We start from the raw sequence: 72,089 nt of genomic DNA, 5'->3' as shown, positions 1-72,089 counted from the left end.
GTTTGTTTTAAATACCGTTTCTGTTTTCTTTTTCTTTCTCCTTGTTCAAAGCCGAAAAACTAATAAAGAAATAATGAATACAAATAACAGACCAGGGACAATGACCAATAAGTCGAGTCCGGTTGCACCAGAAGTGAGAAAATAATAAGTGTACTTAGATATTTGGGTCTTACGATCCGAACGGGGAAACAATGAACCTTTTTGGGCTTGTCTCCACCCTTCTAATAGGGAGTGGATCCATCGTGGACTCAATTGTGAGTTCAACAAACCACTAATCTCTATTTACAAGTGTAATCGCTCTTTGATCCTAAGAATGGCACCTAAACTGTTGGTCGTATAACCTGGAATTGCATTTGTAACATGACATCATGAAACTGACTAACTCAGCCACGGAGTGAAAAGAGCCCATTAAATTTCCTTGCGTCATCGACGGGATTCGAACCGGGGCGTTTTCCACCCGGTGTGGGAAGGACGGTGACGATACCACTGTGCTACCCAGCAGACGTCCTTCGTTAAATCCTTGCTTCTTCTTATACAGGATCGGGCAAACACAAATTTTAAAAGTGGCGCCATTTTTCAGCCATTGCAGTGAGGGCACTGCTTCAATAAAAATGGAGGATAGTCGAATAAACATCATGCATTTGGTGAAGAAACTTTTTTTAAATATCGAAAGACCACAACACATTGAATTTACAAATTTAGAACAACGGGATGCGCTGGACTCATATTCCAGAAAACATTGAATGAACCAGAAGAACTCAGTCCTCAAAAATCTGTTAGTCATCACCCAAAGTGGTAGCACAGTTTAGTGTTGTTCATGTTGAATGATTGGCCCAATAGTCGAATGGAACGAAATCTGAAGAGTATGGCGAATGTTCTAACAACTCGAACTCACAGTCACGCAGTTACTGTGGTTCGAGTTACAAACGCTGTGTGCGCCGGTGCAATGTCTTGATGCAAGATGGTTTTCCTCGTATGGATATCCTGCGCCTCTTGAGCTTCAATTCCTCGCCGAAAAGTCTGACTTTTCGGCAAGGAAGTGAAGCTCAGCATGTTAGAATAATACTCGCTCAGCAGGTTAGAATTCTTCTAACCTGCTGAGCGTACCGATCTTCTGCATCCCAAACGATGGATACCATGACTTTCCAGTCAACTTGGGCACTCAAAACTTTTTAGTAGGGGAGAAGAGGATCCTTCCACTATTTCGATTTTCTTTTGTTTCAATATCGAAGTGCTGCATACATATTTTGTTCATAGTGACAACCCTCCCAACCCCCCCAAAAAAAGCTGAGCTTCATCATCTTAAAAATGCTATACAATTTCACAACAACACCTTTTTTTCATTATTCTTTGAAAACTTATTCATTGCAAATCTATTGATGCAAATCTTAATAGTGCGCAATCACACTTTTCCAAGTCATCGTTTGATATAACTAATCTTTAGTACAAAGTCTATAAGAAGACCTTGAAAAGTGTATCATGCATTTCAAAGTACAGGAAACCTAGGTCACTGCATGCAATACGAGTCACTGCTTACCTCCTGTGGAGTGCCCTTGGAACTCGGCTGCCTCGCTCCTTTTATTGTTACTCAATAAAAGTAATAAATTAAAACATCAATTAAATGGTTGGATATCGAGGAAAGATTTACCTAAATCAAAAAACAAAAATTCGTTCATTTAAAAGGTAATGTAGGGTGCAGAGAATAGAAGAATCAAGAAGAGCCAAGTATCTGCAGATCCGAGCTCTTTGGGTGACTTCCCAGGGACAAAATCTGAAGACGCATCTTTCTTGTTTTAGCTCAATGGTTGCAAATGACAGCTTCCTTTGATCCAGGGACAAAAAGGGATTGTCCTGCCATGCACTATTGTAAACAGATTGCAGAACACCAATTTCGATAAGTAACTGCGCAAAAAATTGATTAATTAAATTAAATTTCTTTTGCAACAAGAATGAAGTAAATAACTTGAAGTTTCGTAATGGCCTGGTGAAAGGTGAATCTGATAAGTTTTCCATATACCGATGTCTAAAAAAAAACATCCTGGCAAACAGCATGATCTGCTCAGAGAACCTCATATTTGACTGCACAAATAATGGGAATGAGGAGGAAAATAGGATTATTAAAAATTTAGAAAGACAAATGGATGGATTTGAGAAAAAATTCGTGCAGTTTACGGAAGGGTTGAGTAGTAAGAATGTGATGCAAGCAGAAAGTGACAAGTTTAATGACGGCATAAATACGAGGGGTGCTACTGAATGAGAACAAAAGAATTGTTAGGAGGAGGAACGATGGCGAATTTAACTGGTGTGAAAGAAACGTGAGGTAGTGTTATGTAAGATTTGAAAATCTTACAAAAAAAAAATTTTTTTTATAAAGACTTTGGAAGTTAGTTTTCCTTGTGGGATTCTGCCGCTAGTAGGATAAGATGGCAATGGCGTCAGTTTCAGCAATAAGAATTGTTCAGTAAGAATTATAAAATTAGTGGGTAGTAGAAATAAAAACAGAGCCATTAGCATTAACTTCCTTTGTAAGCAGGGAATAGACGGAGAATACTACGGCGGGGTTTGTCGCGACAAACAAGTTAATGTTTATGCAGGGTCGAAATAGTAGGGGAAATTTACTGAAAACCGGAAGTCGGTTCTTAAGCAGCACACACAAGTTTCCAAATATAGATGCTGTGGTCACTAATGTCACTTTTTGTGGTTTTAGAACGCTATGGAGACAAGGCGTTATATGAGAGGGATAGAGTTGTTTTTGGACAAACGGCACACCGGATGGCCGCAGATCCAGCAGGTTGTAAAAAAACAAGGGGAGTATTGATCACGTGCTACTGGGCCGGCCGAATAAGGGGTTTTCCAACAAATGGAATGAGATAAAATCCGAAAGGAGATATAACATTGGAAGAAATCACTGGGAACAGGCGTGGCAAAATCGGGACTAAGATGAAGGAAAAAGGCAGTGAAAGGATTGGAAAGACACACAAAGTTGAGATTTTTGTGGGGTGAGTAAACATGGTTTAGGGCACTAAGTTGAGATTTTTGTCTGTATGAGGGAAATGGTTTAGGAACACATAGTTGAGTTTTGTTTGGTCGGTGCTAGTAAGAATGTGTTAGTCGTTGAGAAAGTCAGTCAGAGTTTTTTTTTTTGAGTGGAACATAGTCAATGTTGGCTCTTTGGAAAGGTCTAGGAGTTGGGAAGAAATATGTGAAAGATAAACCAGTCTCTCACAAGAAAAAGGTAGAATCAAATCAGCCGTTAAAGACCAAGATTCCTGAAATCTTGGAAAGCAAAGTGCTGGATCGGATGGAATCGGAACCCCGACCGACATGAGAGTAGCCATTCCAGAACAGGAGAAGTGCATCAAGCGGGCTGAATAAATGAAGCCAAAACCTGCCTGGCAGCCCTACTACCCGTGCCAAATTCTTCGAGAATAGTAAGACGCCGCCCCAGACGGTGAAGATAAGCTGTACCTGATAGGAAGGATGAAAGATGACGCCCCACCGAGTTCTACAAGTAAGTGGCTAGATTGTAGTAGTACCTTCACACACACCAAGAACTCTAGAAACCCAGTAAATTGGTCAGCAGGACTTTAGAAATACCTAATTGTAAAGATAGTTTAGGGAAGAATCAGGAAGGAAGAACATTAAAAAGGGGGGAATTTATTAGATATAAGATATTTAGAATGTTGGATATATGACATGTAGAAAGGGATAGAATGGAATTGATAATTTTTACTAATGGTATTTAATTGATGCAGGGTAAAATATATCTAGAAAGAAAGGGATTGATATCAGCTGGTATTGATTTTACCTGATGTATGATTATGATATATATATATATAATATGATATATGATATATATATGATATATATATGATATATATAAAGAATACACATGTAGGTGAGACTAAATCATGTTGTCTTATGTATGAATTCAATTTTTTTTGGTTTTAATATGCTCATGTAAATATGTATAATAAACTGATTTTTTTTATACAACATTTGTGTGTGTCTTTTGTTGTTCTGAGCACAAGCCTATCCAAGGGAATTAAATACATCTAAGAGCTTTTCCCCTTGAACTTAGAATTTTCTGTGAAATAATAGTCAGATGCCCAAGTGGGGAGTACTAAAAAAGGGGAGTTGTTTAAATATGGGAACTAAACTAAAGGATACAAAGATATATAAATAAAAAATATATATATATAAATCATTCTTACATCCCCCCCACAGTTACATACACTATGCTGCCACTTTATTAGGTACATCTACCTAGTAATGTATTGAGCCTTCTTTAGCCTGAATTCGTCTAGGCATGCGTTGAACAAGATGCTGAAAACGTTGTGCAGGAATGGAGTACCATGCAGACATGAGTGTGTCACACAGTTCCTTGAGGTTCGACGGAGGTGTAGACCTGCAGCGAACAGCCCTTTCCAGCTCATCCCAAAGATGCTCAATAGGATTGAGATCTGCGGACTGATCGGCCCACTGCAGCAAAGAAAAGTCATCGTCATGTTCTTGGAACCATTCCATAGTGATTCGGGCTTAGTGCACTGGCGCATTGTCCTGCTGGAAGTAACCATCTGACTGAGGATGAACTGTCAACATGAACGGATGCACTTGGTCAGCAACGATGTTTAGGTACGACGTGGCATTCAGACGTGAATCTATGGATATCAATGGACCCAGCGTGTGCCAAGAAAACATTCCCCACACCATAAAACTGTCCTCGACCACCTTGCGCAGTAGTCTTCACACATGATGGGTCCATGGATTCATATTGTTTTCGCCAAATTCTGAGCCTTCCATCAACATGATGCACCAGGAACTTCGACTCGTCAGACCAAGCAACTGTTTTCTAATCCTCGATAGTCCAGTGCTGGTGTTGCTGTGCCCACAGGAGGCGTGCTCTCTTGTTCTTCACTGATAACAAAGGTACGCGATATGGCCGTCGGCTGTTGTAGCCTATTTGCGACAAAGTGCGACTAGTGGTCGGTTGCGATATTTTGTTCTGCACACCAAGGTTGTATTCTGACGTGATGTGCAACATTGTGGCCCGTCTGTTTGCTTGCACAATTCTAGCCATCCTCCTCTTACCTCTCTCATAAACAAACGATTTTCTTCCATACGTGTGCCGTTGAAAGGATGTTTTCTGTTCATTGCACCATTCTCGATACACCCTTGAAACTGTGGTGCGCGAAAAGTTCAGGAGAACTGCCGTTTCGGAGATGATTTGTCCAGCACGTCTTGCACCTACTACCATGCCACATTGGAAGTCTGTTAGATCATTCCTTTTCCCCATTCTTGCTACTGTTTGTACGCTTAACTGATACTAGAAAGGTTGTTCTGCTGCATTTATATCCACAACTGTGGTCATGTGACTTGCAACGTTGTGGGACAAACCATTTGTGTGCAAAACAGGGGTGTACCTAAAAAAGTGGCAGCACAGTGTAGATTATGATACTTACACTGATCGGCCTTCATCTGTACCTTAGCTACAAATATAACTCGCGAATACCTTTGTGACAACCAATCCACCCCTAACAACCGCATGTGATTACTATACCCTTTCATTGAATACTTGGCTGCATATGGTGGGTGGAATTGGAGATGCAATCACCATCAGAGCCTAGAGGGTTATTGGCATTAAGATGGTTTAAGGTCCCAATCTTTCTAATGGAAAAATGATTTAAAAAAAAAAGTCATTAAGTGGATTGGGTGAGGGACAGACCTTTGGGAAAGCAGGGGTGACACGCACCTGGATCTCCCTGATTGAAGCCCTAAATCAAAACGATGAAGCTTGCCTCAGTTCTGACATTAATTCTTGCATCCTCGACGACCACAGAACTGATGACCGGCCCAGAAACGAGTTCGGTTTAGTAGAAGGAGATTTAAAAACATCAGCAATGGAACTGTAAGAGTATTCTTTTCCAAATATAATGGAAATATTTTTTTGAATTAAATGCATGAAGGGGAGCGTAAATTGGGATTTATTGAGGTTTGAGTATTAAATTTATATATTTAATGAATTTATTTATTTAAATAAATTTATATAATTAAATTTATAAATTTACCCTATTCAATTTATATATTGAATATGGTAAATATTAAGTTTGGAATATTTAATTTGAATATGGTAGATATTAAGGTTTGAAAATTACTGGATTTAGAAATGGGGTGGTTATAAATGCGTGAATTAAAATAGCAGTTAAATGTAGACAAGAATAACAAGTACAAAGAGGGTGAACTGAGAGTAAACAAAACAGTGGCCCATATTAGGGAAGGAATGGTCTTTTGCAAACAGGCGAGAATGGGTTTACTAAGGGTTAACAATGGGCTCACATGAACACGGGTAATTAAGCAAGGTTAACCAAGGATTGGTTAAGAGTCCTGTGGGAGGAGGTTCCAAAACTGCTGAGGAAAAAGAGTTCGGATGTGAGTTTGGGAGTGAGAGCCGTGGGTTGTGGGTTGAAGATGAAGTAAGGAAGGAGAACTCTGTTATAAAGGTAGTCCAACGAAATATACATGGAAGAGAGGGAGAGTCCAGTCGTCGGGTGATCGGCATGTCTAGCAATGAAATCGCATGATGAATTTTTGAAGTTAAGAACGTTTAAGAAGCTCCAAGTGCTTCTAGATGCGATACCATGGAGAGTGAGCCAGGTATGCAGATATGTGAGTAGAGAAATCTACGTGGAAGGAGTGCCCAGTCCAAAAATCCCCGAAGAAGTGATAGACAGTCAGAAAGATTTGAAACGGATTTGAGAAGCCTGTCTGTCACGGAGGAAACCCTGAGTGCAACAGAACTGAAAGTAGCGGCCCATTTCGGAATGTAAGAGTGTTCCGGTTTTATTGAAACCCGAAGTCATAGACTCATAAGCTAAACTCTGTGAGGAATTGTTTGATAGTTTCTTTCAAAGGAAATGTTTTTTTTTTTTTTTTTTGTAATATGCAATTAAGTTATTAAGTTGAGTTACGTATAATTTAATTTAAATCATGCCAAAATGCTAATGAAACAAGAAACTTGAATTCCTTGATTCAGCTTCACTCCTTACTTGGGCATCTTCTGATGTTTCATCCTCTGCTGATTTCCATGATGCGCTTTTGGAACGCACATAATAGAAATCAGCAACTTGATACCTTAAAGCCTTCACACTTTGCAATTCGACACTCCTATCTTGTTTCACAGAGAGGCTTTGCAGAAAGACCCTTCACATATTTTTGGAAAACTGACCATCTCTTTGTTGATGCTGAAAAGAGTACATACAGACGGAGTGTCCCAAAGAAAAAAAGGTCATTGCATGACAGGTTTTGGCCATATCCCCTAGAATTACAGTGGCGCACAAAAAAAAAACTTCATTACCTTGAAAATGTAACATTTGTAGCGAAATGTATAAAAGATATACGTAGAAAAAATATTTAAAAATAATAGAATCATATTATCCATGATTCTATAATGGATCCACGTAAATCTGATAACTCGGTGGATACTTTTCCACCTCTCCTGATTCCTTCTCAAGTGATTGAAGGATCGAGTGACGACATTCCTAGGACTTCTGATTTTGCTGATCCAAGGGTTGAGCTTGCTATGCTGGACCCTAAAGACTTTCCTCTTATGGACACTCCTGCTTCATCATTGCTTGCTGATGGAGCTAGTGCTCAAGTTGGCTCTCTTGTTGTTGATGGAAATCATTCACGTAGTACCCAATCCCTGGGCTCTTAACTCTGATCAAGTTTTCTCCTTGTATGCTGCACTTGCAGATATTCTGAATGAAGGTGGTAGGTTTATTAAGCCTGTTATAGCGGACATACAAGATATATGGACTGGTATGGAGCAACTTATGATGAATCTTTTACTCGAAAATGAAAGAATGAAAGGCATGCTGGATGAAAAGCAGTTCCAGCTTAGTAAACTGCAGAAAGATTTAAAGGAAAGACCTATTTCCTCTGCCTCGCCAGCAATATCAACTTTGACTTATGCCCTGGCCACTGGATTGTATACACCTACTCATGCTGCCAAGAAATCTAGCCCTGTTAGGGGATCGGAACAACACGTGATATTAATAACGGCCACTGAAGGAAGCTCACCACAAGTGAGGAAGTACGACAAGAAATCAAAACAAAACATACCCCTGAAATTAGGGATGTCAAGATCAGGTTCACGCGAAAGATTCGTGCTACTGGGGTGCTTATTGAAGCTGCAACATCGGACGACTTAGATAAGATTAAAAATTGCTCCAAATTGAAGGAAAGTGGACTCAAAATCGAGACTCCAAAGAAATTTGGGCCAACGATTGTCATATATGACATTAATAAAGATGTGAAGATTGATGATATTTGTTATATTTGTGTTTTTGGGGAAATTCATTGCTATTCCGGGCTGGGCTTTATCCTTCTGTATACCCGAAATGCCACGCAATCTACCTAAGTACCGGGAATGGTTTGGAAGCTATAAAATCTTAATTGAAGCATGTTCCAGAAAACACCAATGAACTTACGTGACTGCCGAGTGACCTTTTTAATAAGACAATGATCTCGAGCCCTAAAGATCTATTCAACCGAGTGGGGAATCGAACCGGTAGCTTCGATAAGCATTGTGTTATTCACTACAAGACCCTATCTGTTATAGTTGGATCTTGAAGTGCTGCAATAATAGTTCTTTATTCTAAAACTTATGTTATGGTTAACGTGCAGCAAGAGAATGTCTGAGGCAGGGATACTCAAACGAAACATCTTTTCAGTTGAGTATCCCTGTACAGAACATCTTTTCTTACAATCTTAACATTAATAAGCAATGGGAAGACACCTTATGTGCCGCTAGCTAGTGATGTGAGTTAGTTATATGTTTACATTCTTCGTGTGATTCTTCTATGGTACCTTGCTCAGCTCTAGCTTGCAGTCCAAGTCCTGGGGAGTGCAGAGATATATAACAATTGGCTGTTGTGTAGCAACATTAAGAACAAACTAGCCAAGTTAAACTCTAATTTACAGACAATGGTCATGATGCATTGCAATAACAATTATATTATTGAAGAAGAATGCTTATGTATTAAAAGAGGGCAAGGATAAGATAAAACTTACCAGTATAAAGAATGACTCTGTCCACTATATCTCGAACGGTCACTGTATCGTTCCAATCAGTTCGGCTGGTGGTCAAAGTATAGTTGTAGTGATGGTCTTAGCTTTCGTCGTTCCCTCACTTATTTCTCTCTCGAAGACTGGCATAACTCCTACACAGGTTCTAAGACTTCTTTTTTGTCTCTCCTCGTCTCTGTCCTCCCCTGTATATATATAGGTCCCTTCTCATATACACTTCCCACACTCCCATTGATCCGGTGCTTGTTCTTGTGGGGAGGGGGAAGACTAATCTTGAGGGCTGATAACTGGGGACCAAAACAGAGAGGGAGTTACAACCATATGAAAACGAACCTCCTATTTGTTCGCAGTTCACAATCTATGGACTTGTGAATCTAATTTCTTCGAAAGGAACTAATATTCAGGGGGGGGGGGTTAAATCAGCAACAGAAGGGAAGTTGCAACCGCGTGAAAACGAAACTCAAGTTTGTTCGGAGTGAGAGTTCACAATCTCCGAACCCAGGAATCCAAATTCTGCGAAAAGAACTGATTGTACAATCTACACTGCAGTTATCAGATTAGGGTTTCGCCTTAAAAGTTTGTTTTCAATAGTTACAGTTTCTTTTAATGCGATGAAATGATCAAACACTTCTTCTCCCTAAAAGTACAGGACAAAAGTATTGGGATGTAGGCGAATGATAGGTAAAATGCAGATATTTTACATATTCTTGCTGATCTTTACCACAAAAATCTCAAAGATCCCCAGGGGCTCACATCTAGTGAGTATGGGCTTGGCACACCCAGGGTCCTGAGCTGGATATCATCACTCTTCTCTTTCTTGGTGATTCCCTTCTACTTTTCTCTCTCTCTCTCTAAGGGTAACTCAGAAATTTTTTTTTTTTTTTCTTGGCTGGTGCAGCATAAGCCTCAGGCTTCCTTGTACTATATGGCTATTAATAATAATAATAATAATAATAATAATAATAATAATTATTATGGTTTCACCATGAATGAAATGAAACAACAGGTTCGGCCCAGGATTTCAACACGATCAACGCAAAACAAACCAAGCATGAATTGGATCCTTGAGGTCTCTGGCAAAATAAGAAAAATGCTTTTGTCCAGTCATAGGATCTACTTGGGTTGGACCTCGCATTCTGTTAAAGAATATACCATCGTGCCTAGGCTACGGACATTCTGCACGCATATGCTCTCTGGAAAAGTAAACATGTGGCCATTATGGTCTTGTTGGTCATAATTTTCATGAATGCCCCACCAAAGATAAACCGCCTGATTGTCCAAACTGCAGAAAACGTAAGAGAAGTTGTACTTATTCTTACCGCTATACTAAATGCCAGGAGTACTTGAAAGCCTTGGAGGTAGTTAGATCAAAAACGTGTTATGAATAACACACCAATTACTGGAAATTCTACTGGTGTTGTTAATACTACAAAGATTAAATTTCTTCAACTAAATTGCACGAGGTCTATCTCGGTAATGAACGGCTTAACAACAATCATCTTGGAGCATGGCATCCAGGTTCTTGCCATTCAAGAACCGTACACCTTTAAAGGTCTGGTTAACGGTCTACCTTTGCAGTTTAGAGTTGTTGCCACGAACCCCATTGTTACTGGACCTGGCGGGAATGCCAAAAGAAGAGTATGGGCTGCAGTCATTATCCCTGACCAATCGATTACTGTTACTCAGTTATCTCATCTGTGCTCTGGACGTGCGGTGTGTACGTCCATTAAAGTCTCCTTTAGACAATTGTTTGTGGTTTCACCTTTACTGCTAATGTTCACAATATCGAGATCCTATCCAGCCCTTTGTAGAGTATATTGAAAAAGTGCTTCAAATACTTCAGGCTAAGAAAATTTTAATTCTTAGAATGCGAACGCCAATTTCATCTTTTGGTACAGTCCTCAGACTGGTGAAAAGGTCTGCTGCTGGAGGATTTGATCCTTGCTTGCCGTTTGAAAGTGTTCAATACAAATGGCCATATTCCAACACGCGTTACTCCTCGAGGTTCTTCCCACATTGATGTATCCTTGGCTACCTCCTCTGTTGCTTCTGATATTATTGACTGGTTGGTTCACTCTAGCTGGTCAACGAGTGACCATAACGCAATTACATTTACCTTTTGTAATGACACTCTTCGTTCAAGATAAGACTACCTTGACTTTGCCAGATTCCAGACTAGACACACAAATTGGACTTCATTTTGGGTGTCACTGAAGCAATCTCTTTCCTCGTTTAATCTTGTTGGCTTGGACTCCCTTGGAGTTGAAGATCAAGTCAAATTTATCCAAGGCAATATACTTCATGTGACGACCACATTCCTTTCAGGAGAAGGAAATCCTACCATGTTCCTTGGTGGTCCATAGACTTGTCTCGTATGAAGTCATCTACTCGTTTGGCCCGGAGTGAATATCAAAAGTCTAAGGAAGATAGAAATCGCAATCATTTGGGTCATTGTCTTGCAGAACCGATATAAAAATGCTCAGTCTATCATCAAGAGATTTACAAGGGTAAGAAAGCATCGTAGGAGAATCTCATTAATACTCAGAAAAACAATGACCCAATTAACTTGTTGTATAACCCAATTAACATTGTTGTGTAACGACCTTGCACAAAAACACATGAATATATCCCTGAATATCCCCTGTCGCAAAGCAAAGGTATTGCATCAGATAAAGCTTCCATTGCATCAGACAGTAACTGCAAGGTATTGCATCAGCCGTTTTTATAAATACGGCGTTGGAAGGGTATACACGCTTATTAGTATCCTGTTTTGCAGAGGAGTAAGCATGGCTCCATATGTGCAGTTGACACCAAGAAAAAAAGTGTAGCTGTTGCTCTGTCCTAGGAAGGGCTTTCTATGCGTGCTGCCGCTGATAAAATAGAATGCCACCAGTCAACAGTATCCCGGGTGCTGAAATTAAAACATGAAACCGGTGATGTGAAGAGAAGACCTGGAAGAGGCCGTAAGAGAGTGACTATGCCTTCCCAAGATCGGTATTTGAAACAGCTATGCCTTCGTAATCGCCATGCTAGTGCTCCTGATCTAAAACTGGACTTTGAGATGGTTGAAACAAGTGCACCAACTATCCAAAGACGCTGCGCGGTAGCACAGTAGTATCATCGCAATTCTCCCCACACCGGGTGGAAAAGGACCGGGTTCGAATCCCGTCGATGATGCGAGGAACTTTAATGGACTTTTTTCACTTCCTGGCTGAGTTAGTTGATCTCAGGCGTAGATAGAAAGGTTTCCCCCCCCCCCCCCCTAGAAACTGGGTTTTTTTTTTGTCCAGCAAAACAGGCAAATCGACCAGAGAACACACGCAATTTACAGACATAATACATATACGGATATATTTAAGAAATTATGGGTGGCCCTAAAATAATAATTCGAATTTTTTTATCCAAAGACGGCTTTTGGAATGTGGTCTGCATGCCTATTGGCCCAAGAAGAAGCCTTGGTTGACCCAACAAATAAGGAAGAAGCGACTTACTTGGGCTAAAATGCATGTTTCATGGACAAAAGAGCAATGGGACGTCATCTTTTCTGACGAATCCAAATTCAACCAGCATGGCTCGGATGGGAAGTGAAATGTCAGAAGAAGGAAATCGGAGACATACCACCCTGACTGCATAACACCGACTGCAAAGTTCCCCGCCAGTCAAATGGTATGGGGATGCATAAAAAGCAAAGGGATGGGGCAAATTAAGTTTATTAACCTACACTACTATCTTGGAGGAGTGCCTGACACCCTTTATTAGGGATCACCACACAGATGTCCAAAACTGCATTTTTAAACAGGACTCAGCACCTTGCCACACAGCAAAATTGGTAAGTTTTATGCTATTTAGATTTAATGACGAGTTTGTCTTTTTGTCTCACAAGGCTTAAAAGATATTTACACCAATGTTTTCCCTCGTTTTTCTCCCTTAAATTGCAGTCATACCTCAGAAATGCTGGCATTACATTGTTGGACTGGCCTGGCAACAGTCACATTTTAACCCTATTGAAAATTGCTGATACATAATGTCGACTAAAAGTGCTCAGAAGAAACCAACAAGTAAGATTCGGCTGCAGGAAAGAATTGTAAGGGTGTGGTACCACGAAATTGGGCAAACGTATATACAGAAGTTGATTAAGTCTATGTCAGAATATTGCAAGGCTGTAATTGCAGCTCGAGGAGGAGCAGCAAAATATTGAGGACTTATTTTGCTGATTTTCAGTACATAATACTATTACGTTAACTTGTCATTTCAGTTTGTACAAGTAAATACAATAAAATGTATGTTTGGTTGTCATGATTGCCATTTGCATGATTTCTCATATTTCCATTAATTACGCATTTTACCCTTTGGGAAGATATTTATGGCAATTAGGTATATCAGGTGGAGTCTTTTTATTGGATTTCATTCACGGAGATATATATCCCATCTAACAAATGCATTTCGAACATTTCTGCAACCCACAGTGCAGCAGCGCAACACACATTATTTGCAAAATTTACAAGTGATGCAGTTTTTTTTGTCCGCCACTGTATATTGTAATTGTGCCAAGCACGTGGTCTAAAAAATGCTCTTGAAATTTTCTGTAAAAGTCGTCCCAACACCTGAAACTTTTCCTTTAATATTAGCTCCATTGTCATAACCTTTACTTGGGATATTAATTATGTCTAATCATAATATTTCGAGTTCCTATGTCTTCACAGTGTGCAAATTTTCTCCGGTACTGCTCTATACATTGATAAATTTTATTAACTCTTCATACACACCGACTGGCGTATTGGGCAATGTTCCATCGGAGACTTATCTAATTGTCACGGACATTTGTTCTTGATGGCTGATATCCTGTACATAATCAAGAATAACAGCAAAACAGTTGGCCGATTTTATTCGCCTAACAATATTGTTTTTTTCTGCATCTCCCATGATACCGAGGATCTCATTTTGAATTCGTTTCCGAAGTAGTGGTCCTGAATATCTTTATTAGAAATTCGTCGAAGATGCTCTTAAATAACGGAGTCGAATTTTCCCAATAATTCTATAACACCAAGAAAGTTTCAATTGTTGGAATTTCTCAGTTGTTCAACGAAGCCACGAAAAGACAAATTACGCTCTTACAAAAATTGAACAACAGAGATTAATCGTTCAAAAACTTGACGCCATCGCTTTTTTTAATTGATCGACCTATTTCTGTTCAATTTTGTCGATAGTCGAAGCAGAAAGTCTTCTTTGCGGTTCACAACAATTTACCATAGCTCCGGAATGGCTTTTGATTTTTTATGCTCTGATAATCTTGTATAAATATTGGGCCAATCGTCAAATCCGTTAGTAGCCAAGTTAATTTATATTATTTCCAAAAAGGGGACAGAAAAAACAAACTACCCTGTCAGCTGATTCGGAGTATATTATCCATGGACGGAGAATGATTTCCCGGTTCAGAAGCTTCCTTTGGCAATGAATTTTTGAGAAATGCGTTTCCTTTTCCTTCCTTGCAAAGTCTTCCAAAAGAATTTTTGGTGGACCTTTCTTCACTCAATAGTCTCTCACACGTTAGACAATTCTTTATTGGATCACTTATGTTTAGCTGACCTTCAAGTCTTGGAATTGTTTTGATTTTCTTTTTCTTGATTCCTGATTGATTCTTTGCTCTGAATAGTTGTGTCATCAGCCCGAAGTATATCTAAGTCAGCATCTATTTCTTTAAAGTCTCGATTGCCTATCTCTTCGCTCTGACTGGTTATTGCGTCATCATTATCTTGATCTTTCATGTTACTGATGATCTGTTCACTCTGACTTGTTGCTTCAGAGTTAGATTTCCAGGTTAACGACTGATTCTTGAGTTGTTGTGTTGCTTTCTTCCAACTCCAGTTCCATAAATCCTGAGGAACTCGGAACTGCTTCATCGGACGTCTTTGGCAAATACCTATCTAGAGCAGCACGTTGCTTTGCGTTAGTGACTTGCTTTAATTTATTTTATTTTTAATTTTTCACTCTGGTATTTCTTCCAATATCTCTAGCCCTCTTTGGCCCAGCATTGTTCTGCAATTATTAAAAAGCAATAAATAAAACTACGAATATAGAATATAAGGAAACGCTGTTAATAAAACCAAGGTGTTATACCCAAAATTTCATAGATAAAATTGAATTTGACAGAAGCAAGTAGTGTGGACGCTGTATTTTTTAAATATTTTTATAAATTTTAAAAAAGGTTTTAATAGTACAATTCCCCATATGGAATTTACATATTATTTTGATAAATAATTAAATTTAATTTATTGCACAGATTTTATGATAAAAGAATAAACAATATGTTAAAAATTAAATAATCTTACATTCAAAAAACATTAAATGTAAGTTCTTTTATTGAATATTATTATTATTATTAGCCATAGGTGCAAGAAAGCCTGAGGCTTATGCTGCACCATACAAAAAAAAAAAATTTCCGAGTTACCCTGAGAGAGAGAGAGAGAGAGAGAGAGAGAGAGAGATGAGAGAGAGAGAGAGAGAGAGAGAGAGAGAGAGAGAGAGAGATCACCAAGGAAGAGAAGAATGATGATATCCAGCCTCAGGACCCTGGGTGTGCCTAGCCCATATTCACCAGATATGAATCCCTGAGGTCTATGTTTTATTTCCTTGTAACTATGTTTCAAATTGAGTCAATCGAATCCAAATTTTATACATCAGAATTTTTTTAAACGGTTCCAGGAATTTGCATATTTTCATTTTCAGGTTTCATACATGTATGACAAGTAATTACTTTTGATATTTCAAGAGATGTCTAAAAACTGGCCTTGAGATAATAACCCCTAGATAATGGGTAAATTTTTCAGACCTTTATAAATAACTGTATACAGACTTTGCTTTTCACATATTATGAATTGAAAAAAGATATTAATAAAAAATTCTTTAACTAAACCTTTAAAAAAAAACCCTTTCTTTCTCTTTTTCATTTTTTCGTTTAATTTTAATTTTTCTTCCACGCAAGGGGCACAAGAGCGCGGGGCCAGATTGGGTCCAATCGGCCCTGACGAAGCATATATTCACTCCAGCAAATTCAGTAGTGAAAAATGCGCAATTTATTGCTCAGTATTCCAAGCGTGCATTCTACAAGTCGTCTTGCTGGAGTTAATCCATAATTGAAAATTTCGCTAACTGTTCAATTTTTTTGATGGGCATACCCATCAAAAAATTTGAACAGTTAAATTAAATATTAATCATCATAATGATTAATATTTAATTTCCATTTACAAAAACAAATGGCATTGCCAGCTCATTTGTACCAGGAAGAGCTCTATCAGCAAATTAAATTGTTGAAGCAATCTTCTTCCAAAATTTGAATTTTTAAAAATTATTTGAATCCATCTCATCCATAAGCACCAACGTCTATTGCAGGGAAACAGTACTTCTTATTGATTTCCGCATCACGGTATCAAAATTTGAGATTTTTTTCACTAGAGGTTCATTAGAGGTTCATTTAACATTAGAGGTTCATCAAAACTCTATATCGACATTCTGTAAAATAAAATAAAAATAATAAAAAAACTTTGGAAAACTTCCTATATGTTTCAAACATAATATAAAACTGTCCTGTTTTTAACCTATTCGAATTTGCTGGATGAATCCACCATCGTCGTTTCCTCTTTCTACTCGCAATTAACTGTACATAAATACGCAATACATCCAACTTGTACAACAACAACATCCGTCTCGAAACTGAGTCTAGAAAAAGTGAGTCGTTGGTGGTATCCAATGCAAAGCCAGAAACTTCCCATCTAGTTTGCTGCGTTTGGTTTGCTGTGTTGGAGGTATCTCACGCATCTTGTCCTGACCAAGTCTGGCTGTTCCAGACGAAACGGCACGCAAAACTGCAACCACGGACTCAGCGAAACGGCCTGGAGAAATAGTGTTCTAGTGACAAAACTGCTACATATCATCCGGCCCAAATTTGACAACAGTCCGAAAAACTTTATAGAACAGTTGATAGACATAGAACTATAGTTTTACGTTCTCTAAACTTAGCCGTTCAGTTTTGCAACTGTATAATATTTATTACTCTTCTCCCATATACTTTTAAGTTATAATTAATTGCCATATTTTTATTGGTCTGATTTTAATGAAGTTTGGAATGGCTTAACAAATATTTTTAAATGGCTCAAATATAAAATTTCGTGAAAATCCGTCAGCTGGGAGTCCCTCTGTTATGGGCAGACAGCCAATCGGGCATGGTGAAGGCCACATGTACATATGCATGTATATATGTGAACGTGCCAACAACTGAGCAATGACCTTTACTGGATGACATAATTTGTTTATGTCAGTGATAAAATTAGCCATCTTTTCTTTTTTTTTTCTCTTCTATCTAGAGGAAGAAAAAGGTAGTCCTTAAATTAAGAGTAATATATAATTAAATGTTTATTTGAATGTTTATTATTTTTTAAAGATAATTAATAAAGTTAAACAGCACCCGAAATTTGTCCTTTGACTGAAAGCGAATATTAATTTTGATTCAAAGAATATATATATTGTAATCGGCAGGTGGCGACACTGATAAGGCAAATGGAGAATTGCAAAGTGACAGTTCCATATTGTTTATCCGAGTCATGAACTCTGCTGTTGTTTGTTGCAAAAAAAAAAAAGAAAAAAAAAATAGTTCTTGAGATCAGGTGTTACACAAGATTTGAGCAGCTACCAGTTGGTAAGCTTTTAATCCTCTTAATTTGTATGCTATGTTCTTTAACTACTTGCTCATATTTGCTGGCTTTGGGATTGTGAATAAAAATGGAAATTCATTTTATGTACAGTGAAAAGGGAAAGAACCTTTTGATAGTTAATAATTACAAATTTAGAAAAGCTTATGTTTCTAATAATGGCAAAGTAAGGTGGAGATGTGTGAACAAAAACTGTACGGCAAAGGTGTTTACCCATAATGAAAAGGATAGCAGAATATTGTACAGTGAGATGCAACACAATCACGAAGCAGACCCCGATATTAACAGACAAGCACTAAGAAATAGTGCGAAGATTAAAAGTGAACAGGAATTTATGGAAAGGACCTCAAAATTTATACATTGTGAGTTGAAGAACAATCCCTTTTCTGCGTACATCAATGCCCATGATGTCATGCCTATTCGAAAGAATGCATTTGCTGCTGGACGGGATGTGTCAAAAAATCAAGATTTATTCCATGCTCTTCAAGGTATGATATATTTTTAAATATAATTTATTCGATATACCTATATAATTTTCATTATAAAAGACCTAACCTGGTGATATATCACCTAACGATCTATCAATGTATAGGCCTGACATTTATTATTTATTGCAGTTTTAAATCATAAAACCAACAAAAACGAGTTCTTTACCATTATGGATGGTACTCGTGGAATAATGGCCATTGATAATATCTAGCCGAAGTTCGATTGCATTAGATTTATTTTTTGAAAACAAACGAGCATTCTGTCGTTCCTATATTTTAAAATTTCTTAATTTGTTATTAAATTTTCTAAATGTATAAACATTAAAAATATCAATAAAAACCGAGTTGAAGAATAATTGAAAAAAATTAAAAATACTTAAAAAGTAATTATATTTAATTTAACATAATTTAATATGTAATAATTTAATTAATATATTTAATAATAATTAAAAAATTAAAAGAGTAATTGAAAATTGAGTTGAAGAAGAATTAATGGACACTGCCCTTCTTGGTCTTCTGTTATTATTAGAGTACCCATGGGTTCACTGCTGGGCCCACTGTTTTCTTATATATATTTATTAATGATGTTGATAAAGGCATATTGAGTTTAATGTCTAAGTTTGCAGATGATATGGTTGATAGGTGGTTAATGACAGTAATCATGGTAACAATGCCTGGAAAAATTATGTAGAAGTGGCAATTGAAGTTTAACATTGACAAATGCAAGGTACTTCATGTAGGTAGCAGAAATCCCAGAATAAAACCAACTGTGTGGCACCACACCCATGGTAGTAGAGAATTAAAAGACTTGGGGATAATCATGCAGTCAGACATGAAGTTCTCAGAGCAATGCAGACAGGCTGCTAGGGCAACTCATGGGGTTTTGTCAATGATATTTTGATAGCAGGAATGAAAAGGTGATAATATTGTTGTATAAAGCAATGGTTAGGCCACATCTTGAATACTACATACAGGTCTTGGGGAGGGGGAGGAATCCTGTTTTAGGAAGTATATGGATCTGTTGGAATAGGTGCAGAGAAGAGCAACGAGATTAGTGAGAAGAACAAAAGGGTCCTCTTGCCAGGAAAGGCTTCTTGTGCAAATTGCATCGTCTGAAGACTAGTCACCTGTGAGGTGATCTCATTGAGTTGTTTAACACTTTGAATGGATTGAAGTAAGCTAATTTCTGATTCCTTATCCTGTCCTTTGCATAGGCTACACATGGAGCATAAATTCAAATTGAGAGTAGATGCACAGAAATTTGCTTTCAGCTAGTGGGTGGTTGATTGTTGGTGCAAACTTCCATCTGGTGGTGTGGAAGTAGATAGTTTGAATAAATTCAAAGAACTAGGCAAATTATAGGACAGGTGATATAGGAAGCATTGCTAAGTTTTTTTTTTTTTTCTTTTGCTGATGCTATATAAGCTTTCTTTCTTGCATCATTTGCCTCTATTATTCTTATCTTATCTTTCTTCATGGATTAGGCGATCCGCCTGTTCCAATCTCGAAGAGGTTTGCCCATCTTTTCTTTGGTCTTCCTCTGTCTCTTTTTCCTTTTGCTCTATATGTATAAGCTAATTTAGGGAATCTATTATCTTCCATTCTTTCTACATGTTCTTTCCATCTTTGTCTATATTCTATAATTTTTCCATTAATTGAGTAAATCTTTAGTTCCTTTCTAATATTTACATTTGGTATTTTATCTAATTTTGTACATCCTTTAACATATCTTAAAAATTTCATTTCTGCAGCTTGTATTCTATTAATGTCTCTCAGTATCCATGTTCAAGAATCATAAAGAAGTGTTGATTGCCATTACTTTGTAAAATTTCAATTGTGTTTCTTTCCTTGTTTTCTTAGCCAGAGTTCTTTTTATTGTTCCCCATATATTTTGAAATTTCACCAATTTCTGGTTCATATCTTCTTCGACATCATATGTTATATCACATCCTAGATATTTAAAATGTTTTACTTGTTCTAATATTTTATTGTCTATAACTATTTTTGTTCTCACCGTATTTTTCCCTTTAAAAGCCATTGTTATAGTTTTCATAGTTGATATTTTAACTTTATATTTTTCTGTAATCGGTTTAATTTAAATACTGCTCTTTGTAAATTATCTTCACCATCTTGAATAATTACTTGATCATCTGCAAATAACAGTTGATTAATCCTGTTCTTTGTATTTAAATGGATTAATTTCTTCTTTGCATTTACATATCATCCTCGATATATATGTTAAACAGCGTTGGTGACAAGCTACATTCCTGTCTTAAACTCCTTGATTTTTTATACTTTCTTCTGTTAATTTATTACCTGTATCTATTACTATTTTTGTTCCTTGATATAAACTGTATTATTTTTGTAAGATGCTTTGGGTATCCTTTATTACTCAGTCCCATAGTTTTCGTCTGTTTACTCAATCAAATGCCTCTATTATTATTAATACTAATTTAACCTATGATAAAAATTTCGTGGAAAGGGTTTCATTTCCTTGCCAAAATAAAAAAATTGTTGTTCACTTTCTGAAACTTCTTTTGTCTGTTTACAATATGAAAAAAAAAAAAAAAGTTAAAATAAATGTTTAGTATTGGGTAACTTCGTTTTTCCTTCTACTTGATATCATTTTTTTGTTTGTTTGAGAGTGGCCCAATCCAATGCCACTTGGCTGCGATGCTCGAATGATATGACAAGTGATCTGACACAAGGCTCCAAAGTGACGCGCTGTTAGTTTTAAACTAACGTTAACAAACGAGAGGGCGCTCGTGAAGTAACGTGACATTCTTGTGACGTGGTGTTGTGTTACTGCGGCCATGTCAGTGAAATAGAAACTGCGCAACTTTATGTCAGTGTCACGTCACTTGTTTGCACAGTTATTTTCTTTAAATTATTATGAAAGACGACCCAGATTTTAATATTTTATTTGTGTCGCTTATCGAAAAATACTCGTGTTTATATGATTATAGCTGTGCTGATTATAGTAATAAAAACGTACAAGATCGGGCGTGGGATGTAATAGCGAAGGAAGTTTCAGCTTCAGGTAACTTTCACGGTTATATACCTTCTATGGACCTACTAATGCAAAAATAAGAACTTAAGTACAGAAAATATTTGGGTTAGTCTTTCCAATCTGGTATCCCTTCCGATTAATCGTTGCGAGTAGCAGTGATCGATATTCCTAGGGTGTTCAACCCCCACCTTGCCGCTGCTTTACAATCGGGAACTCGTTTTCCGATTTTAAAACAGTAATGTTCTGCTACTGCAACATGATCTAGGTATTTGGGCCGAGAAAAAGCAATAGAAGATTGACATTGACAAATGAAAAGTACTGCAGCATGTTCGAGAGGCAGCCAGAGAGGGTAATACACTTGATCAGGTTATCAGCAGTGATCATTCGTGTATTAAGAATTTGCAGATAAAGGAACCACTAGGTGGCAGCGATCACAGTTTACTAATGTCGGATTTACTTAAAGATATAATTACCATCAGGGGTAAAGGTAAGGGTTTTTGCTTCCATAAAGGTGACTACAGTGGTCTCAAGCAGTTTTTAAATTCTGTACAGTGGGACCAACTGATGATGTTACCAACAGCAAATTCTAAGTATGAAGCATTCAAGGAATTAATCGTGGAAGGTACTAGATGTTTCATACCATTTAAGAAATACTGTTCAAGGTTTAGGCCTAAATGGTTATCAAACGAACTAATGAGACTTGTGGCAGAGAAGAAACGTGCATGGGATGCATATAAATTATCATGTGACACAGAAGCCTATGGCAGATATAATCAAGTCACAAAGGAGATTAGGCAAGCGAAAGCAGATTACAAGAAATCTTTGGCAAAGGATGATAAGAAAAACAGCAAGGATTTCTTTACTTATATAAACTGTAAAAGGAAGGGGATGAATCAGATCGGTTCACTTGATATCGATGGTTTGATTGTTGATGACTCTGCTGAGATAGCAAACAAACTGAATGAGTATTTTGCATCTACATTCACACATGAGGAGTTATTAAGGAAAGAAAATGCCAGGTTATCAAATTGTAGCAGGGTGCTTAATGATTTTGTAATTACTGAGAGCAAAGTGGAGGAAAAATTGTTTAAGTTAAACATAAGAAAGGCACCTGGGGTGGATGGGATCTATCCAGTTATATTAAAGGAGGCGGCAAAAGAACTAAGCAAGCCTTTAGCCATAATTATGAGAGCATCCTTGGACTCACAGGAGGTCCCCATGGACTGGAGATGTGCAAATGTATCCCCAGTTCACAAAGGGGAAATCAAAGGGTGACACGAGTAATTACAGACCAGTTAGTTTAACTTCTGTTCCGGGTAAAATAATGGAGTCACTGGTTAAAGATGCATTGCAGGATCATCTAGACAAGACTGCAGCAATAATTCAGACACAGCATAGGTTTGTTAAGGGAAAGTCTTGTCTGACAAATTTCATTGGATACTATGATGTGGTTACAAAGGAACTGGATGCAAAAAATAATTTTGCTATCATATACTTGGATTTCAGGAAAGCTTTTGACACTGTTGTGCATGGAAGACTACTGTACAAATTGGAGCAGAGTGGTATTAAGGGTAAGTTGCTACAATGAATAAAAGGGTGATTGAGTGAGAGAAGACAGAGGATGGTAATCAATGGATGCTGCCCTTTGTGGACTAATGTTATTAGTGGAGTCCCACAGGGTTCGATGTTGTGTCCACTGTTGTTTTGTATATTTATCAATGATATTGATGAAGGTATATCAGACGTAGTGTTGAAGTTTGCAGATGATACAAAGGTTGGTAGGGTTGTTAATGACAGTAATGGCAGTGTGCTACTGCAACAGGATCTAGAAAATTTGGGCAGGGCCGAGAAGTGGCAACTGAATTTTAACATTAAAAATGCAAAGTACTACATATGGGTAGAAGTAACCCCGGAGGAACGTACCAACTGTGTGGTACTACACTTAGTCTGGTAGAAAATGAAAAAGACCTGGGAGTAATTGTGCAATCAGATGTGAAGTTTTCTGACAGTGCAGACAGGCTGCAAGAGCAGGTCATGGGGTTATGTCAATGATATACAGGAATTTTGCTAGCAGGTAAAAGGAAGTGATTGTCCCTTTGTCAGGCCATGCCTTGAGTACTGCATACAGGTCTGGAGGCCTCATTATAGGAAGGATGTAGATTTGCTTGAGCGTGTACAGAGAAGGGTAACAAGATTGGTGAGGGGAATGAAGGGATCTTCTAACCAAGAGAGGCTTAAGTTCTGAAAATTGCAGCGGCTGGAGACTAGGCACCTGCGAGGTGATCTGATTGATGTGTATAAGTCCTTGAATGGGTCGAGTGTGCTGAATTCTGATGCGATTCTTCCACTTGCTCAGATTACGAACTGAAGGGGGCATAAATTCAAATCTAGGAAAGACAATTGTAGAATAGATGTGCAGAAACTTTCTTTTAGCCAGCAGGTGGTTAATTGCTGGAACAAACTTCCATCTGTCGTTGTGGAAGTTGATTGATTAAATAAATTCTAGGAGGAACTGGACACATTTAGAGGGAATGGTTGTGTGAATTTTTTTTTGGCTGATGCTACATAAGCTCAGATGCTTGCTTTCTTGCATCACAAGCCATGATTACTATTACTGCACATGGGCAGCAGTGATCCCAGATTAACATACAAACTGTGCAGTATTATACTCAGGGTAGTGGAGAATAAAAAGACTCTGTGCATTTAGCTATAAAGTTTTCGGAATGCAGGCAGGCTGCCAGGATGGCACATTGGGTTTTGTTAATTAAATACAGAAATTTTGATACAGGGATAAAGGAGGTAATTATTCCATTGTATAAAGAAATTATCAGGCCACATCTTGAGTATTGCATACAGGTCTGGAGGTTTCATTTTAGATAGGACATCAAGTTGCTGGAGGGGAGTACAGAAAAGGGCAACGATGGGGTGCTTTTACCTAGAAAGGCTTCAGTTTTGAAAATTGCTGCATATGGAGACTAAGGCAAGGTGATCTGATCCGATTGAGATTTTGAATAGACTGAGCTTTGTGCGGGCTGAGCAAGTTTCTCTTGCTCAGACTACACCACAAGGGGGTAAATTCAAATTGAGGAAGGATGGTTGCAGAACACATATGTGGAAGTTTGCCTTGCTGGAACAAACTTCCATATGTCATGGACGTGGATAGCTTGAATAAATTCAAGGAAAAACTGTTGGAGGGAGTGGATTTGTGAAATGGGAAGTGTTTTTTTTTTGTTTTTTTTTGCTGATGCTGTATAAGCTTGCTTCATTTGCCACTGCTACTAATAATAATCATGGATCTAGAAATACAACTAAAATCTACTTGCCCACAAGTATTTTTATGAAATTAAAACTTCATGGCTTTTCATACCAACAAAGAAATATTGTTCAAGATTTAGGCCCAAATAGATGTCAGATGAACTAATTAGACATGTGACAGAGAAGAAAAATTGCATGGGATACATATAAATTAATGTGACACAGAAGCCTATGATAGATATAAGCTGGTCTGTAACCAAGTTACAAAGGAGGTTAGGCAGGTGAAGGCAGATTACGAGAAATCTTTGGCAAAGGCTGCAAATAAAAACAGCAAAGAGTTCTTTAGTTATGTAAACTCTAGAAGGAAGAGGATGAATCAGATTGGTCCACTTGATATCGATGGTTCAACTGTTGATGATCCTACTCAGGTAGCTAACGAACTAAATGAATATTTTGCATCGATATTCATACACGAGGAGTTATTCAGGGAGGGGAATGCCAGAGGTGTGTTCGACTCTGGCAGTAAATTAGTTAATCTTGTAATAACTCAGAGTAAAGTGGAGGAGAAATTGTTGAAGATAAACACAAGAAAGGCACCTGGGGTGGATGGAATCTATTCAGTTATATTAAAGGAGGCGCCAAAGAAAGTAAGCAAACCCTTAGCCATAATTATGAGCTTCCCTGCACTCAGGGAAGGTACCCATGGACTGGAGATGTGCAACTGTGACTGCAATCCACAAAGGAGGATCAAAGGGAGACACAGGTAATTACAGACCTGTTAGTTTAACTTCTGTTCCAGGGAAATTAATGGAGGCACTGGTTAAAGAAGCATTGCAGGATCATCTAGACAAGACTTCAGTTTTAGCTCGGACACAGCATGGGTTTTTTAAGGGGAAGTCTTGTCTGACTAATTTGATTGGATACTATGATGTAGTCACAAAGGAACTGGATGCAAAGAATAACTTTGATATTATATATTTGGATCTTAGAAAGGCTTTTAATACTGTTCCACATGGAAGACTGCTGCACAAATTGGAGCAGTGTGGCACTGGAGGCAAATTGTTGCTATGGATAAAGAGATGGTTGAGTGGGAGAAGACAGAGAGTGGCAATCAATGGACACTGCTCTTTGTGGACTAATGTTATTAGTGGAGTCCCTCAGGGTTCAGTGTTGTGTCCATTGTTGTTTTCTGTATTTATAAATGATATTGATGGTATATCAGGCTTAATGTCCAAGTTTTCAGACAATACGAAGGTTGGCATGGTTGTTAATGACAGTACACTGCTGCAACAGGATCTTGAAAAGTTGAGCAATGAAGTTGAAGTTTAACATTGACAAATGTCAAGTTTTACATATGGGAAGCAGTAATCCCAGAGTAATGTATCAACTCTGTGGTACCACACTGACAGTGGTAGAGAATGAAAAGGACCTGGGGGTAATTGTGCAGGCAGATATGAAGTTTTCTGAGCAGTGCAGACGGTCTGCAAGAGTAGCTCATGGTGTGTTGTCAATGGTATACAGGAATTTTTCTAGCAGGGATAAGGAGGTGATATCCCCTTGTATAAGGCAATGGCCAGGCCACACCTTGAGTACTGTATACAGGTCTGGAGGCCTCATTTTAAGGATGTAGAGCTGTTGGAACAAGTATAGAGAAGGGCAATAAGATTAGTGAATGGAAGGGTTGCTCTTACGAAGAAAGGCTTAAGTTTTGCAAATTACAGTGTTTGGAGACTAGGCACCTGCGAGATGATCTGATTGAGGTATATAAAGCCTTGAATGGTTTGAGCATGCTCAATGCGGATAGGATTCTTCCTCTTGCTCAGAATAATTGCCTGAGAGGGCATAAATTCAAATTGAGGAAAGATGGTTGTAGGATAGATGTGCGGAAGTTTGCCTTTAGCCAGCGGGTGGTTGATTCCTGGAACAAACTTCCATCTGTCGTAGAAGTTGATAGCTTAAATAGATTCAAGGCAGAACTTGGAGAACTTGATAAACATTTGGAGCAAGTGGATGGGTGAAATAAGGGTGGGTTTTTTTTTTTTTTTTTTGGCTGATGCTATATAAGCTTGCTTTCTTGCATCATGTGCCTTTGCTAATAGGTGGTGGTGGTACTGCAAGTATGTCAACAATTACAATAAAAATAAACTTTAGACAAGATAATTTTCTTGCATCTTCAAAGGTAATTTGGTAGAACCATGGAAAACTTATGTTTTCAATATATTTCAATTATGTAGGGAAAATGGATCAAGATAGATAGTGCTTAAATGATTTGCAAAGAGCATCTGTTTCTTTTTTGTGGAGACTGTAGATCAACAAACCAATTAAAAACAATAGATCAACCACTAATAAAAAGCAATGCCAATTCTGTGACAAAAAGTGGAAAAATTAAATTTTTTGCTAACAGATTTTTTCTATTTTTCAGTAACTAGCAGGTGAATAATTTGCATATTTGCATTTCTTAAATTGTTCGGTGAACTATACGGTTTACAGACAGCCAGGAAAACCCATAGTGTCCTATCAAACGTTACTCTGTAGAGATAGGTCATAATTCCACTGTATGAGACAATTGTAAGACCACATTTTGGAATACTGTGTTTAAGTATGGAGATCTCATCTGAAAAAAAGACGAGCTTCCTGAAAGGGTCCAATGATGGGCATCTCGACTGGTGAGATCGGTAGGACAACCATATGAGGAAAGGCTGATTATGCATCGTACAGACCTTGGGAAACAGGCATCTCAGAGGTGACCTGAGTGAGATTTATAAGGCTCTGAGAGGGATTAGCAAAATAAATGAAGGTGGGATTCTCAGTATTATAAGGAATTCCAGAACTAGTGGTCATAAATTCAAGTTGCAGGGGTTGAGGTTTAGATTAGATTGTAGGAAGTATTCTTTTAGCCAGCGAGTCATTGTTTGTTGGAACAAGTTCTCCTGGCAGGTAGTTGAGGCCGACAGTCTGAATAAATTCAAAGGTCAACTGGATAGTCACCTGTATGAGGAGGGAAGCATATAATTTGTATTTTCTTATCTACTTGGGGTTTTTTTTTTTTTTTTTTTTTGTCAGTGTAGCAAAATCTCGTGGCTTCCTTGCTATAGCAAATACTATTACTATTTGTTTTCCTTTGTGAAAGTAGTCCCGGCAAGTTGTTTTTAAGGGAAATGCTTAATCTTCAATGAAATAAAAAGAAAATGGTGTAGAATCTTCATTAGAAGGAGATGGCCAACTTTGTTTGTGAGGGCCGAGTATAAAATAATATGTGGGGGCTGGAGTTTATTTCAAAGTACCTTCTTTCATAAATAACAGAATATTTATGAACAATAGGTATGATTATAAAATTATGCATTTAGATTTTTAAAAAATAAAATAAATAATATTCCTTTGGTATATATAGTAATGTGCATCTAGAAACAAGATAAAAGCAGTTATGACCAATCTGAAAATACTTCACAAACAGGGATTTCTTGCATGGGTTAGCATCTAATAATTTGAACTTGGGCTCAGCATGCTTTCATTATGTGTATTGTATTTCTTGGAACTGCTCTAAGCAGTTCCAAGAAATACTGATTCAAATTCCCTTTTATTAGCTTGTCCAAAGGAGCTTTCTTATAATATACTCTTCTATTACTATTACGGTCATATTTACCATCTTTTCTATAGTTTTCCTAGTAATCACTGATCCTTTTTTAGAATCAGTGGTTAATAGGAAAATTATAGAAAAGAATATTATACTTTATAATTACACAATACTGATCTTGAACGTGGCGGTAGAGTTTTTATTTCAATGTGCTTTCTTATTGACACTATTATAACAATTAGGCAAAATCCACAACTCTAGCATTTTGTTGTGTTATCTATTTCCCTGTTGATGGCAGTTATAAGTAATTTGGTCATACTGCAAAGTATCAGAAAAGAAGTAAATATATTTTTAATCATGAGACTTTGAACGAGATTAATATTGATTACAGTATATTATTATTAAATATTTTTACTTGTTTTAGTGTTGGAGTGTAAAGAACGATGGAAAAATCTAAGGGCATGTTACACAAGACATTTGAAGTCCACTAAAGTCCCACTTCATCCTGGCACCAAACATAGAAAGCCTTACTATTTAGCAAAATATTTACATTTCTTGCAACCATTCACAAAATCAAGAAAACAGTGTGGTAATGTGCAGTGTTCACAAACAGAACCAGTAGCACATTTGAAGGAGAACTATAGTGATGCGGATTGCCAAGCGTCCAAACTGGCATTACCGTTGCAGCACAATAGGCAAGGTGAAGTGTTACTGAATGAAACTGGTGTGATTACAAGAAATGAGAGTGATCAAAAAGAAACTGTAGTTGATCAACCTACTTCATTCAGTAAGAAAAGCAGAAAGACTTTGGCTCAGAATATATCAGTTGAAGACATCAAGTCAGTATACAGATTTTTTCAGTCCAAGAGGTTCCCCAATGAAAATGACATGGAAGATACCGATTTATCTTTCTTCAAAAGTGTGCTTCCTGATATGAGAGAAATGAACAACGATCAGAAAAGACGTTTCAGAATCGGAATTCTTAATTTAGCACAAGAGATACTAAGAGAAAATTGTGCATCAAGAGCATCTTCAAGTTGACATGATTAATCATCTTATAACAACCTCTCAGAAAGACCATCACCAAATGTATTATCTGTGCCTCCTACATTTGTTTGTTTTTAGTATTGAACAAGAAGCATCACTCTGATGTGTTTGGAAATTTCAGATATATTTATTATAACTAATTGTTTAACAAATTTAATCACTGTAAAGTTTTGTAATAAAATTATTATTATTAAATAATTAATGGTCTTTGCCTCATTGTAATTGGAAGACCAAGATTAAGCGAGATCAGTTTTGTCACTTTTTTTGTTTAGTTATTGTGGGTTCAATCAGTTACTAACAAATTAAAGGAATTTCTGTTCATTCTGTAAAAGAGTGACATCTTTGAATCATCACTGGTTAATTCTTTAAAATGCAACATAGGCACCACCACGTTTATATTAGCGATGGGCATAATCGAAGAAATCATTCGAATATGAGTATAATTGAATGATTTGCTATAATTAGTTATGCTAATCACTATTTTATCTGTGTCATCTCGATATGTGTCAAATTGACAAGTTGTATATCAGCTCATGCAGATCGCATGGTATGATTCCATGTTTTCTTTTCTAGATACATTTTATGTATCAAAAAAAAAACTCACTAATTCCAATCATTTATAATTCTGACTGCCTTTTTTTTTTTATGTTTGTATTTTATTTATGCAGAAACAGACCCGGCCTAAATGAAAATTTATGATACATTTCTGAACTTCTGTCAGAATGGTTTTATGATCATTTTGTAAAATAAATAATTTTCTGAAAGGAAAAAATTATATGCAAATATAATTTTTCCTTTCAGTAAAAATAAATATAAAATTAAGGCATGAAAACACAGGACCTTTAGTCAACAGAAAATTTCCGATAAAAAAAATGGCAATGTGATTCAAACGGGAGTGTCTACATCTGATTATGTTTATAGTTAAACATGCAAGACTTTAAAAAATCACATTTGTATTTTACTTGATTTGAACCTTTTTATATTCAAAACAAACTGGAATACAAACATTTTCATAAAATTTTCTTCATCATATTTGTGTCTTAATACTATATGACTATACATTTGCTAGACTGTGAATAAACTTGCTTGTTTTTATGAACTACAATTCAAAAACATTTATGTATGCAGGTATTTGAAAAGTTTGTGGCCTTAATATGAAGGGTTCATTTGAGGACTCTGTTAACATGTTACTTTTCAACATAGTCCTCTTTGGAGTCAATACACTTTTGCCATTTGTGCTGCCATGTGTTGATTCTAAGCTGCAAAGAAACCTTTCTCTTGGACCTCCAGGAATGCATCCATTGTAGCAGTGATGTTACTGTCAATGAGAAAATAGATGCCAGCCACGTATTTTTTTTCAAACTAGGAAACAGGTGAAATCCTGATGGTGCTAGATCTGATGAATATGGGGGACGGTAGAATATTTTAAAACTACACTCATGCAGTGAAATCGTGGCAATGACAGACCTGTGGGCGGGCATGTTGTCCTGGTGGAACAAGACTCCTTTTCTGAGTTTTCCTTGGTGTTTGTCTGTTTTCATGCAAATTCCTTACAAGGTCTGTGTAATATGCTCCTGTAACTGCCGCCTGACCTTTCTGAAAGTAATCCATTAGCTACACTCCATCAGCATCCCAAAAATATTATGCCATCAAGTTGCCAGCAGAAGTAATCAACTTGTCTTTGTTTGGAGGGGGAAAAGAGCTGTGTTTCCGCTGTTTGGACTGCTCCTTTGTCCCTGGTCACAAACTCTGGAAGAAGTTTGCTAGATCTGCTTGAAAACAATGCAATGTTCATTTTACTTGACAACAACTTTGGGACCCATTGTGCTGACACCTTTTTCATAGCAAGAACCTCTGTTATTATGTGGCACACATGTTCAGATGAGATGTCCAGGACACTGGAAATGTGATCAACAAGTGAACTGTCACTTGTTGATCACTCGTCACTAGATCATGCATACTTGTCAACAATGTCTGGTGTGGACATTCCAGATCTTCTGCAGTATGGGTTATCTTCCAGACTCTTCCTCCTTTGTTTATCTACTGGCCACTTCTTAACAACTGAATAGGAATGGACATCCCCTGCCAAAGTTTTATAAACATATCCACACGAAACTGCCTTTGCATTAGTCCTTTTATTCCCCCAAATGACTGCACATTGTCTGATTTTGCCTCATTCACACAACTTTGTTGATTTTTTAGGAGCTATAATTAAAAAAAGACGATATTGAAGCTGCATGAAACTTGGTGGATTACTATTTGAATTGTTATACATTAAGTACAGAAATTTTTAACACTGTACCACTACCTTTTCATATTCAAGCCATAAACTTTTCAAATGCCCCTTATATATATATTCTGTGTAATTAAATTCTACATTTTCTTTTATGTGATTTCACTAGACGAATGAATGTTCGTTGAAAAATAAATAGGAAACTGTCCTTGTCCAATGACATTTGCTGCTAACTTAGCATGTGATTTTTTTTTTTTTTTACTTTACCTAGAGATTTGTATGGGCACTTGTATATAAATGTAAATGGATTCATACCTAATACATGTAACTAGAAGAAATATAGCTTTTTAATGCATTCATCAAATTCAATCATATATATGTATGAGGATGAATGGGCCTGTTGTACTGGAATCCATAGTGATACGAAATAATGATAACGTATATATAAAGAAGATCCTGGATATAAATGATATAGAGAAGAAAAGAATAAATGGCAGAATAAAAAAAAAAAGAAAAGATTGAGACACATAGAAGATGACAGACCAGAAAGACAAAGATTAAATGCCAAAAAGACTAATACACTGGTGTGCAAAACTTAAGGACCAACACTATTTCTAAAAGTTACTTTTTTTTTGGTAGTTATTGGCACATCGGCTTCTGTGGCCATAGTGCACCTCCCAATGTTTTTGCAGTACTTTGATCCAAGCCCGAGGCGGGATTCGAACCCGCGACCTTTGGGTTGCCAGGCAGGCACCTTACCCACTTGGCTAGTCAGGTCGGCTCTAAAAGTTACAACCACAAAATCTTTACTTAAGGTATGCTTTACTGATGAGAGTAGATTGAGTCTGAGCAGCAATTATGGACATCAGCTAATCTGGCGAGAGGTTGGCATACAGTATCACTTCCCAAACATCATTGAAAGGGATCGATATGGTGGTCGAGGTGTTCTCGTCTGGGGAGGCTTACCTTGGATGGATGTACACAACTCCAGATACTGGAAGGCGGTACTGTAACCAGTGCACGCTACTGTACTGAGGTAATCCTTCCCCATATGCATCTGTTCTGAGGTGCCATTGGCCCAGAGTTCGTGTTTATGGATGATAATGCCACACCCAATCGCACTGCAGCTGTTGATATGCTTTTGGAAAGTGAGGACATTGTTTGTATGGATTGGCCTGCCCATTCCACTGATCTAAATCCCATCAAACACATGTGGGACGCTCTTGGGAGACACCTAGTGGTGCGTCCACACCCACCAGAAAATGGCGCTGACAGAGGAATGGATGATGTTACCATAAGAACTTATCAGCAACATTGTTCTAAGTATGGACAGGTGGTGCAAAGCCTGCATCGACATTAGGGGTGGCCATATCTCCTACTGAGGACCACCTCTTCCCTTTGTTCCATCTTTGGCAGTGATGCATCTGTATCATGGCAGCCAGTGCTATGTTGCCATTTTTGAATAAAGTCCCTCTGTACAGTTTTGTTTCCATTGTTGTTTCCTTCATCATTTCTGTACCTCACAAGGTTCCTTTGGTATGCTTTTCCCATATCCAAGCGACTCCTATGACAAGCTATAGGTGAAAACCCGACTGGTCCTTAAATTTTGCACACCAGTATAGCTAGTCTCCTGAAAGTGAGGATAACAGGAAGGTCCTTGAAAGAAAAGTATAAATTCTTCCTTCTCTGTGACTTCTGATAGTGAGAATAATAAACAGACACCAATTTGAAGCAGCAGAGCCTACTATCAAGCATAATTGCACGAGTGTTATCAATGAACACTGCTCTTTGTTATTAGTGGAGCCCCACAGTGTTCGGTGCTGGCTCACTGCTGTCTGTATTTATTAAATGATATTGATGAAGGTACATCAGTCCTAGTGTCTAAATTTGCAGATACGAAGGTTGGCAGGGTGGTTAATTACAGTAACGAAGATATGTTGCTGCAACAAAATCTAAAAAAAAATTGGGCACATGGGTAGCGGTAATCTCAGAGTAACATACACTGTTTACCTTGGATATGTGAAAAGCATGCTGAGCATCTTATAGGGAGGTCCCAGAAGAGACTGGTGCTTCCTGATATTTTTCTTGGCATCTTCCCAGGCTGATTGTGAAGACACCAGAAAAGCTACAGATATAGTCCAATTCTGCATACCTCCGAAATAGGTATGTGATGGTATTGCAGTATGTCTTGAAGCATTGAGAATACAATTAAATTGAGTATACAGTTAAAATATTTTTAACTTTGATTTGGATCAACTGAAAGTTCCAATCCTTTCAATAATAAGCCTGAATTAGAATAATATAAGATTAAATATGTATCCTGTAAACCTCCTAAACCTCCTGTAATAAAATTTTAGTACTTTTAGAGACATCCTGTTGTAGCTGTTTTTTTGAAATTGTCTACAAATTTATGGATTTTTCAACCCTGATCAGGATTGGCTTCTCCCCTTCTAAAGTCAATGAAATTCAGTCCAGTATCTCTTGGATTGTTTTAAATAAATTTAAATTTCCAGTATCTAGGATTGAATCCATTTACAGGTCTATTAGTGCCACACACATCCACTATTAAAAAAATCCTGATACCATTGCCAGGATTTTTCAGTTAACATAGTTGATGTGTACAACTGAGGAACAGTGGCACGTTATCCTATAGGCAAAAAAGACATCTGGCAGAAAACTACAGAACATTAATGTTAAAGAACACAATTTTTAAGAGAGGAACAGCTTAGCTTATTGTGTCCAGTGCCTGAACTGTGGTGGGGATCACGTTGGCAGAACAAAAAGACATTTTAAAGGAAAAATGGCAGTACACGAAACTGCCATACATCAGGCAAACTTTGCAGTTTTGATCTGGGCTCGATATTTTTTGGATGACCAACATGAGTCCTGAGGAACAGTGGCACATTATCCTATAGGCTAAAAAGACATCTGCCTAAAGCCCCAATCAGAGGGGACCCCAAAATCACCATTTAAAAAACTCATTGCTGTTTTTCACTAATATTTTTTAATTGATTTTTTTTTTAATCGGAAACTGAACTTCTTAACTGCCAAGTTCATTGAACTTGTCTTTGAAGATTAATAAAAAAAATTGCGTTTTTTTTTTTTTCAAAAACGGTTTTACCGATTTTGATGAAATTTTATGTTATATAATTTATTTGTTTTGTTATCACAATAAAATGAAATAGAAAATGTTCTTTATTAGTTTTTTCTTTAGCTTGGGCCCCCAAATTCCATTTTGCGTTGAGCCCCATGAAGGTATAATGTGCAACTGCTGAAGCAGTTGAAATCCTTGAAGTTTCTTACTAATTTATCCACAGATGTTGGCTTAGATGTGTGTCTAGCCAACATCTCTAGATGAACTTGGATATGAATGACTGGGGATACACATACATCTAAGGTGCCTTCCATACTGCTGAGGGATTTTCGTTGGTCTAATATCTTTGCTGTCACTTAAAATTAGTCTGTCAGCATGCAAATTTATGTTCCACTTCCTTTCCTTGTTTTTTTCCCCTTCTACTGCTACCTTTTTTATTCTAGGAGTAATTCCTCCTTCTTAACATGCCCTTCCTTTTCTTCTTTGCAAACTTGGCTCAGAATTCATTCCTTTCTGATCATGTAGACTCAATTTGTTTTTAATATACATGCCTTACCTAATAATTTTAGGCTGATATACGTCAGAAAGTGACGTATATCAGCCTAAAAAAAGTTACATTTTACAAAATACAGTGGCATTTTAATTTTTATTTTACTATATAGATTTTATTATATGTCAGTATTTCATACCTTCCATATTCTATTTCTACAACTTTGATTTTAATAAAGGTGTTTCGAATTGTGACTGATGTATGCAATAATTTTATTATAATTAAGGCTTTTCAAAGATAATTTAAATGGTACAGTTGTGCAAGTGAAATATTTTGTTTTAATATACTGTGTGCAAGAATTTAAAGTAGCTCAATTAGGTTATAAATATAATTTTAGTGTAAATATTATATTTGTAAATATATTTTTCTTTCTTGATTTTTTAAAATTTTTTATTATTATTTATGACTTTTTATATAATTCTGGCATACCTTCTGCCAGAAATGTCCTTTCATCACTTTTAATGATATTTAAAACGTACTCCTGAGTTTGAATTTTGAATGATAAAGTTAATTCAAAATGACAGTTACTGGTCCTATTGTATAGAGACTCGGGTTTCTTCTTGTCCAATTTTAGTTCTTTTAAATTCATGTCCAGTAAGTATTGTTCTTTATCAGTTTAGGAGTTAGTGTCATATTTATTGTGAATTGTACTTAAGTGACTTGTCACTCATCACTTTTATATGATTCTGTTGCATCTTCTGTCATCAGATGATCTTCATGCTTACTTTTAATGTTCTTAACAATGCTGTCCAGGGATTTAATATGTTTCTCATCACGTGATACTTTGTCTGTTGTGAATGGACACGAGTCATCTGAATTGGTTTTATTGCTCATGGGTGCATATTCAGTATTATGTTCGCTATCATTTTCTACCACAGTTCTGCATGCTGATGTAGATAATACAGATTTATCAGGCTGATTTTCATTCTTTTTAGAGCTTTTCACAAGATACCATTTGAAATCTTTGGCACTTTTATGTTCACCTGTATTTTTAATGGAATAATTCTTATATAAATTAATTTTTTTTTCGAATTCTCTAATCTCATTCCCGTGAACACTTAAACGTGTGTGTTTAAAGTTTGAAGATTCAGAGCTGCTGCTGCTACTACTACTAATTCTGTTAACCCTCCTCTTCCTAGCAGCCCAGTATTTATTTCTGTAAGAATTTGGAGAAGAGGAAATACTCTGTTCCAGAGCTGCAGTGTAACTATCCAAGCTGTTTGTAAGTTTTGAATAATCCACTTCTGAATTTTTGAGTCCACAAGTTTGGGAAGATGTAGATTTTAAAACCACACAATCCTCTTTATTAACCAACTTTGTAGGAACATTATCGTGAATATCTGAATCTGAAGATTCAGAGCTACTAATCATTCTTTTATGCTTTTTGGGTCCACAAGTTTGGGGAGATGTAGATTTTAAAACCACACAATCCTCTTTATTAACCAACTTTGTAGGAACATTATCGTGAATATCTGAATCTGAAGATTCAGAGCTACTAATCATTCTTTTATGCTTTTTGAGTCCACAAGTTTGGGGAGATGTAGATTTTAAAACCACACAATCCTCTTTATTAACCAACTTTGTAGGAACATTATCGTGAATATCTGAATCTGAAGATTCAGAGCTACTAATCATTCTTTTATGTCTTTTGAGTCCACTGGTTTGAGATCTGGATTTGAAAACCAGAAATTCTCCAGTACTAACCAACTTTCTCGGACCATCATTCCAATTATCTGAATCTGAAGATTCAGAGCTTTTCATAATTCCATTAACTTTCCTCTTCTTGGTAGTCAAAGATTTACTTGTGTCGGAATTAAGAAAGGAGGAAGCACATTGTTTCAGTGCTACAGTGCAACTCTTTAAACTGTACTTCTTTAAAAGTTCTGAATAATTCACTTCAGAATTTTTGAGTCTACTATTTTGGGGAGGCGAGGATTTCAAAATTAAAGATTCCCGTTTATTAACCAACTTTGTAGGAGCATTATCACAATGATTTGAATCTTCAGATTCAGAGCTATAAAATCTGTTGACTTCTCTCTTCTTAACACCCAAAGAGTTACTTGCATGACAATTAGGAACAGAGAAAATATATCTTTCCAGTGCTACAGTACAACTCTTTAAGCCAAATTTCTTTATAAGTTCTGAATTTTTGAGTTCAGTGGTTTGTGAAGATGAGGATTTTGAAATCACAGAACCCCCTTTATTAACCGACTTTATAGGAGCATTATCACAATTATTTGAATCTGAAGATTCAGAGACACCGTGAATTCTTCTGACTTTCCTCCTCTTAACAACTAAAGAATTACTTGCATAGGCAATAGGAATAGAGGAAAGACATTGTTCCAGGACAACAGTGCAACTCTTTAGGCCATATTTCTTTACAAGTTTAGAATAATTAATTTTGGAGTTTGGGAGACCATCTTGAGGGAATGAAGATTTTAGAACCGGGAATACCCCTTTATTAATCAGCTCTGTAGGTATGTTATCACAAGAGTCAGGGCTGCTAACCTTTTTTTCAGGCAAAAACTGTTTCAGTGCCACAGTGCAATTCCTTAAGTTGTATTTCTTTACAAGTTTTGAATGATCTTCTTTAGAATTACTAATTTCATTGGTCTCAGGAGATTTAGATTTCAAAGTTAGAAATTCAAATTCATCAACCAACTGCATGGAAGCATTATCACCACCTTCTTTCTGTATATTAAAAGTTTTTACATTGAATACAGATGTGTGATTATTTTCTTTCGAGACAATAGATTTTTTTTGTAAAGAACTGCAAGACAAGGCAAGTTCTGTTTCATTTGATAAAAGAGTACTAATCTTATTCAGAAGCAATTCACAACCAGCACCTTCCAAACCAATCTTATCTCCGGGGTGTACTTCATGAAAATTTCCTGGAATTATTTTTTCCCCATTGAGAAATATATCATTTGTAGTCTTTAAATTTATTGTTGACTGGTCTTCGCTCTTATTCCTCCAGAAAGACCCATGCTTGCTTGACTCGTTAGCTGCAGCATCTTGACGTGATAAACAGCTGCTTCCAACAATAATCTGTGTGTTATTATAATGAATGAATAATGAATTCGTAAAAGTGCTTGCTGAGAAATGCCACTGAGATTGAGATGTCTGTGGAAATGAGGACATTTTAGTGCAAATTCTGGAAATAAATAAAAAAAAAAAAGGTATAAAGTATTATCTCCTTTAAAATTATAACTACAAAGACAGAATAAACTTTCTTCTAATAAATATACCTACAAATATATATTTCTTCTAATCAAATCTTTTATTTAAAATCAAAGTAGAATTACTGAATTAAGGAATGGGTGGGATGAATATAACGTATGGATCTTTATAATGTGGCAGTGAATCAAGTTTTCATTGAATTTTTTTTTTTTTTTTTTTAGTTACACCTTTAATCACTGTTTAAAAAACAGGATAACATTATAAAAAAAACAGTTAATTTAAAATATTTTTTCAACCTTATTAGTAATTTTTGGAACTCACTATGCTCCATTTTTAGAAAATTATACTGGGCAACAAACAGTGTTATTATAAATTTTTTTTCCCTCTGTAATTACTGAAGTTTCCTGCCTACTATAGAAAGAATGAAGCAATCTGGAAATGAGGAGACTTTTATTCAACACAGTCACTTCTAAGGGCTAATCAATGCAACATTTCCTCGCATACCTTATGTAGACCTCAGGCTACATGAATATCACAATTTTGTCCTGAAGCGTTGCACTTTTGTTTTTGTTTTTTCAGTGTAGGAAACAAGTTGCAATCTGAAGAGGCCAAATCTGGAAAACTGAGTGTGTGCGCGCAGTTCATAACTTAAAATCATTGTCCCCATTGTTGCCCAAGCCTTAGTACTGGGAGCATTTTTATATTGGGAGAAGTTCCTTATACACATTTTTCACAATGGTTGGAAATTAATTTCTCATTAAATTTCATTAGCAAGGAAGAATAATATTCACCAATGACGGATTTACCCCTTAGAAGATAATCAGTGAACATCCTTGCTTCTTCTAAAAAACTGGCACCATCAACTTGTTAGCAGATGTTGAAATCTCTTGTGGAATCCCTTTGAAATCTCTTGTGGTGAGATCCATCATGATGCTGCCTATGAATTGTTGTTTAGTCTCTGAATCATAGTAACAAATTCAAATTTCATCCATTGTCACCAACTGGTTGATAAAGTTTGAATCCTGGGCAAAATATGCAAGGATTCTCCTCCTTACACAATTCAGTCCTTACCCATTTTTATTTGCATTCAAATCTTTTGGTAAGCATTTTGCTGAAACTTTTTATGATGAGACAATATGATGAATTCATTCAAGGATATGAGAGTACTTAGTACCGTGCTTGGGCTGGAGGTTGAGAAGATGAAAGAAGATATATGTTGACATTAGACTTGAACTTCTGTAGACTGTAATTTTCAAGAAATATGTATGAAGGAAGTTTGTTCCAGAAAACGGCAGTTGGATGAATAAACGAGGAAGATGAAAAGTTGGTTCTGTGAGTGTGAAGTTGGACAGCAAATGGATGTTGTCTGCTGGCAGCATGTGTTCGGACTGTTTTGAAAGAGACAGCAGGAAATATAGAAGCCAATTCAGAAGAACAGTGCCCATGAAGTAACTGAGAAAAGGCATGCAGCAGAAACAGTACATCTATGAGACAGCAAGTGGAGAGACTGTTAGAGAGGAGTCATTAATTAACCTAACTGCCCTCTTCTGAATGGAATCTAGAAGCCTGAAAGAGGTTTTGGGGGCACCACCCCAGATGTGGGAACAATATTCCATGGTAGGGTGGATTTGCGATTTGTACACAAACAGCTGTTTGGAAGAAAAGTAATGCCAAGAGTGAAAGAGAAAACCAAGCTTTTTTTAGATGCAGGTGAAGCAATATTTGTAATGTGCTTGTGCCAAGAGAGATTACAAGTCGGGGTAATCTCCAAAACAGATATATCATTTTGCCTAGAAATCTCAGTGTCACTCAAGATAAGCACAGACGCAGAAGAATCCTTTTTGTGAGATATAAGATAAGACTGAGTTTTAGAAGGATTGAAATCAACTAAGTTGTCTTTGCCCCACTAGAGAATTACCTGAAGATCGGCATTTAAGGAATTGGTAGCGGATATTCAAGAAGTTGAAGCTGATTGAGAAGGGCAAGGTTTCTCAAAATTGAAAGTGGAATGCAATGTGTTATCAGCAGCAAAACTATGGATAGGATTTCCAGTTAATGGAAGGTCATTAATATACAAGAGGAAAGGAGTGGGGGAAAGAACTGAACCTTAGGGGACACTAGCATTAGTGGAGAAGTTAGAAGACAGAGAGCCATCTACCATCACCCTCAATGAGCAATCAGAGAGAAAACTGGATAACCAATTACAAAAAACAGTTGGCAAACCAGTAAGATGGAAGCTTGTTTAGAAGACCTTTATGCCAAACACGATCAAAAGCCTTTGAGATTTCAAGAGCAACTGCTTATGTTTCATGGGAATTTTCCAGTGAATTTGTCCCTAAATGGGTAACATAAGCCAGAATATCACCAGTGGATCGATGCTGATGGAATCCATACTGGAAATCGTTGATCAGATGGAAGGTTTCTAGGTAGTTTAAGAGTTGGCGGTTAATTGATTTCTCCATTACCTTTGGAATAAAAAAGTGAAAAAAGACAGCAAAGAACAGGAGTAAGTTCAGGAGCACAAGGTTTGAGAACAAGTAGAGAAATACCATCAGGACCTGGAGCTTTCTAAGCATTAAGATTCGTCAAAATCCTTCTGATATCCTTTTAACGGAACACCACAGGAGGCATTGAATGGAACATGTTGGGAATGGTGGGAGGTGTTTTACTAAGGTCATTAATACATGAGTTGGAAGAAAAATGGGATGCTAGCAGGCCAGCTTTATCCATGGCTGAAGTGACAACAGAACCATTTGGTTTTGACAGAGGTGGGAGCAGAGATGGGCAAAAGTTGCAGCCAATAGCTTTGGCAAGAGACCAGAATGCTCGGCTACCATTAGGGCAAGAAGCAAGTTTTCCACTCTGCCTACACCAAAGCTCACAACTGCTTTACAATTGTTGTGAGCTTTGGTGTAGGCAGAAAATGAAACTGAAGAATTGGAAACAAGCCAATTACGATATGCAACGTTCTTCTTAACAGCCTTAGCACATTTATTGGAAAACCAAGGTTTAGATAAAGGATAAGATTTTAACTGGAATGTGGAATAAAGGATTCCATTCCTACAAGAATAATTTCACTGACAAGATCTGAGCAAACGTTGACATCAGAAGTTTTAAAAAAGTAATCCGAACAAGGAAAAGAAGAACAGAAATCTCGCAGGTCATCCCATTTTGCATTCTTGTAATGCCAAACAATACGAGGTTGGGAATAGCCATGAGATAAAGGCTCCATTGGAGACGAGACACCGATTATCAGCAGTGATTATTCATATTTTGAGAAGCTGCATGTAAAAGGAACCACTAGATGGCAGTGATCACAGTGTGCTAATGTGGGATTTATTCAAAGTTTTATTTCAGTGATAAATATCACTGAAATAAACTGAAATAAACTAATTAACTTTGGCAGTGTGTTCAGGATGCTGTTAGAAATACACCAGAAGTTCTGGAGCATACAAGCGTCACAGTGCACAAATGTGTATTGCTACAAAGTCACGTCGAACATTTATTGTAAATTATGATATAATTACTGCATTATTACACTAGAAATTTCTGCCAAAAAACTTAACCCTGTAATTCAACAAGCACCAAGTTGTTTTAATAATTTTGACATGAATGACATCTATGCTGGGGGTACCCTATGGCACGCAGGCTCTCACGAAAAGTGAAATGTCTAACCACTGTTATATCTCCGAAACTAATAGACAATAGTAGAAACAATTTATATTTATTTTGTTGGGTATATAATACCATCAACAAACATGCAAGGAAAAATTAGAAATTTTGATATTTAATATAATTTTTTTTGAAGAAACTGAAGTTCACATTTTGTTCATTTGCCATTGCATCTTGGGTAATTCCACTCTCAATAACTTCTAAACTATGATAGCTAGACATAAACAGTAAGGGACAAAATTTTTCAGTAGGAAACGTAGTTTTTACATCTATAAATAGCTTTGATGTAGCTCTTATGGTTCCCAAGTAATAGCAATGCAAAGTTGGGAGAGTTGAAAAATTCAAGCATTTTCAAGTTTGTTTTCGCAATATCTTGAAAGCTATAAATATTAGACAAAAACGGTAAGCAACAAAATTGTTGCTCTTTGAGAGCACTACAAGAATATATAACTAGATTTCAAATTGGGTTTTTATTTTTCAAGAGTTGAACAACTCGTTAAAGTAACTACTTCATTCAGTTACTTTGCATTCATCGGGCAGTGCAGTTGGGTTTCATTTAGTTAATTTGTGACAATGTCAAAAGTTACATCAACTAAATGTGTTTAAAGATTTTGACAAAATCACAAATCTAACATTGAAAAGCAAGCACCAAAGGCGGCGGCGGAACACAAGAGAGTCATCTAGATTCCCATTTCTGTCCAATTTCCCTTTCTTTCTTTCACAATAACTTCGAATGCTGGACTGTAGATTTTGGCATGCATTGTACTCGTTCTGTGCAATGACACAAAAAGTGCAGTGATACAACAAGTACAACGCATGCACCCAAGAAAGCTCAATTGTACGCAACAAGTTGTGCACAATTGAGCAACAAAATTGTTGCCCTTTAAGAGCTCTACAAGGATATATAACTAGATTTCAAATTGGGATTTTAATTTTCGAGAGTTGAACAACTCGTAAAGTAACTACTTCATTCATTTATTTCGCATTTGTCAAGCAGTGCAGTTGTTTCATTTTAGTTAAGTTGTGACAGTACCGAAAGTTACATCACCCAAACGTGTTCAAAGATTTCGACAAAATCACAAATCTAACGTTGAAAATCAAGCACCAAAGTCAGTGGCAGAATGCAAAAGAGAAAGCCTTATACGTAAATGCAAGCAAGATCAATTAGAGGCAGATGTCTGGCCATCAACATCAAGAAGAACAGTGCAAACATACAACAATAAAGGTTACCACAAACCTTTATTGTTGATTGTAAATGAAAATACCGAATAAAATAAAACTGATTTTATTAAGCTTAAATTGTATTTTTTCATTTCACATGACGTTATTCATGGATCTACCTTTGGCTCCATGGAGCCAACAATTTTTTTTTTATCCGAATTCACATTGATTGTACTAGTATGGAATAAAATAAATAACGTAAAACACAATGTCATGTCATTTTGCATCCATTTCTTTTGTACCAGAAGTGACATCATGAAACTTTAATAATTCATTTTGCTATCAGGAGCCCACTGTAGAATTTATGATACATAATTCAGTATCCTTTCTGTATATTTGAACATGGACTGTGACTCCCAATTAATTCTCAACTCCTGAACATCTCCAAACCTGTGTACTACTTATGTATACCAGGTAAATTTATCAAAAATGGCATGAACTTTCTGAATGTATCTTCTTTATAAATGTTTGAGAAAAATAATTTCATTGTGCAATGAGCTAAAGATAAAACTGATATTAGTAAAAGCTAACTGCAATGAATTAATAACGAAAACATTATGCAACTTTTACAATAAAATAAACTGACACTAACCTTTTCTACAAATCAGAAATTGACTCGGATCCAGCAATGCGTTTTAGCCATATATGAACTGAGATTATGAAATGAAAACCATACAACTTGGTTACCATCTTTCTACAAGAAAAATGAGCTAAATGAATTCTGATTTAGAATATTAGTAGAGTTTATATTGCACACCAGAATATCATAAAATAAAATAAAAAGGTTTCTTTAAAAAATAATACTATGTACAGTGATATATGAAGTTAATCCCAAAATGCTAGATTATATCCTGGCAACCGTGCAGCTGGATGGGAAAAACTTTCAATATCTTAAGGAGGTATTAGCATTAGCAGAGGCATTTGATGCAAGAAAGCAAGCTTATGCAGCATCAGCCAAAAAAAAAAAAAAAAACCACTTCCACTTCACCCCTCTGTTCGTTCAAAATACCTGTCCAGCTGAGCCTTAAACTTATTTAGGCTATCAACCTCCACCACAAGGGATGGAAGTCTGTTCCACCAACCAACCACCCGCTGGCTAAAGGCAAATTTCCGCACGTCTATCCTACATCTGTCTTTCCTCAATTTGAATTTATGCCCTCTCAGGTGATTTTTCTGAGCTAGAGGAAGAATCCCATCAGCATTGAGCATGCTTAAACCATTCAAGGCTTTATACACCTCTATCGGATCACCTCGCTGGTGCCTAGTCTCCAGACACTGTAATTTGCAAAACTTAAGCCTTTCTTCGTAAGAGCACCCCTTTGTTCCATTCACTAATCTTGTTGCCCTTCTCTGTACTCGTTCCAGCAGCTCTACATCCTTCTTGAAATGAGGCCTCCAGACCTGTATACAGTACTCTAGGTGTGGCCTGACCATCGCCTTATACAATGGAATAATCACCTCCTTATCCCTGCTGGAAAAATTCCTGTATATCATTGACAATACTCCATGAGCTACTCTTGCAGCCCGTCTGCACTGCTCAGAGAACTTCATATCTGCCTGCACAACCACCCCCAAGTCCCTTTCATTCTCTACCACTGTCAGTGTTGTACCACAGAGTTGATACGTTGCTCTGGGGTTGCTGTTTCCCATGTGTAGTACATTACATTTGTCAATGTTAAACTTCATTTGCCACCTCTCAGCCCATCTGCTCAACCTTTCCAGATCCTGTTGCAGCAGCATAGTGTCAGTAGTGTCCTTGACAACCCTGCCAACCTTTGTATCGTCTGCAAACTTTAGCATTAGCATTAGCATTAGTAGAGGCATTTGATGCAAGAAAGCAAGCTTATGCAGCATCAGCCAAAAAACAAAAAAAAAAAAGTAACATAAATAAATAAAAATAACCACTTCCACTTCACCCCTCTGTTCGTTCGAAATACCTGTCCAGCTGAGCCTTAAACTTATTTAGGCTATCAACTTCCACGACAAGGGATGGAAGTCTGTTCCACCCACCAACCACCCGCTGGCTAAAGGCAAATTTCCGCACATCTATCCTACATCTGTCTTTCCTCAATTTGAATTTATGCCCTCTCAGGTGATTTTTCTGAGCTAGAGGAAGAATCCCATCAGCATTGAGCATGCTCAAACCATTCAAGGCTTTGTACACCTCTATCAGATCACCCCGCTGGTGCCTAGTTTCCAGACACTGTAATTTGCAAAACTTAAGCCTTTCTTCGTAAGAGAACCCCTTTGTCCCATTCACCAATCTAGTTGCCCTTCTCTGTACTCGTTCCAGCAGCTCTACATCCTTCCTGAAATGAGGCCTCCAGGGCTGTATACAGTACTCTAGGTGTGGCCTGACCATTGCCTTATACAAGGGAATAATCACCTCCTTATCCCTGCTAGAAAAATTCCTATATATCATTGACAATACACCATGAGCTACTCTTGCAGCTCGTCTGCACTGCTCAGAGAACTTCATATCTGCCTGCACCACCACCCCCAGGTCCCTTTCATTCTCTACCACTGTCAGTGTAGTACCACAGAGTTGATACGTTGCTCTGGGGTTGCTGTTTCCCATATGTAGTACTTTACATTTGTCAATGTTAAACTTCATTTGCCACCTCGAAGCCCATCTGCTCAACCTTTCCAAATCCTGTTGCAGCAGCATAGTGTCAGTAGTGTCCTTGACAACCCTGCCAACCTTCGTAACGTCTGCAAACTTGGACATTAAGCCTGATATACCATCATCAATATCATTTATAAATACAGAAAACAATAAAGGCCCCAATACTGAACCCTGAGGGACTCCACTAATAACATTAGTCCACGATGAGCAGTGTCCATTGATTACCACTCTCTGTCTTCTCCCCCTCAACCACCCCTTTATCCATAGCAGCAACTTGCCTCCAATGCCACACTGCTCCAATTTGTGCAGCAGTCTTCCATGTGCAACAGTATCAAAAGCCTTTCTAAGATCCAAGTATATAATATCAAAGTTATTCCCTGCATCCAGTTCTTTTGTGACTGCATCATAGTATCCAATCAAATTGGTCAGGCAAGACTTCCCCTTAACAAAACCATGCTGTGTCCTAGCTATAACTGAAGTCTTGTCTAGATGATCCTGCAGTGCTTCTTTCACCAGTGCCTCCATTAATTTTCCGGGAACAGAAGTTAAACTCACAGGTCTATAATTACTTGTGTCAGCCTTTGATCCCCCTTTGTGAATTGGGGTCACATTTGCACATCTCCAGTCAATGGGTACCTCCCCTGAGTCCAAGGAAGCTCTCATAATTATGGCTAAGGGTTTGCTTACCTCCTTTGCTGCCTCCTTTAATATAACTGGATAGATCCCATCCACCCCAGATGGCTTTCTTGTGTTTATCTTCAACAATTTCTCCTCCACTTTGCTCTCAGTTATTACAAGATTCTCTAGCTTACTGCTAGAGTTGAATACACCTCTGGCATTCCCCTCGCTGAATAACTCCTCATGTGTGAATGTCGATGCAAAATATTCATTTAGTTTGTTAGCTACCCGAGCAGGGTCATCAACAGTTGACCCATCGATCTCAAGTGGACCAATCTGATTCATCCCTTTCCTTCTAGAGTTTACATAAGTAAAGAACTCTTTGCTGTTTTTCTTCGCATCCCTTGCCAAGGATCTCTCGTAATCTGCCTTCGCCTGCCTAACCTCCTTCGTAACTTGGTTACAGATCAACTTGTATCTATCATAGGCGTCCGTGTCACGTGTTAATTTGTATGTATCCCATGCATTTTTCTTCTCTGCCATATGCCTCATTAGTTCATCTGACAACCATTTAGGCCTAAACCTTGAACAATATTTCTTAGTTGGTATGTAAAGCCTAGAACTTGGACATTAAGCCCGATATACCATCATCAATATCATTTATAAATACAGAAAACAATAATGGACCCAACACTGAGCCCTGAGGGACTCCACTAATAACATCAGTCCACGATGAGCAGTGTCCATTGATTACCACTCTCTGTCTTCTCCCCCTCAACCACCCCTTTATCCATAGCAGCAATTTGCCTCCAATGTCACACTGCTCCAATTTGTGTAGCAGTCTTCCAGGTAGAAAATGAAAGACCTGGGAGTAATTGTGCAGTCAGATATGAAGTTTTCTGAGCAATGCAGGCAGGTCATGGGGTGTTGTCAATGATATACAGGAATTTTGTTAGCAGGGAAAAGGAGGTGATTGTCCCTCTGTATAAGGCAATGGTCAGGCCACGCCTTGAGTACTGCGTGCAGGTCTGGAGGCCTCATATTAGGAAGGATGTAGATTTGCTTGAGCATGTACAGAAAAGGGCAACAAGACTGGTGAGGGGAATAAAGGGATCCTCTTACCAGGAGAGGCTTAAGGTCTGCAAATTGCAGCAGCTGGAGACTAGGCACCTGCGAGGTGATCTGATTGAGGTGTATAAGGCCTTGAATGGGTTGAGCATGCTGAATTCTGATGGGATTCTTTCACTTGTTCAAGTTACGAACCTAAGAGGGCATAAATTGAAATTGAGGAAAGACAGATGTAGAACTGATGTGTGGAAATTTGCCTTTAGCCAGCGGGTGGTTAATTGCTAGAACAAACTTCCATCTGTCATTGTGGAAGTTGATAGGTTAAATAGATTTAAGGAGGAACTGGACAAATATTTAGAGGGGATTGTTTTGTAATTTTTTTTTTTTTGGCTGATGCTGCATAAGCTCATATGCTTGCTTTCTTGCATCACATGCCACTACTACCACTGTTTGAGCAAGTTTGAGTGTCAACGTACACATTGACACTCATTTGTCCATATTGTACAAATGAGAATAATCTACACACAGTCTTGTTAGACAGAGCATGTGAATATCAGTTGTATATCAGTAGTAAAGTGCTATTTATTTGAAAGTTGTGCAATACCAAAGCAACTCATTGTGAAATAGAGTTGGCACTGGTATAAAAGAAACCATGGTATAAGACCACGTAAAAGGCCTGAAACTTTTCTGTATCTGACTTATCAGGAGCAGAGAAATGAGATGACCAGATGCATGTACTTTTGACTGATTAGGATATTTTATAGTACTGTAGTGAAAAAAAAAAAAAAAAAAAAACTTTCTCCACAAAGTTCCAGTGGAACTATGTGGAGAAAGAGTAATACAATGTGGGGAAGCAACACAAAAGAATAAAAAACAAAGTGCTAATTTTAGAACATAATGCAGAAACAGTCTGCATCCGAGTAAATTATAAAACATACAATAACAAATTAGAAAATCATTTCAAATTTTCAAAATGCTGCTTAAATAAATTATCTTTATTGCTACTAAATATGGTACAAGTAAGAGGAACAATAATACTCATCACGGTGACACGGTCAGGAGTTTATATGCATGCTTCAAATGAACATAACTTTGATACTGCTTTTTTTTCTCTTTAAATTGAATTTTTGAAGTAATCTGAGAAAGCACCAATGAAGTCAATTTTCTTGCAGGACCACTTTTCTCTTTTGTCAGCCACACTCATTTGAAGATCATAAAAATTTTGTAAAATATAGCCTCACAAAATCAAAAAGTTAAAATTGAACTTTAACAAATATTTTGGGAATTTACATTTAAGTTCAGTTTTGTCTAATGAAGCCCGACTATTTTATGGGAATTTAAAAAAAGACAAAAAATAATAATTACAATACATCTGTGATCAAAGAATATGAAACCAGCATACTGCTTTTATTTGACTTTCTGTTGCTAACATGGCATCATCATCAAACCAATAACAGAAAAATTTTAAAAAGGCAGCACTTTTTTAAAATTGGTAAATGTAACCAACTCCTCCCATGTAGCTTAGCCCACCGATATATTCTCTAACTCGTTCTACAATATTTTCTGTTTTCATTTCGATATACTATGAATTATAAGACAGTAAATTTGATAGTAAAAAAGTCAATTATGAGAGAGTGCAACAAGGATAGATGGAATAGGACCAGGGCATGTCTGCCAGGTGCAAAAGTTAATGACATTGTAGAGCAGATACCATCTTTTAAGGTGATATTGTTGTACCTGTTGGCAATAATGACATTAAGAGTAGGAGATCTGCAGATTTGCTTAACAGTGTAGGTTAACATTGAAAAAAAGTCGCTAGTTAGGATTAAATTTGAAAGTAGTAGTAGTGGCACATGATGCAAGAAAGCAAGTGTAGGAGCTTATGCAGCATCAGCCAAAAAAAAAAAAAAAAAAAAATCACACCATTCCCTCCAAATGCCTGTCCAGTTCCTCCTTAAATTTATTTAACCTATCAACTTCCACAACGACAGATGGAAGTTTGTTCCAGCAATTAACCACCCGCTGGCTAAAGGCAAATTTCCGCACATCTATTCTACATCTGTCCTTTCTTAATTTGAACTTATGTCCCCGTAGGTTCGTAATCTGAACAAGTGGAAGGATCCCATCAGAATTCAGCGTGCTCAACCCATTCAAGGCCTTATAGACCTCAATCAGATCAAAGTGTGCAATTCTGCCCAGACGTGACAGGACGGAGCATATGATGAGAGCCATGTCAATCAATTCAGCCTGAGGAGACTGTGCAAGGTTGATGGAGTAGAATTTGTCTCATCATGCACTGTGCTTATTAACATCAGAGACTGCTTCTACAGGAATGGGATACACTTAAATAGAAAGGGTGCAAGAATATCTGCTGATGCAAGAATATTATCTGACCCACCTAACACTGCCTATCAAGGCAGTGTTAGGTGGGTCAGAAAACTCCTAGGTTGGGGAATACACAAACTAATAGATTAACAATAGATGCAGGCAGTGATGAATGATTCTTGCACTGCTTCTAATGGAATGAGCAGCAACCTGGAAAGTAAAGTGCTGGGAATTTCAAGAACTGCTGACAGTCATCATGGAACAAGTAAATACATGGGTTCTGTTCGGGTAACTAGGAGTAAGAACAGGTGCATGTATATACTTGCATGTACACCAATGCTAGGAGTATAGTGAATAAATTTGAAGTGCTGGTCAAGACAAAGGCAGATATTATTATTAGCCCTATGGTGCAAGGAAATCATCCAGCTCAGGGCCCTGGGTGTGTCAAGCCCATACTCACCAGATGTGAGCCCCTGGGGTTATATTGTTGGGATATCAGAAACATGGTGTCACACAGATATAAGGAATGCAGAATTTGAATTTTTGGAGTACAATGTATACAGAAAGGAGAGACAGAATAGGAAGGAAGGGAGGAGGGGTTATGCTGTTAGAAAGCAAAATCTAAGGCAGTGCATCCAGTTGACATGAGTGGTCAGTGCAATATTGAGGCAGTTTGGTGACAAACACTGGGAAAGCAAAAATGATAATAGGAGTGTGTCATAGGCCTAATAACTCTGATGAGTACAACAGACAACTGTACAGAGAAATATAGGGGAGCAATAAATCAATGTCTTATAATGGGGAATTTTAACTTTCCAGATACTGAGTGGAACTTGTGATTGGTCACTCGCATACTAGCAAAACTTTTTTGGATTTACTGAATGGTTGTTTTCTACAGCAGCATCGGTCAAGAGGCAACCTGAGGGAGTAATACTGTTGATCTGATTATCAGCAGTGATTTTTAATGAATTAAGACTCTGCAAATAAAGGAACCACTAGGTGGCAGCAATCACAGTGTACTGATGTGAGATTCTTAAAGATGTGACTACCATCAGGGATAAAGGGAAGTGTTTTTGCTTTATACTGGTGACTACAGTGATCTTACAGTTTTTAAATTCTGTACAGTGAGACCAACTGATGATGTTACCATTAGCAAATTGTAAATGTGGTGTTGAAGGGAAATCACAGGAAGTTACTATGTATTTCACACAAAGTAAGAAAGTAAGAAATACTCTTCAAGGTGTAGGCCCAAATGCATGTCAGATGAACTGATGAAATCCACAAATGGTCAGCTCTCCACATGCTCTGTATTTTCACCTGAAAAACCCGAGGCATACTAATCACCAAGCATCATCCCCATCAAATTTGTCTCTCAGATCAAATCAGATCAACCTTGGCATTATTACAGACACCAAGCTTTTTTTTTACCTCTACCTGGTTCCCCTCTACAAAAATTATAAAATATACCTCAGTGATTGCCAGAATCTGAATGTTTGACAGGGGACTCAGACATCCTGCTTTTACTACTCTGTATCAAGCTGTCTTCCTTCCAGCCACATGCTACAGTGTAAGTGTATGGTACCAGCCAGTTATCATTTGGAGGAATCAATGCAAGTTGGAATCTACCCAGAGATACATTCTCCTCACCACCACATATACCTGATGCACTGTTATTATGCTGGTCCTACAGGTCCTTTGCCATTACATCTGGAAGTTATTGCTTGAGGGCTCAGCTACTGCCATCAGAAATTAATCTCCGCTGCAATTCTCAATTATAACCTGGACCTCTTCAACCCTCTCAAACAAGGAAAAAAAAAAGAATATCTTGGCACATCTTATTCAACACTAACAAACTGAATGGACTCAATCAACTAAGGGCAGTGTAACAAAACACTTTATTCCAAATGTAACACTCACCTATCCTAAACCCCCCCATGGTTCTCCTGGGCTCTAATGCCACATATATAATCACTGGCCATGTATCGCTCAACTCCAAATTTGCAGATCTTGGGCTTACAGAAAATTCACTCTGTAATTGTAGTATGCCCAAGGAATCAGGGGTGTTCCCAAGGGAATGTGGCACCCGGGCGCCAATTGAAATCTGGTGCCCCCCTTTAAAATTTTCTTCGTATGTGTATATAAGTTTAAGATTTTCAGGTGCCCCTTGGACATTGGTCAGTGCACCCCTTGCACCTTCAGGATGGCCCGCCCCTGCAAGGACTGGAAACACGTCCTTTACATTTGTCATCATTACTATCCTTTTAGATGCAAGAATGCTTCAAGTGCTATATTAAACTTCCTGGCAATAAAGAATTTTTTTTTTTTTTTTTTAATCACAAACAAAGACCACTACAAACTTTCTGCATTTTCCCAGGCCACATTTTCAGACAGAACAAGAACAAGCCTCAGAAGAATTTAACTCCCTTAACCATAAAAAACTACAAGTGGAAAGACATTCTGTTGACTAAACATCACATGAAGAAATTGCTGATGCCCTGGTTAGTGGGCATGGAATTCTTGACCTTTTCACCTATATCAATGAACACTGCTCTTCGTGGACTAATGTTTCCATCTGTTCTTGTGGAAGTGGATGGGTTGAATAAAATCAAGCGAGAACTAGACAAATTCTTGGAGGGTGCTGATGGGTGAACTATTTCTTTTTGTATTTTTTTTTTTGGTTGATGTTATCTAAGCTTGCTTTCTTGCATTATTTGCCATTACTACTACTACTAAGTATAATGAAAGTTGCAACAGATGTGGGAACAAGAGATGCATAACTATTATATTCAGAGTCCACGCATTACTGCGTGTAGACTTTCTGCAGCAAAGAGCCTAATCTATGGGACTGTTATAGAGGTGTGCAGAGGATCTTGTTTTCCTTACTACGATGGATAAGGCCTCCTTTACAAGAAATGCATTCTGCAAACAACTCAGATATAAAAAATAGCAATTCTCTGTCAAAGTCTGGGCTAGACAAGAGGGGATACGATTATCAGTCTGCACAGGTTGCTTACTAGATTATCTTGACATGGGTATTTGGACTTAACCCATGTATTAGATGTGTTTTTGGAAGACTGCCTTCAATACATGCCGACACACTCGTCATTGACTGGTACAATGCTTCCTAAACATTACCCAAGATGTTGGATGGACCATAGTCACAATGCTTCAGCAAAATGGCCTGTCCAGTCACCACTGAACGCCGCAGATTTATTTTATTTTTTTTTTTTTGTGGAATCACACGAAATATCCATTGAAGTAAATACTTTTTTGGAGCATTAGCAAAGTCACATGATGCAAGAAAGCAAACTTATATAGAATCAGCCAAAAAAAAAAAAAAAAAACCACAAGAGAGTTGCCTTTTACTTGCTCCAAATGTTTGACTTTGACTGTTCTCTGGATGCCATCCTTGCTGTAAGAAATATGCCACACAAGTCTTACTAGTACAATGGAAATAGCAGGCATATTACACATTAATTGTGAATAATACAATTTAAGAAATATATTATTCATAATAAATATTTTCTTAAGTACTCATATTGTGTGAGTGTTTTTCAAGATATGCACCATCATCCTACTGAGTGAATGCAGGACATGATACACTAAATCAATATGCATTTCATTTTTTTTAAATAAATTTTATTTTGTGAATTTATGTTGTGTTCTGTTTTATATTATTTACTGTATTCCAGTGCACTATACAACCAAGTTACGTGTTTCTCAGTGCTATATAATATCGGTGTAAATACACCATAGTTAACCCATATATTTGAGCTACGATTGTAGCGTAGAAGGCATCGTTTTAATTGTATCTCATAATGTGGTTGCCTTCACAACAAGATAGCTACTATTGAATTACTGTACTTCAAATAAATAACGCTTCTCTAGTAGAGAAGACTACTGTTATTTATTTTCAGCGTACCACCACCCAGACGATCGTTTCGAAGCTTTTTGGCTTCGTCATCAGTGGGCGGGTAGGTAATACAATATGCCATCTCAGATACAATATGCCATCCAAAAAGCTTCGAAACGATCGTCTGGGTGGTGGTACGCTGAAAATAAATAACAGTAGTCTTCTCTACTAGAGAAGCGTTATTTATTTGAAGTAATTCAATAGTAGCTATCTTGCTGTGAAGGCAACCACATTATGAGATACAATTAAAACGATGCCTTCTACGCTACAATCGTAGCTCAAATATATGGGTTAACTATGGTGTATTTACACCGATATTATATAGTTAATTATCAAAACCCATAAGGATTATGCCTAGTGCATTTAATTTTCCAAATACATTACCACCACACCCTTCTGGCATCTCTCATAATGTGGATATAACTTCGCAACTGAGATGGCATATTGTATTACCTACCCGCCCACTGATGACGAAGCCAAAAAGCTTCGAAACGATCGTCTGGGTGGTGGTACGCTGAAAATAAATAACAGTAGTCTTCTCTACTAGAGAAGCGTTATTTATTTGAAGTAATTCAATAGTAGCTATCTTGTTGTGAAGGCAACCACATTATGAGATACAATTAAAACGATGCCTTCTATGCTACAATCGTAGCTCAAATATATGGGTTAACTATGGTGTATATTTACACCGATATTATATAGTTAATTATCAAAACCCATAAGGATTATGCCTAGTGCATTTAATTTTCCAAATACATTACCACCACACCCTTCTGGCATCTCTCATAATGTGGATATAACTTTGCAACTGAGATGGCATATTGTATTACCTACCCGCCCACTGATGATGAAGCCAAAAAGCTTCGAAATGATCGTCTGGGTGGTGGTACACTGAAAATAAATAACAGTAGTCCTCTCTACTAGAGAAGCGTTATTTATTTGAAGTAATTCAATAGTAGCTATCTTGTTGTGAAGGCAACCACATTATGAGATACAATTAAAACGATGCCTTCTACGCTACAATCGTAGCTCAAATATATGGATTAACTATGGTGTATTTACACCGATATTATATAGTTAATTATCAAAACCCATAAGGATTATGCCTAGTTTCTCAGTGCATACGTACATATTTGAGTAGCATAATCATTCCAACATGCATGTAAGGGATGATCAAATAGGCTTTGATGATTATGCACATAAAATTCAGCATATATTTAATGACTAATACAAAGGGTACTAGGAAAGTTTTGCAATATGACGCAACAATGAATCACAGGAAGCTGCTTGTTGCTGCATGTTGAGACATGTTCATACGTGCATAGTAGCCGCCGCGCCAAGTCGATGGGCTCAGTTATTCATTAGTAGTGAGAGTGTAAAGTACGTGCGATGGCATCGTGGTCACGAAATGAGATAAGGACAGTTTTGCGGTATAATTTCGTGCGTGGTTTAACTATAGACCAGTGCTTAGAAAAAATGACTCTTGCACTAGATGATGATTGTCCACATCGTACAACGATATTCAGGTGGTATAGAGAATTCCAAAGGGGAAATTTCACTCTGGAGGATTCTGAGAGGCCGGGAAGGCCACGAACTTCAGTTACGGAGGAAAACGTTACTGCTGTGAGGAAAATGCTTGACGAAAACAGGCGAGTGACCTACCAACAGATAGAGGATACTTTGGGCCTAAATGCACCAGCAATTCGTTCGATTCTGCAAGATCATTTGCACGTGAAGAAACTTTGTTCTCTCTGGGTGCCGCATCAACTGACTGAACAGCAGATGACACGACGTGTGACTTGGTGCTGGGAGATGTTAAAAAAGTTTGGTAAGGGACAATCTCGGTATGTGAACAACATCGTGACAGGTGACGAGACTTGGCTGTACTATTATGATCTGCCGACCAAGGCTCAAAACAAAGTTTGGGTCTTTGATCATGACGACACACCCGTAATTGTCAGAAAATCCCGATCTGTAAAGAAGAAAATGATAGCTGTATTTTTCAAATCGAGTGGAATTGTGGAACGTGTCGTTTTGGACACGCAGAAGACAGTCACAGCTAAATGGTATACTGAACAATGCCTGCCTAAAGTCATTGGATCTATGAAGAACCTGCGGCCAAAGTCAAGAATGGACACCTGGTACCTCCATCATGAAAATGCTCCAGCTCACCGCGCCAAAGCCTGCACCGAATATTTGACCACGACAGGACTGAAACTTCTCGAGCACCCTCCCTACAGGCCAGACCTTGCTCCCTGCGACTTTGCACTGTTCCTGCATGTGAAAATGAAGCTAAAAGGGAGGCGGTTTTCCAGTGATGAGGACCTTCTACGGGCTTGGGACAACGAGTGTGCTTTACTCCCTAGTGAAACTTGGCAGAACTGGTTTAGAGATTGGTTTCGGAGGATGGAGAGGTGTATTGAATGTAGAGGAAATTACTTTGAAAAAATTAAATAAACAAAGCTGTATTGCAAAACTTTCCTAGTACCCTTTGTATATACCCTATATATAAACTAAAAATAAGTTATGTAATCTTTAGAAAAACAAAATTATTTTCAGTTTACTATGCAGTAGATTACTCCAACATTAAAAATGGCAGTCAAAAATGTGACCTTGAGAGACTTCATGTGAATTTTAAGCATCAAAGCAACTAAGGCTATGGGGCATTAGTATGCCGTGCCTGTAAATTGCATCTATCTGTGCTTGAGTTGCCTGTCTGTTGGATGAAAAACCATGCAACCCTCACCTTGCGATGACCAACTCAACCCAACTGTGTTGTGAAAATAGCCCAGCAAAATTCCATGTTCACTAACAGGATTCAAACCTAGGCCTTTTCACATGGTGTGAGAGAGGAAGACAATGATATCCATTGTGCTACCTGCAAGGGCACCTTCAGAGACAGATGTCACTTGATGCAGGGAATAACTTTGATATTATATACTTGGATCTTAGAAAGGCTTTTGATACTGTTGCACATGGAAGACTGCTGCACAAATTGGAGCAGTGTGGCATTGGAGGCAAGTTGCTGCTATGGATAAAGGGGTGGTTGAGGGGGAGAAGACAGAGAGTGGTAATCAATGGACACTGCTCATCGTGGACTAATGTTATTAGTGGAGTCCCTCAGGGTTCAGTATTGGGGCCTTTATTGTTTTCTGTATTTATAAATGATATTGATGATGGTATATCAGGCTTAATGTCCAAGTTTGCAGACGATACGAAGGTTGGCAGGGTTGTCAAGGACACTACTGACACTATGCTGCTGCAACAGGATTTGGAAAGGTTGAGCAGATGGGCTTCGAGGTGGCAAATGAAGTTTAACATTGACAAATGTAAAGTACTACATATGGGAAACAGCAACCCCAGAGCAACGTATCAACTCTGTGGTACTACACTGACAGTGGTAGAGAATGAAAGGGACCTGGGGGTGGTGGTGCAGGCAGATATGAAGTTCTCTGAGCAGTGCAGACGAGCTGCAAGAGTAGCTCATGGTGTATTGTCAATGATATATCGGAATTTTTCTAGCAGGGATAAGGAGGTGATTATTCCCTTGTATAAGGCAATGGTCAGGCCACACCTAGAGTACTGTATACAGGCCTGGAGGCCTCATTTCAGGAAGGATGTAGAGCTGCTGGAACGAGTACAGAGAAGGGCAACTAGATTGGTGAATGGGACAAAGGGGTTCTCTTACGAAGAAAGGCTTAAGTTTTGCAAATTACAGTGTCTGGAAACTAGGCACCAGCGGGGTGATCTGATAGAGGTGTACAAAGCCTTGAATGGTTTGAGCATGCTCAATGCTGATGGGATTCTTCCTCTAGCTCAGAAAAATCACCTGAGAGGGCATAAATTCAAATTGAGGAAAGACAGATGTAGGATAGATGTGCGGAAATTTGCCTTTAGCCAGCGGGTGGTTGGTGGGTGGAACAGACTTCCATCCCTTGTCGTGGAAGTTGATAGCCTAAATAAGTTTAAGGCTCAGCTGGACAGGTATTTCGAACGAACAGAGGGGTGAAGTGGAAGTGGTTATTTTTATTTATTTATGTTACTTTTTTTTTTTTTTTTGGCTGATGCTGCATAAGCTTGCTTTCTTGCATCAAATGCCTCTACTAATGCTAATGCTAATAAAGTAATTTTGCATCCATTTCAATAAACTTCTAAGGGCATTTCTGATTCACTCCTATTGTCAGGAAACTCCTGTAGCATTTATAAATGCAATTTTGAATTAACTTGTGTATGGAGTTTTATAGCTCTGAGAGAAGATAGTAAAATGAATGAAGGTGAAATTTTCTCATTTATAAGTGACAAAATGCATATTATCAGGGACAAGGTTCAGACTGGACTGAAAGTTTTGTTTTTTTTTTGCAACCAGAGAGTTGCCTTTTACTGGAATAAGTTGAAGCAGTTCAGACTGACAACATGGGGAAATTCAAAGGTCAGCTGGATAAGTAACTATTATAAATTTAAATTGAAAAAGGATAGATGTGCAAATATTTGCTTTCAACCAGCAATAACTGTTGGAATGAACTTTCATCTGGTATTCTGAAAGTAAGTGGTTTGAAAAAATTTAAGGATTACACAACTTGTTAGATGGGACATACAGACCGCAATGAAAAAGGGATGCAGCCAGTCAGAAAAAATTCCTGTAACATCACCATATTCACCATTAAAACATACCCTTACAATTACACTGCCATCACCACCACTGTTAGCACTTACAGGATGGGTCTCTGGACTCAAACTGCTTTTGTCATATTCTAGTCTTCTATCCATGTGGAACAGTGGAAATGGGATTCATCAGATCAGGCAATGTTTCTTCCCAATCTTCCGCTGTCTAGTATTGGTATTTCTGAGTTCATAACAATATCTTCTTAGTTTTTTGCTGACAAGAGTGGAACACGACTGAATCACATTCCACTCATTGGTTGGGATATACCATTGCTGACAAGATATGGCAAGGTGTGCATTACGATATGCCTTTCTGGTTACCACTATTGCATGGGGATGTTATTTAACTGACTGTAATCTTCCTGTTAGCTCAAATTCTGTCATCATCCACTGGTCTCACACCAATAATCTGCTTACACAGAACAGAACTGCCACTGGTTGAATGTTATTCAATTCCTACTATTAGTTCACACTCTCCCTATATAAATATATATATCTTGTTCAAATTTTCAATCGTTAATAAAATACTTTTTATTCATCCACTCAAGTTCAAATAAATTTTTTTAAACTTGTAGTGGATGACATTTGATGTTAATACAGTTTTTTAAAATATTAATTCATTAATTAAATTTAATTAATTAATTTTAGTTTTATATGGAAGAAAAAAATTTCTCTTATATAAGATATTTAGCAGGATATAAATTTAGGAATAAATACCGTCAGTGGCAAAGCGTGTAGATCGCTGGAAAAAAATTTTTTTCAGATTCTTTTTTCATTCTGGGTTCTAGTCTGAGTCAAGGAGGGAACAAAATGGAAAATGAAACATGTGAATAAAAATAATAGTCCAACACCATATATAGAAAGGAAAATGGAAAATTGCAAGGAAATTCGCTTTCTATTTTGCCACTTAATATTGTGATTCTGTCATATGTATATACATATTTATATTAATTGTAATTATTTAATAAAAAGTAACTAAAATAAAATTTCTTTGTTGACCTAAGTAGGAATTGACTTTAAAAATTTTTTTTTTATATTACTTGTTTAGTTATTAGACCAATCTTGACACACTGTCTTACATCAAACTCCAGGAGAGTTGCAATTTCCAGGATACTCCTAATGGTACATCTTGAGCCAACTACCATGCTACATTCAAAGTTGATTATAGGTCTCACTAAGTCTGCAAGCATAGAAAATATTGTAACTTGGATTTATCTCCTTATTACTTTAGGAAGGATGCATTTTTTATTTCTGGCATTTATTTAATTTGGGGTGCAACAGTATTTGCATTTTCACTCTAAAAATGATTACTGGCAAAGACACATGATACAAGAAAGTGAGCTTATACAGAATCAGCAAAAAAAACACCTTCCCATTTTACCAAATGGGAAGGGTTTCATTAATTCCAAATGTTTGTCTAGTTCTGCCTTGAATTTATTTAAGCTATCAACTTCCACAATAACAAATGGCAGTTTGTTCCAGCAATCAACTACCCGCTAGCTAAAGACAAACTTCCGCACATCTATTCTATATACTGACTTTCCTCAGTTTGAATCTATTCCCCCTCGGGTTTGCTGATGCTGTCGAGGCAGTGTTAGGTGGGTCGGAAAACTGCTAGTTGGGGGGGGGATACAAGGACTAATAGATTAACAGTAGCCACTGGCAGAGGTGGAAGTGATTTTTGCACTGCTTCTATTCAAATGAGCAGAAGTCTGAAAAACAAGATGCAGGATATTTCAGAGACTGCTGGTAGTCATTGCGTTACAAGTAAACACATGGGTTGTGTTAGGGTAGCTAAGAATAGAAACAGGTGCATGTATACCTGCGTGTACACCAATGCTAGGAGTTTGGTAAATAAATTTGATGAATTTGAGGTATTGCTCAAAACATCAAAGGCAGATATTGTTGGGATATCAGAGACGTGGTGTCACACAGATATAAGTAATGCGGAACTGGAATTTGGGGAATACAATGTATATAGAAAGGATAGACAGGACAGGAGGGGAGGAGGGGTTATGCTATTAATTAAGAAACACATAAAGTCAAAGGAAGTGAAGCCAGTTGACATCGATGGACAGGGCAGTGTCGAGTCAGTTTGGTGTGACATAAGCATAGGGAAATGAAAATTGAGAGTAGGAGTGTGCTATAGGCCTAATGACTCTGATGAGTATAATAATATATTGTACAGGGAAATAGAGTGGGCCAGTAAATCAGAGTCTTATAATGGGGGATTTTAATTTCCCAGATATTGACTGGAATTTGTGGGTTGGTCACTCGCACACTAGCAAGGCTTTTGTGGATTTATTGGATGATTGTTTTCTACATCAGCATGTTCGTGAGGCAACAAGAGGGAGCAATACTCTTGATCTGATTATCAGTAGTGATTCTTCATGCATTAAGAACCTGCAGATAAATGAACCACTAGGTGGCAGTGATCACAGTGTGTTGAAGTGGGATTTACTCAAGGAGGTAACTACCATCAGAGGTAAAGGGAAGGGTTTTTGTTTTCGTAAAGGCGACTATGATGGTCTGAGACAGTATTTAAATTCTATACAGTGGGACCAACTGATGATGTTACCAACAGCAAACTCAAAATGGGAAGCATTCAAGGAACTAATCTTGGTGGCTACCAGGCTTTACATACCAACTAAGAAATATTGTTCAAGGTTTAGGCCTAAATGGTTGTCAGATGGACTAATGAGACATGTGGCAGAGAAGAAAAATGCATGGGATACATACAAATCAATGGGTGACATGGAAGCCTATGATAGATATAAGTTGGTCTGTAACCAAGTCACAAAGGAGATTAGGCAGGCAAAGGCAGACTACGAAAAATCCTTGGCAAAGGATGCAAAGAAAAACAGAAAGGAGTTCTTTACATACTTGAACTCGAGAAGGAAAGGGATGAATCAGATTGGTCCACTGGATATTGATGGTTCAACAGTTGAGGATCCTGCTCAGGTGGCTAACAATCTAAACGAGTATTTTGCATCTACATTCACGCATGAGGAGTTATTCAGGAAGGAGAATGATGTAGGTAAAGTAAACATTGGCAGTGAGCTGGATGATTTTGTAATAACTGAGAGGAAAGTGGAGGAGAGATTGTTGGGGATAAACATAAAAAAGGCACCTGGGGTGGATGGGATCTATCCAGTTATATTAAAGGAGGCAGCAAAGGAAGTATGCAAACCCCTAGCCATAATTATGAGAGCTTCTTTGGACTCGGGGGAGGTACCCATAGACTGGAGATGTGCAAATGTAACCCCAATTCACAAAGGAGGATCAAAGGCTGACACAAGTAATTATAGACCTGTTAGTTTAACTTCTGTTCCAGGTAAATTAATGGAGGCACTGGTTAAAGAAGCACTGCAGGATCATCTAGACAAGAATTCAGTTATAGCTCAGACGCAGCATGGTTTTGTTAAGGGCAGGTCTTGCCTGACCAATTTGATTGGATACTATGATGTAGTCACAAAAGAACTGGATGCAGGGAACAACTTTGATATTATATATTTGGATCTTAGAAAGGCTTTTGATACTGTTGCACATGGAAGACTGCTGCACAAATTGGAGCAGTGTGGCATTGGAGGCAAATTGCTGCTATGGATAAGGGGATGGTTGAGTGGCAGAAGACAGAGAGTGGTAATCAATGGACACTGCTCAACGTGGACTAATGTTATTAGTGGAGTTCCTCAAGGTTCAGTGTTGGGTCCATTGTTGTTTTCGGTGTTTATGAATGATATTGATGATGGGATATCAAGTTTAATGTCTAAGTTTGCAGATGATACAAAGGTTGGCAGGGTCGTTAAGGACACTACTGACGCTATGCTGCTGCAACAGGATCTGGAAAGGTTGAACAGATGGGCTGAGAGGTGGCAAATGAAGTTTAACATTGACAAATGTAAAGTACTACATATGGGTAACAGTAACCCCAGAGCAATGTATCAACTCTGCGGTACTACACTGACAGTGGTGGAGAATGAAAAGGACCTGGGGGTAATTGTGCAGGCAGATATGAAGTTCTCTGAGCAGTGCAGACGAGCTGCAAGAGTAGCTCATGGTGTCTTGTCAATGATATACAGGAATTTTTCTAGCAGGGATAAGGAAGTGATTATTCCCTTGTATAAGGCAATGGTTAGGCCACATCTTGAGTACTGTATACAGGTCTGGAGGCCTCATTTCAAGAAGGATGTAGAGCTGCTGGAACGGGTACAGAGAAGGGCAACAAGATTAGTAAATGGAACAAAGGGTTGCTCTTACGAAGAAAGGCTTAAGTTTTGCAAATTACAGAGTCTGGAGACTAGGCACCGGCGAGGTGATCTGATAGAGGTGTATAAGGCTTTGAATGGTTTGAACATGCTCAATGCCAATGGGATTCTTCATCTTTCTCAGAATAATCACCTCAGAGGGCATAAATTCAAATTGAGGAAGGACAGATGTCGGATAGATGTGCGGAAATTTGCCTTTGGCCAGCGGGTGGTTGGTTGGTGGAACCGACTTCCACCACTTGTTGTTGAAGTTGATAGCCTAAACAAATTTAAAGCTCAACTGGACAGGTATTTCGAACGAACGGAGGGGTGAAATGGGAGAGGGTTTTTTTTTTTTTTTTTTTTTGGCTGATGCTGAATAAGCTTGCTTTCTTGCATCATATGCCTCTACTAATGCTAATCTGAACAAGAGGAAGAATCCCATCAGCATTGAGCCTGCTCAATCCATTCAAGGCATTATACACCTCAATCAAATTGCCTCACAGGTGCATAGTCCCCCAGAACCTGCAATTTTCAGAACTTAAGCCTTTCTTCGTAAGAGCACCCCTTTGTTCCCCTCACCAAACTTGTTGCCCTTCTTTGTACTTGTTCTAGCAAATCTACATCCCTCCTAAAACGAGGCTTCCAGACCTGTACGCAGTACTCAAGATGTGGCCTGATCATTTCCTTATACAAGGGAATAATCCTTATCCCTGCTCCCAAAATTCCTGTATATCATTGACAAGACTGCATGACATACTCTGGCAGTATGTCTGCACTGTTCAGAAAATGTCATATCTGACTGCACAATTACCTCCAGGTATCTTTCATTCTCCACTATCCTGAGTATAACACCACATACATAGTTGGTACATTTCTCTGGGGTTACTGCTACCCAGATGCAGTACTTTGCATTCATCAAAGTTAAACTTCAGTTGCCACTTCTCAGCCCATCTGCCTAACGTTTGTAGATTCTGTTGCAGAAGCATACTGTCATTAACAACCCTGCCAACCTGTGTATCATCTGAAAACTTGGCCATTAAGCCTGATATACCTTCACCAATATCATTGATAAATACACAAAACAACAATGGGCCCAGCACCAAACCCTGGGTGACTCCACTAATAACATTAGTCCATGTAGAGCAGTGTCCATTTATTACCATTCTCTGCCGTCTCCCACTCAACCATCCCTTTATCCATTGCAGTAACTTGCCCTTAATGCCATACCGCTCCAATTTGTTTAGCAGTCTTCCATTGTAACAGTATCAAAAGCTTTACTGAATCCAAGTATATGATATCAAAATTATTTTTTGCATCCAATTCCTTTGTGACCACATCATAATAACAAATCAAATTGGTCAGACAAGACTTCCCCTTAACAAACCCATGCTGTGTCTGAACTATTACTGCTGTCTTGTTTAGGTGATCCTGTATCACCTCTTTTACCAGTGACTCCATTATTTTCTCTGGAAAAAGAAGTCAAACTAACAGGTCTGTAATTACTCGTGTCTCCCTTTGTGAATTGGAGATACATTTGCAAATCTCCAGTCTGTAGGGACTTCCCCTGAGTCCAAGGATGGTCTTATAATTGCTTACTTCCTTTGCTGCGTCCTTTAATATAACTGGATAAAATCCCATCCACCCCATGTGCCTTTCTTATGTTTAACTTCAACAATTTCTCCTTAACTTTGCTGTCATTTATTACAAAATCATTTAACTCCTTGTTAGAGTTTGATAAACATCTGGCCCTCTCCTCCTTGAATAACTCCTCATGTGTAAATGTAGATGCAAAATACTCATTTAGTTAGGCAGCTCTCTGAGAATGATCATCTACAGCCAAACCATTGATATCAAGTGGAACAATCTGATTTATCCCCTTCCTTTTACAGTTTATATAAGTAAAGAAGTCTTTGCTGTTTTTCTTTGCATCCTTTGCCAAAGATTTTTTATAATCTGCCTTTGCTTGCTGTAGTAAATTTCTGTAGTTGCCTTTACAAAAGTAAAAACCGTTCCCTTTACCCTTGATGGTAGTTACATCTTTAAATTCTTAATGCATGAATAATCACTGCTGATAATTAGATCAAGAGTGTTACTCCCTCCTGTTGCCTCTCTAACATGCTGCTGCTGTAGAAAACAATCATCCAATAAATCCACAGAAGCCTTTGCTAGTGTGGAGTGACCAACCTCAAGTTATCTTCCTATTATCAAATAAATGTTTTCTAAATTCAATAATGTTATTGAGCTTTATATCATTTAAATAATTCAGTGAACATAAGTAATACATAAAAAAAAGTGAAAATTCTCAGCCAAGTTTCATGCTACAAGAATTTAATGAAATGCTTGTGCTTATTTTGCAAAAATACCTCTTTTTATATAGCACAGCAAAACACATTTCACTTATTCAGTTCATAAGCTTAAAACTGTTAAATTTTCCACAAGGTATCGTATAGTTTACTTAAAAGATTAAATACTAAACAAAGCATGAAGTTTTAGAAATAAAAATTTATTTTGTAAATACAGTAATATATTCTTCAAATAATCAAGAATGGTATTACACAGGAAATAATTTCTCTGTCTTGACTATGTAAAGCTAATTTGAACATTTGACATAATCCCTTTTTCATCAACTTAATTTTAGAAACAAAAATTACACTCTCAGCTAACATAGTGTGCACCTGTCAGTGGTATGAGCGGTCCCCCACAAAACAAACTACTGGTAGATATTCTGTATTAAGGGTCACACCTTTCAGGAGTGACAGACTGGATTGTAAAATTTAATTCTGACTGGAGGTCCTTCTTGTGGAGGTATATTTATTTTTTTCTGTACCAGAAAATTGACAAGAGCTGTAGCTCCAGGGGCTCACATCTGGTGCACCAGGGTCATGATCTGGATATTTCACATCATTCTTTTCTTTCTTGATGATTCCCTTCTACTTCTGACTCTCTCAGAGTAACTCATATACTGTGTATATATATATATATATATATATATATATATATATATTTTTTTTTTTTTTTTTTTTTTTGGCTGGTGCAGCAAAAGCTTCAGGCTTCCTTGCACCATGTGGCTAATAATAATAAAATCTTTCACCTTGGTCATCTTGGCAACAAATTGCACAAACACTCACAACACCCCTACACATATCCCCGTCTGCTTTATACCACATGGTACAAATATGTGATGCTGTTGCTTTACAGAGCTTCATGAAAATGAGTAGATATAACTAATAAAGTGTTCATTCAATGTGGAACTCAAAAACATTGCATACAGAAATTAAAAAAATAATAAACAATGCGGCTTTGAAAAATCTGTCTTTGCATCGGAAAACTAATAGGAAGCTTACAATTATATGGGCTATCCCAATTCAAGATTCTGTAAACATTAACCGAGAAAAAAAGGGGGCTGGGAAAAATGAACTGAAGAATATATTTTTTGGGATAGGGGATACATCCACCATATATCTCATTTTAAAAGTCGGAATACTGAAACGTCAAAGTGAAACGTTCCCGACCTGCACGATTTGTTTTCGATTCGTTCCCTACACCCCTCTGGTTTCCATTTCGAAACCACAGGGAAGTGGGGAACGAATAGCAAACTTTCTTCTATTTGGTAAATAAACCATATTAGAGGTTCAGCAGGTACTCAAAAAAAATTAACGAGTAGGGCGCACCCATTACATCCTGAATTATTAAAAAAAAAAACTTTCATGTGTATATGACAACAAATTAGGTACACAGTACTATTAAGCAAACAGGCATTGCATGCTAGTTTAACCACACAACTTACACAAGATGAAGTTTAGCTGACTTCACATGAGCCCAATGTTAACGGGAACCACTCAACTGTTAGTTATGAATTCCAGAAAAGCGTCACTTCCGGTTAACGTTTAAAAAGCGACACCCTTTAACATGTTCTCACACCAATAACATTATGTTCTAATTCGATTTAAGCATGTGAAATTTCCAAGCATTTTTAAAATTTTAAAATAACTGAAAATTTTCCTTGTAAATTTATAAAAATATACCAAGGGAATTTGATTTATTATTAGTAGTAGTAGTAGCAGTGACAAATTATGCAAGAAAGCAAGCTTATACAGCATCAGCCAAAAATGAAAAAAAGGCCACTCCCATTTCACTTATTCATCCCCTCCATTTGTCTAGTTCTTGCTTGAAATTCGCAGATAGTTTTGTATTAATTCATTTTGAATTACGTTTCCCAACCTTCATTATTATTGTTTTCTTTTAATTTTTTTGGTTGACTCATTCTACCTTCATGTATTTTTGAACATCATGATCGATTAGTAGTGTTGCCATATATACACCAGAGGCTTTAAAATTAGTGTACAAAATATACATTTTGGGTAAAATTACCCAAGCAAGGTCGTCACACTTTAGCTCGCAGAATAGTTGCCTAGTTTGTTAGTGGCACGAACTCAACGAGGTAACAAAAACGGGCCACAAGAATGCTATTCCATGTGGACTCAACTACTCCCACAGTTATTGCAAATTAGGTGGTTGTATATATCTACTCCAAAGGGCTCCTCCCATAGATGCTCATTGGATTGATATCTGAACGGGGGAGAAGTTATAGTAGCTGAATTCACTGTTCCGTTCCTCGAACGAGTTCTGTACATTCTGACTTTGTGATATGGCGTATTATCCTGTCAGAAGAACCAATTTTCAGATGGACATCCTGCATCCACGAAAGGATATGCATGGCCAGAAATGATATGCATGGTCAGCTACTATGCTTTTCATCCCAACTAAGAAATATTGTTCAAGGTTTACGCCTAAATGGATGTCAGATGAACTGATGCGACCTGTGGCAGAGAAGAAAAATGCATGGGGTGCATGAAAATTATCCGTTGATATAGAAGCCTATAGTAGATATAAACTAATATGTAATCAAATCACAAAGGAAGATAGGCAAGCGAAGGCAAATTACAAGAAATCGTTAGCAAAGGATGCAATGAAAAACAACAAAGACTCCTTTACTTATGTAAACTCTGGACGGAAGGCAATGAATCAGATTGGTGCGTTTGATATCGATGGTTCGATTGTTGGTGATCCTGCTCAGGTACCCGAGAAACTGAATGCTTACTTTGTATCTACATTCACATATCAGAAATCCTCTAGGAAAGTGGATGCCAGAAACGTATTAAACTATAACAGGGATCTAAGTGATTTATTAATAAAATAGTAAAGTGGAGGATAAATTGTTGAAGTTAAACATCAGAAAGGAACGTGAGGTGGATAGAATCTATCCAGTTATATTATAGGAGGCAGCAAAGGAAGTAAGCAAACCCTTAGCCATAATTATGAGAGCTTTCTTGGACTCAGGGGTACCCATAGACTGAAGATGTACAAATGTGATCCCAATCCACAAAGGAGGTTCAAAGGAAGACACAGGTATTTACAGGTTTGTTAGTTTAACTTCTGTTCCAAGGAATGTAATGGAGGAACTGGTTAAAAAAGCACTGCAGGATCATGTAAACAATAGGTACATGTATACTTGCATGTATACCAATGCTAGAAGTATAGTAAATAAATTTGATGAATTTGAAGTGTTGGTCAAGACATCAAAGGCAGATATTGTTGGGACAGTAGAGACATGGTGTCACACAGATATAAGGAATGCAGAACTGGAATTGGAGAGTTCAATGCGTACAGAAAGGATAGACAGGATAGGAAGGGAGGAGGGATTATGCTATTACTTAACAAACACATAAAATCCAGAGAAGTACAGCCAGTCGACATGGCTGGACAGAGCACTGTTGAGTCAGTTTGGTGTGACTTAAGCACTGCGAAAGCAAAAATAAGAGTAGGCGTGTGTTATAGGCCTAATGACTCGAATCAGTACAATAAACAATTGTACAGAGAAATAAAGTGGGCTAGTAAATCAGAATGTCTTATAATGAGGGATTTTAACTTCCCAGATAGAGACTGGAACTTATGGGTTGGTCACTCGCACACTAGCCAGGTTTTGTGGATTTATTGGATGATTGTTTTCTATAGTAGCATGTTCGAGAGACAACAAGCGAGGGTAATACTCTTCATCTGGTAATACTCATGATCTGGTTATTCGCGTATCAAGAATTTGCAGAAAAGCAACCATTAGGTGGCAGTGATCACAGTGTACTGATGTCCGATTTACTTAAAGATATAATAAGAAACTATACAGGGAAATAGAGTGAGCCAGTAAATCAGAGAGTCTTATAATGGGGAATTTTAATTTTCCAGATATTGACTGGATTTTGTGGGTTAGTCACTTACACACTAGCAAGGCTTTTGTGCATTTATTGGATGATTGTTTTCTACATCAGCATGTTCGGAAGGCAACTAGAGGGAGTAATACCCTTGATCTGATTATCAGTAATGATTCTTCATGCATTAAGAATCTGCAGATAAAGGAACCACTAGGTGGCAGTGATCATAGTGTGCTGAAGTGGAATTTACTCAGAGAGGTAACTACCATCAGCTGTAAAGGAAAGGGTTTTTGCTTTCGTAAAGGCGACAACGATGATCTGAGATAGTATTTAATTTCTATACAGTGGGACCAACTGATGATGCTGGCAGGATCATCTAGACAAGACTTTAGTTATACCTCGGACACAGCATGGTTTTGTTAAGGGGAAGTCTTGCCTGACTAATTTGATTGGATACTAAGATACAGTCACAAAAGAACTAGATGCAGGGAATAATTTTTGATGTTATATACTTGGATCTTAGAAAGGCTTTTGATACTGTTGCACATGGAAGACTGCTGCACAAATTGGAGCAGTGTGGCATTGGAGGCATGTTGCTGCTATGGATAAAGGGGTGGTTGAGGGGGAGAAGACAGAGAGTGGTAATCAATGGACACTGCTCATCATGAACTAATGTTATCAGTGGAGTCCCTCAGGGTTCAGTGTTGCTTCCATTATTGTTTTCTGTATTTTTAAATATTGATGATGGTATATCAAGCTTAATGTCCAAATTTGCAGACAATACGAAGGTTCACAGGGTTGTCAAGGACAACTGACACTATGCTGCTGCAACACGATCTGGAAAGGTTGAACAGATGGGCTGAGAGGTGGCAAATGAAGTTTAACATTGACAAATGTAAAGTGCTACATATGGGAAACAGCAACCCCAGTGCAACATATCAACTCTGTGGTACTACACTGACAGTGGTAGAGAATGAAAGGGACCTGGGGGTGGTTGTGCAGGCAGATATGAAGTTCTCTGAGCAGTGCAGACGGGCTGCAAGTGTAGCTCATGGTGTATTGTCAATGATATATAGGAATTTTTCTAGCAGGGATAAGAGGGTGATTATTCCCTTGTATAAGGCAATGGTCAGGCCACAGCTAGAGTACTGTATACAGGTCTGGAGGCCTCATTTCAAGAAGGATCTAGAGATGCTGGAACGAGTACAGAGAAGGGCAACAAGATTAGTGAATGGAACAAAGGGGTGCTCTTATGAAGAAGGGTTTAAGTTTTCCAAATTACGGTGTCTGGAGACTAGGCACCAGCGAGGTGATCTGATAGAGGTGTATAAAGTCTGAATGGTTTGACCATGCTCAATGCTGATGGGATTCTTCTCTTGCTCAGAATAATCACATGAGAGGGCATAAATTTAAATTGAGGAAAGATAGATGTAGGATAGCCGTACGGAAATTTGCATTTATCCATCGGTCGGTTAGTTGGAGGAACAGACTTCCATCCCTTGTCGTGGAAGTTGATGTCTCATTAGTTCATCTGACATCCACTTAGGCCAAAACCTTGAACAATAAGTTCAAGGTTAAACCTTGAACAATGAGTTATTCAGGAAGGGGGATGCCAAAGGTGAAGTAAACTCTGGCAGTGAACTGGATGATTTTGTAATAACTCAAAGGAAAGCGGAGGAGAAATTGTTGAGAATAAATATATAAAAAAGGCACCCGCGGCGAATGGGATTTATCCAGTTATATTAAGGAGGCAGCAAAGGAAGTAAGCAAACCCTTAGCAATAATTATGAGAGATCCTTTGAACTCAGGGGAGGTGCCCATATACTCGAGAGGTGCAAATGTAATCACAACGGAGGATCAAAGGCTGACACAAGTAATTATAGACCTGTGAGTTTAAATTCTGTTCCAGAAAAATTGATGGAGGCACTAGTTAAAGAAACACTGCAGGATCATCTAGACCAGACCATTTATAGCTCGGACACAGCATGGTTTTGTTAAGGGGAAGTCTTGCCTGACCAATTTGATTGGATATTATGATGCAGTCACAAAAGAACTGGATGCAGGAAATAACTTTTGCTGCTATTTTGACAAATTGCTGCTATGGATAAAGGGGTGGTTGAGGAGGGAGAAGACAGAAAGTGGTAATCAATGGATACTGCTCATCGTGGTCTAATTTTATTAGTGGAGTCCCTCAGGGTTCAGTTGGATCTATTGTTGTTTTCTGTATTTATAAATTATATTGATGATGGCATATCAAGCTTAATGTCCAAGTTTGCAGACGAAATGGTAACAGGGTACTTCATGATGTTGTAATAACTGAGAGCAAAGTGATGGAGAAATAGTTGATTTAAACATAAGAAAGGCATGTGGCGTGGGTGGGATCTATCCAGTTATATTAAAGGAGGCTGCAAAACAACTAAGCAAACCCTTAGCCATAATTATCAGATCATCCTTGGACTCAGGGGAGGTCCCGACGGACTGGAGATGTGCAAATGTATCCCCAATTCACAAAGGGTGATCGAAGGGTGACACGAGTAATTACAGACCAGTTAGTTTAACTTCTGTTCCAGGTAAAATAATTGAGTCATTGGTTAAAAATACATTGCAGGATCATTTAGAGAAGACTGCAGCAATAATTCAGACACAGCATGGGTTTGTTAAGGGAAAGTGTTGTATGACAAATTTGATTTGTTATTATGTTGTGGTTACAAATGAACTGGATGCAAAAAATAATTTTAATATCTTATACTTTGATTTCAGGAAAGCTTATGACACTGTTGAGCATGGAAGACTACTGTACAAATTAGAGCAGAATGGTATTAATGGTAAGTTGCTACAATAGATAAAAAGATTGCTGAGGGGAGAAGACAGAGGGTGGTAATCAATGGGTGTTGCTCTTCGTGGATTAATGTTATTAGTGGAGTCCCACAGGGTTCGGTGTTGGATCCACAATTGGTTTGTATATTTATCAATGATATTGATGAAGGTATATCAGGCTTAGTATCGAAGTTTGCAGATAATAGAAAGGTTGGCAGGATTGTAATAACAGTAATGGCAGTGTGTTACTGCAACAGGATCTGGATAATTTGGGCAGATGTGCTGAGAAGTGGCAACTGAAGTTTAACATTGAAAAATGCAAAGTACTGCATGTGGGTAGAGTAACCCCAGAGAAATATTCCAACTGTTTGGTACTACACTTAAGGTGGTAAAAATGAAAAAGACCTGGTAGTAATCGTGCAGTCAAATATGAAGTTTTCTGAGCAATGCAGACAGGCTGCCAGGGCAGGTCATGGGGTTTTGTCAAT

General features: G+C 37.7%; 2 protein-coding genes across 2 annotated transcripts; one reads left to right on the top strand and one right to left on the bottom strand.

The window, feature by feature from the left end:
- The first annotated feature begins 17,729 nt into the window (after positions 1–17,729).
- On the top strand, positions 17,730–29,216 carry LOC150075653 (uncharacterized). Its single transcript, XM_090388336.1, has 2 exons — positions 17,730–18,280; positions 28,544–29,216. The coding sequence occupies exons 1-2, from the start codon at positions 17,863–17,865 to the stop codon at positions 29,158–29,160; spliced, it is 1,035 nt and encodes a 344-aa protein (XP_090244462.1). The 5' UTR covers positions 17,730–17,862; the 3' UTR covers positions 29,161–29,216.
- Positions 29,217–35,511: 6,295 nt separating this feature from the next.
- LOC150075652 (uncharacterized) lies at positions 35,512–66,412 on the bottom strand. Its single transcript, XM_090388256.1, has 3 exons — positions 66,366–66,412; positions 43,709–43,810; positions 35,512–38,197 (listed from the first exon to the last, which is right to left on the bottom strand). The coding sequence occupies exon 3, from the start codon at positions 38,182–38,184 to the stop codon at positions 35,707–35,709; it is 2,478 nt and encodes an 825-aa protein (XP_090244382.1). The 5' UTR covers positions 38,185–38,197; positions 43,709–43,810; positions 66,366–66,412; the 3' UTR covers positions 35,512–35,706.
- Positions 66,413–72,089: the final 5,677 nt, after the last annotated feature.

The sequence above is a fragment of the Mastigoproctus giganteus genome, chromosome 14, assembly GCF_048544385.1.
Source record: "Mastigoproctus giganteus isolate SK-2022 chromosome 14, ASM4854438v1, whole genome shotgun sequence".
NCBI lineage: Eukaryota > Metazoa > Arthropoda > Arachnida > Uropygi > Thelyphonidae > Mastigoproctus > Mastigoproctus giganteus.
This window is presented reverse-complemented; position numbering and strand designations above follow the sequence as displayed.

Excerpts from the sequence above, each read along its gene's own strand:
- LOC150075652 (XM_090388256.1), bottom strand. The coding sequence starts at position 38,184 with ATGTCCTCATTTCCACAGACATCTCAATCTCAGTGGCATTTCTCAGCA.
- LOC150075653 (XM_090388336.1), top strand. The coding sequence starts at position 17,863 with ATGGAAATTCATTTTATGTACAGTGAAAAGGGAAAGAACCTTTTGATA. Across the intron at positions 18,281-28,543 it reads TTTATTCCATGCTCTTCAAG|TGTTGGAGTGTAAAGAACGA; the intron begins GTATGATATATT and ends TACTTGTTTTAG.